The 72089-nt window shown below is 41.1% G+C and overlaps 1 protein-coding gene across 1 annotated transcript; it reads left to right on the top strand.

Annotated features, from left to right (window-relative positions):
* The first annotated feature begins 8301 nt into the window (after positions 1-8301).
* Positions 8302-44951, top strand: ADSS2 (adenylosuccinate synthase 2). The gene is made up of 13 exons (XM_050973099.1): positions 8302-8532; positions 23022-23124; positions 25671-25739; positions 26485-26535; positions 28772-28838; positions 31858-31965; positions 32231-32312; positions 33999-34125; positions 36865-37019; positions 37453-37577; positions 38498-38595; positions 43170-43319; positions 44174-44951. Exons 1-13 carry the CDS (start codon positions 8371-8373, stop codon positions 44224-44226), a joined length of 1350 nt encoding a protein of 449 aa, XP_050829056.1. The 5' UTR covers positions 8302-8370; the 3' UTR covers positions 44227-44951.
* The last annotated feature ends 27138 nt before the right edge of the window (positions 44952-72089 follow it).

Below are 72089 nucleotides of genomic sequence, written 5' to 3' on the forward strand. Positions count from 1 at the left end.
GAAAGCATGACTTCTGAAAATGTTGCCTTATTTAAAGTTATCAGATTAAAAAGATCACTTTTCAAGGAAGTTTATCTGTTGCATCAGAGTGCACAATGGAGACCTTGTGTTGTGCCCTATATGAGGAGAAGACTCACTTCTCAAACAGAGGAGACACATGATGGAGCAAAGTGCTGCTTGTATTAAAATTAGAGCCTCAAAGTCTTCTGCAGCCTTACTACAGCTGGAATGAACAAGGTCCAAGGGTGAGGGAAAGGCAGGGAAACTGAAATTGCTCTATCTTGGACATCAGAAATACAATAGAATTAGGTTTGCATGAAATCAAAATGTGAAATTAAGATTTAATTTAAATAAATAAAATTGAATTTAAATTTTAAAAATGTTAAATCTGATTAGGTCAATGCTACATCACCCACTGCCTTCAAAAGAGTTCAAGAATTCATCCATCAGTTCAAGAATTCATCCATCAGTTAAAGAGGGAAAAAGAAGTTGTAGACAGTGATCAGAGTTTAAAATGTGGAAGCATGTTTTAATCACCCCTCCAGTGCAATGTTAAAGAACTATGGCAGAGTTCAGGGGTGATGAGCAGAGTAGAATGCAGTTGGAGGTGAGTCACTGGCATTCCCCAGAGATCAATACTGGGCCCATTCTTATCCAACTTGTCTATCATAGAGGCCCCCAGCCAGTTGGCTGATGACACTGAACTGGGGGAGTGTCATGGATCACCTGAAGGCTCTGCTGCCATTCAGTGGGACCTTGATGGGCTGGAGAATTGGGCAGAGAGCAGCACAACAGGGCACAAGGGCAAGTGCAGGGTCCTGCATGTGGGGAAGAAAACCCCAAGTGCCAGCACAGACTGGGGACTGACCTACTGGAGAGAGCTCTGTGGAGAAGGACCTGGGGTTCCTGGTGGATGACAAGTTGTCCATGAGCCAGCAGTGCCCTTATGGCCAGGAGGGACAATGGTGTCCTGGGGAGCATAGGGAAGAGTGGCCAGCAGGCTGAGAGATGATTCAGCCCTGGTGAGGCCACCTCTGGAATACTGTGTCCAGATCTGGGCTCCTCAGCAAAAGAAAGAGAAGGAGATATTGGAGAGGGTCCAACAGAGGCCACAAAGACAATGTGGAGTCTGGAGCATCTCCCATGAGGAGACACTGCAGGAGCTGGGCCTGTTCAGTCTGGAGAAGATTCAGAGGGGATCTCATTAATGCATTTAAGCCTCTCAAAGGAGGGTGCCAAGGGGATGGTGCCAGACTCTTTTCAGTGGTGCCCAGTGACAGGATGAGGAGCTATAAACTAAAACACAAGAAGTTCCACCTCAACATGAGGAACAACTTCTTTCCACTGAAGGTAGCAGAGCATTGGAACAGGCTGCTCAGGAAGGTTGTGGGGTCTCCCTCTCTGGAAACATTTAAAACCCACCTGGATAAGTTCCTGTTCTTGGTGACCCTGGCTTGACAGGAGGGCTGGACTGGATGATCTCAAGAGGTCCCTTCCAGCCCTAAGGATTTTGTGACCCTGTAACCACATATTATCTTCAAACTTGCTGAAAAAAACCCCTCTCTAACTACAAAACAAAATTTGTAGTTATCAAGCAAACAAGTAATTTTAATTACTGTGTCTGAAGTGGGAGAAGAAAAAGTTGATCTTTGTTTCTTCTAGGATGAGAGATTACTGCTATTAAGGCTGGTTTTGGCTTCTTGTCAATCATATTTTGTTTAAGTTTGGTAACTGTGCTCAGCAGATTCCTTCCAGCAAAACAAAATTTAAAGGGGAATTAAGTGTTCATTTCTACAGTAGTATCTGGGAAATTTAGGAAGACATTCTCAGAAAATATTAACAGTAGTCAAACAGTGACAGAAAAACTCACGAAAAATAAATGTACTGCTATTTATTTCTATTATGTTTAGAGAAACAGGACTTTGTATATATATTTTGTAAGCAAAAGTATTCAATTAAAATACTCCTGACTAGCATTACAGATGTTTTCCTCCTCACTAAATAAAGCAAGCCAAATACTAGCAAACCCTATTGATGATAGCAGCAGGATAAAAGTTAGTGTTTTCACCTAAAAGCTAATGGGTTTATTCAGAAAGTCTATGGAGCTTTTTTCAGCAGTCTCACAACCATGAGACTTTTCCTTTCCTTTCTCCTAACGCTTCCAAGTACAAGGTGATCATAACTCTGGTAGGGTTTCCTAGACTGACAACTGCCATGGTTCCTGTCAGGTCTTGCTATGTTACAGTAAGTGCTCCTATGCTTCACTATGCATTTTTCCTGGCTTCTCTGGCACACTTCAAGAGCATTCTCTCTCCCTCCACACAAGTGGCACCCTCTCTTCAGTTACTTTTAACTCCCACTTCTTTGAGCAGATGTTTTTTAGCTGCAACTTTATTCTCTAAAGTTTGTCTCTTCTTTGTAATCTATTGCTTATGAGCTGCCTTCTACAATTGTGTCTTGAAATGCTGATTTACCTCAGGCAATGGGTAGCTGTGGATTTGTTCAGTGCTACATCTAAATTCACATGTTAACATCCTTCATTTTTAGACATGTTCTAAGTACAGAAATTTCTTATGGATTTTAATTCAAAATACAAACAAAGGAGACCTCAATTTGACCTGAATACAGACATACGTTATCTGAAAATCATAGATTCCAAACTGATAGATTTTCATTTTATTTACATCAGATAATTAAATACTATGTGTTATTTTCTACAAAAAATAATACTATTACTTGTTTATAAAAAAATTACAAGAAAAATACTTTACCTGTCTGTTTGTGAAGCTACCATCACCACATGAAAAAATTAGAATGATTAGGAGTGCATTTTGCTTTGATACACTGTTCTTCCCAGCCCTATTAGTTTATGTTTTGCTTGTATCAATATATACATCTGCTTGTAGCAATATATAAATCTATATTATTACTTGTAGAAAAAGCTTTGATTCATGGATAGTCCAGTTGTGTTCACTGAGACTATTTACAAACACATGGCCATGCTTGGAAAATCAGAGAGAGTTAGCAAACACAAACAGACATCAATTAGTTTTGATGTTCATGAATTTAGTTTCAGCAATCTCATCTGGTAAGAGAAAATATGAAATTAAGAGATGTTCCTTACATTTTTTGCGTTCATTTTTACTTAATATCAATAATGTCTGCATGATGGTATTTTTTATTTCCCATTTAATGTAAGATTAAAATTTGGTGACATCCTTTTTAAACCTTAATCATACTGCAGAATACAGAAAGAGGTACAAAAACACTCAGTGGTCATTGCAAAAGCTGAGGGGTTTTGCAGTTGCACATGATAACCAGCTGCCTTTTGTCCTCAAAGCATGGGATGCCACTAGGTCTGTAGAGCAAACAAAGTAGCTGGATGCTAAAGGGATGCATGTAAAATATTTAATATTTATATAAAATAAACAAGGCTATCAGAAGTCTTAGATTCATTGATTCATCAAACCATCTCTGCACTAATGAAACTCTGTTCTTACTTGGCAGTTTTCCCTCACAATCTTTTAGCAATAAAGATGGGTTAATTTGTAAATAGCACATCCAGTTCTGGAGCTCCATTTTACTACAGGCTATGGGGCTGTGAGAGACATCTGCATCCAAAATATCACAAGTATACAATGATCAGATCACAAATTTATTCACACAGACTTCATTTTTGTTTTACTCTAAGTCTCAGCAAATGGACAATTCAGTGTTGGTTTTGGAGAACTAAAATTATTTTTTAAATAACACACAAATGCTTAACCATCATTAGCATGAGATAAAGACAACTAAGAATGTGTTTCTAGTAAACATTGAAAACTTAAGATTTCAGCATCCTCTGAGAAAACCCTCACATTTCTTTTAAACTGAGAATATAGCTACAGTTCAGCATTCCAATGACAGACAATCTACACCTCTGAGACTGAAGGATTATAGCATTATTTATAAGCACACTGGACCAAATGTAAAAAAAAAAAAAAAAGAGAGAAAAAGAAAAAATAATTTGAGAAAAACTTGAGCATAAAAGCATAAATATTTGTAAAGCTTTTGGCTTGAGTTTTTCTTACATGTATGTGAGACAGCCTGGCTGCTGTGCAGTATCAGTGACACTTTGGGGAGCTACAAGACGACTTTGTCTCAACAGCTACATAAACAAGTCCCTGAGTGACAGGCAGCTGGCAGGGCACATTTCCCAGCCCCGAGCTCAATGAGAATGCCGAATGGGTGACACATCGTCATCACCTGCCTTTAAGGTCACACTTTGCCCCATTCACCTGCTTAGTCTCATACCATCATGGCCCAAAACATCAGACAGGATTAGTAGCAGAAGAAATTAAGTGTTTTCAAGACTTGGGTATATGAGTTTCAGGTTAACAAAGACAAAATTTAATTCTAACCTGCATTTAACAACTAAACTGAATTTCTGTTGAATTTCTGTGGGTAAGTAGCTCTTACCCACAGCCCTAGTTGCACTTTCAAGAGATTGTGAACTCAGGGTGCTGTTCTCAAACAGATTAAGCCTGTGTAAACTGGGGCTGCCGTGTTCCCCTCCCTTGAGCTGACACTTTTGCAATGACCCAGATAAGGGAACTATTCTAACAAAAAAAAACAGACCTAGGAACACTTGCTAGTGCATCCAAATATGTAATTTGTGATAACATACAAAACCAGTACTTTGTAATGTTCTTTATCTCATTTTTATCATGATGAAAAAAGATTAATGAATGTAACAAAAACAATTAAGGGAAATTTTAAATGGAAAAACTAATTTTAAAATAGTAATAACAGGCAACAAGCAGGGATCAATTACATTAGCACACTGTTCAAATAAAATTATCCTGACTGTATAATGATTTCTCTTCCTCCTAAGCTAAGCTGACAGCATTCTGGAGAGCTTGAAATACTACAGATGCCAACCGTGTCTGGCACAGTGATTCTAAGGCTTTTTTTTACTTCAGCCTTTTCAACACCTAATATTTTTTGTGAGTCAATGTACATCTTAACAACAACCTAAAACAAGAAAATGCTCTAAAGATGCTGTAACTAATCATTAAGTAAAACTAACTTAACTTTTACTGGATGTTTTAATGAGATTAGTAGAAAATTTCAAAAGTTTATTCTTTAACACTGTTCTGAATAACACATGCAGATTAGCTAACCATGGCCCACAGGGCCCACAGACTACTTTTCTGCAACCACTGTTTTAATGTAGATAAGACTTCCTTAAATATCTGTGTATTACATCATTGTCACAGAACCAATTTTAACAGAAAACTCCTACCACAGGCCATGTGCCCTGACATTTTTATTGCCAAGGGTCATTTCTTCAATCTGTATCTTTCCTGAGACTCAGAAATTGCTTACAGTAGGAGAAACCATATCAGAAAAGTATTAACATCACTCAGTAGTCCTTCAACACAATTAAGATGTTTCATTAAGGATAAAGAAATAGCACACTCTGACCCATGAGCTAACAGTCCAGCTGGCCTTCTTCCTTGTTATAGCACTTTCCCTTCATTCATGCACCCTCTTGATTTTCTGAACTACTGGAGTTCTTAGCCAAATTCTCCTCTAAACTACTTGGTATGTATTTTTATAAATGCATAATCAGAATATATGGGATATTTCATTAGTATAATTGAAAACACAGGGATGTAACAATTTCACATTTATCATTAAAACATCTGATTGAAATGGAGATCTCACACTGCTTCTATTTAGTGTTTATCAAAAATTCCTGAGTCTCTTGCATTTATTAGGAGGCAGGAAATGGAGTCAGATGAAAAGCCTGAATGTACCCAAAAGAGTGTGAAATTTGTGATAAATGTAACTGCCTCAGTTCTTTGTATCCAGTCAATAACACTGTAAACAATTCAGAAGATGATACAACCCGAGCTTTACCAGGGTACACTCCTTCCATGGGTTCAGTTTTACAAAGGCAATCCTACATACCATCTTGCTAATGCCAAAAAGGCAGTCACATTCCTTCATTCCTTTAACATAAGCTCTTGCTGTTTCGTGACACCTCTAAATGCCCACCTCTCCCAGAGCAGGCTCAGCTTGACCAAGGCAGGCAAAAAGCAAATACAGTCCACGTGTGTTAGAGGAAAAACCCAGGACAGTGGCATTTCACATTCTTGCTGGTTTTCTTGCTTACACCAGATGAGCCACAACAAGTGCAGTGCCTGTTTTTGATAAAGGGCATTAGACACCAGTTGTGTTTGTGCTTTGGTCAAAAGTTACCAGGTTTTAGAACTATACTATAAATACAGTTAGTGAATAGTGCCAATAAGGAATATTTAGTATCTTTTAGTACTGGAATGAAAGCCTCCATTTAGTTTGCAAAGAAGAGGGGACAGATGATGGACCCACATAATACCATGTATTACATAAAAATTCTAAATGTTGCAGTACCAGCCAGTAGTGATTGACTTGATCTTTATTAAATATAAGGTTTTCTGGAAGTGAAGTGTCTATCATTTTCTTCCCTTACAAGAAACCATACCAAAACATAATCTCAGAGCTCTCCTACACCAAACAAAAATAGCAGAACAACAGATTCCTGTGTCTGAGACTCTTTGGAAAGTAACACTAACACCCCAATACTAGGACACTATGAATCCAAATTTATTTTGAGACCCAAGGTAATATTTGCTTTGGCAACAGTGAAGTGTTAATATGATTCAGCTATACTGGAGAATAATATCCTGAAACAATCTTGACTGTTGCTTGAGGAGTCATGAGATGATCTATGGCCTCAGAAGTGACTGTACTAGAGCAAAGTTTGCCATTGTGTCAAGAAGACTGGAGAAAAATTACTTACTTCAGCAGCTCCATGTGCCTTTTAGTGACTTCCCACAAGCTCTGTGCAGGGATACAGAAGTCATGACTGTATATATATATATATATATATATATATATATATTAGCAAAAGCAGACAAAATATGGACTATAAGGTTTCTTTAAGGAATTATGCTCCATGAATTGTATACACACAATTGCCTCCCATCATCTGCAGTTGCTCAGTGTCTTTGTTCTGAACTGACTACTTTGTCATAGCATCTTTTAGCACTGACATTCAGGATTTATGTATTTCCAGTTGTTTAAAAAAAAGAAAAAGTTCTCTGTCAATATTGCATTTAATTATGCGTTACATACCTCTCTAGCTTTACAAGACACAGTTAAACTTTTCTCCAGTGGCTTTTATAGATCCTTAACTTCTTGGCTGGAGGAAATCTGAAGGAGCAAAGAAGCAACTAAAATCAAAGACTACAGCCTGCCAGACAGCTGCAGACTGTGACTGCTCAGTGACTCAGGTCTTTGAGTAACTGTCTTGGCAATAATCATTACATCATTCCCATTTTTATGCCTTTTTAATAGCTGCTTTACAGAAAAAAAAAAACAAACAAGTAATAAATAAAGGAAAAAAATCTTCCCTCGGGGTTGTTGATTCTATGAAGGAGGAAGGAATGAAAGCAGCCACTGAGACATCAGTTCCACTTCTGAGTGTGCATGGTGAAGGCGTTTCTCGGCTATGGTTTTTTCCATTATTGTTTTATTTCCTCATGAATACGCCTGGGGCCATATTCCGGTGTCTCTGGAGAAAATGGCCTCTTATATTCAGCCTTCGTTCCCCAAACTTCTAATTATAGCCTTATTATCATTAATCCAGCAAGCTCAAGCGCGCAGGCAGCGCTGTGATACACTGCACACACGCGTGCAGCTCTGGCACCCGCGGCAAGAGCCGCAGCTACCGCGGCAGCTGGAACCCCAGGGGGACCGGGAGCCACAGCCACCTCTGCGCCACGCGCACGGCATCGCCGCCCTGGCGCCCTCTTCCCACAGCCGCCAGGCACGGGCGCCATCCGGCCCCGCCGGCCGCCATGGCCACGGCCGCACCCGCGCTGTGCCTCGGCCTCCCGCCGCCGCGGGGCCGCCTGGGGCAACCGCCGAGGCGCCGTCCTGCCGCAGGTGCGGCCCGCGGGGCCTACGCGCCCCAACATGCTCCGCGTCCGGCTCCCCGCGGCGCCACGCGTGGGGGAGGCCGCGCGGCGCCCTGGGTAACGTAGTCGGAACTGGGAAGCGTAGTGGGGGAGTGGTTGGGAAAAGAGCGGCCGGGGGCGGCGGTGGCCGCTTCGGTTTTCCACGAGAACGAGGGGCGAGCTCCGGCTAAGGGCAGGGGTCGGGCTGGCGGGGACTGGCAGGGCAGGTCAGGCCGATAGGCGGCGGCACCTGGACGCGACAGCGGCGGCACCGCCCGCCCGCCTGGCGGGGAGGGGAAGGAGGAGGCGGAGGCGGGGGGAACGGAGCGGCTGCCGCGCGCTGCCGCATGTGCCTGGAGCGGCGCCGGAGCGGGCAGCGCGAGCCATGGCGGAGCACGGCGGCCCCGGCATCCCCAACGGCGAGTGCGCCGCCCGCCGCCCCGGCAACAGGGTCACCGTCGTGCTGGGCGCCCAGTGGGGCGACGAAGGTAAAGGCAAGGTGGTGGATCTGCTGGCGCAGGACGCCGACATCGTCTGCAGGTGCCAGGTGAGGAGGAGGCGGGGGGGGAGGCGGCCGGGGCGCGGGGGAGGCCGCGAGTGTCACCTTGAGGCGGGTGGCCCCGCCACTGGCCCCGCCGGGCGCTTCTAACCGCGCCGGTTCTACCCCGAGCGCCCGGGCAGGCGCAGGGCCGGGGGCGGCGGGGGCTGCGGGGCAGCGGAGCCTTCCCTGGTGAGAACCCCGTGCAGGGCTCCGCAGCCCTCCCGCGCCTCCTTTGTCCCGGCGCCGGGGGAAGAGGAGGAAGAGGAAGGCGCCCTCCTCGCCGCCAAGAGCTGGCCCCCGGCAGGAGGAATGCGCCTGGGGTCGCGTCCTCCCTCCCCCTCAGGCCTCCCACTCTTTGTGTCCGAGGGGCGCCGGGAAGGGGCCGCGCTCGGCGGCTCCGGCAGCATCGCCGCGGGGCCGGCAGCTCGTCCCGGCAGTGGCGGCTGGAGCCCTCCCGGGCCGCAGCGCCGGGAGCGGCGCGAAACCGCCCGCGAGTTGTAGGATGCACGTGGGGGATTCGTGTAGTCCGCCACAACTCCGTCGTCTTTAGCTAAAACTAGGTGGTAAATGATTCTCCTGCCCTCGCTCCAAGATCGTTGTTGTGTCAATGGGATCCCACATTTACCTGTTTATATATTTATATATTTTTCCCCTCTCTACGGAGGCCTTATTCCAGCCAAAAAGAAAAAAAAAAAAAAAAAAAAAAAAAAAAGCCTAGCTTTTTCTAGCCTGCAAGCAAAATACTCTTAATGCCTGCATTAAAACAACACAGATCTGAGAAGATGTTTTTCTTAGCATCTCTAGTATAGTAATTCTGTAGAGCACAACACAGTGAGCTGAAGCTACACACGGTTTTTTCATAAAGTTGAGAGATTCAGCAGCATAAAATGCCTGTAGGATGGGCAGGTTTCACCTAAGTGTTGTTATCTGTGTGCTTTTGTTGAATGCACAAATTAAATTTGCTTTTAAATAAACATATTTTGGAAGTGCCTACCATTCCCCAAGGAGTCCAAATGCTGAACTGTTGTTATCCAATGAGAAGTGCACATAAACTGGTATTTTCAAAAACAAGTCAGTTACAGAGCTGACTAGTCAATACCTTGAACTTCAGGGAATTAAATTTTGAAGTAAACAAATATATTTTAAAGTAGCTGATTTCACAAATGAATTATTTTTTCCACTTCTCTGGTTTTTTGCTTGGTATTTTATTTATTTTCTTTTTTTAATAATAAAATTGATGTGGTGCTGTGGCATGACTGCCTGGCTTTGTGGGTCATAGAACAGAGTGACTCAGTTCGTCCTTTACGACTTTGTTCTTGGAACTTGAAGGGCACCTAGGTGAACGTGTATGTTTAATACTAAGTTTTGGAGGAGAGACAAGAGAGGCAAACAGTGAATTTCTGTGTGCACATGTTTTAATGTGCTTGTTACTTGTTTTGAATCAAGTAAAGGATGGAGAATAGGGAAAAATTCTGATGTTATCTCAAGCTAGAATTTCATGGCCATATCCCAGGCCATGAACTTCTGCCATTTTTAACAACTTGTTGCTCCTGATGAAGGAAATTTTTCTTCCTCATTTCTTCCCTTCCTGTAAATGGCTGTGCTCCCCGAGTCTCCACCCATGCACTAGCTCTGGCAATTGAACACTTCTGTAAGTTGATTTAACTCATCAGAGTGGCAGGAAACTATTACTTGTTGGATTTACTTTCTACTGTTCTAGTAAATAAAACTGGATTTTATTGGTTCAAAGGACCTTGGTGAGAACAGAGGTCCAGAACAGTGTAAGCAGAAAGAATGATTTCTCAGAATGAGAGGAGAAAATAGGAATATTCTCCTTCAGTGGCACTGATAAAATAAAATAATTTATTATTATTGAATATTCTTGCTATGTATGCAAGCATATTTGTGAACTTTTTGTTAGTGCTGGTAAATCTGTCTGACCCTTCTGCTTTTTCTAGTGGTACAAGTCCAGAAAGAAAGACAGTCACACACTTGGTCTGGTGCTTGCTAATATCAGCTTTCTGTAATTGGAGCTTCTGATTCTTATTTCATCGTTCCAGGATGGTTCTTTCTGTTCATCATGCCACAGAGTTGCTAGAATGCCTGCAGATGACGTCAGATATTTCCAGAGTGCTCTTGTGGAAAATTTATTAGTACAAGTGTTGGAGGCCTGAGATGTCTTGGAAACTTGTGTTGTACTTTCAAAGAAACACTTCGGGGTTCTTCTCATTGTCCTTTGTTCTGGGTAGATGCAGAGCATGAAAATGGTCCCGTCCCCGCAGCAAGATGTGACTTATCACTTAGATTTATGATGCCTGTAGAGGCATCGCGAGAAGTTGTACTCTGAAATCTGTGGCCATACCTTCTTGTCTTCTAAGCAGCATATGTGCTGATGACTCCAATTTGATCAACCAGCTGTGGCATTTGGAACCAGGTGCTTACTTGGGTGCAGTTAGCTGAATGAGTGTGTCAGGAAATAAGTTGCATTATGACTCTACTTCTAAATAGCACCCTCTAGAGTATATTAGGTTTAGTCTTCTGCTCAGAGGAAGAGAATGGTATTTTCAGAAGACAGCTTCAGAATTTAACAGAACTTAATTTATTATGGTTTCAAAAACAACTGTTAGAAGAAGCTAAATTCTCCGCAGGCATTCTAAGCTAAAATTAAAATATGTCCAGGGGCTGCATGTATGTAGTTGAAAATGCACTGGCAGCTATGATAGTTTTGTGAAGATGCTGCACAGCGTTCATGTACAATTAATACCAACATGTTTATATGACAGGTAAAGTATGTAGTTGTTCTTCCACTGTAAAATCAGAATTGTTCATTGTTCTTGATTTACCTCTTGAGAGTTCTGGTAAAATGATACTGTTGATAAAAGGAATACATTGGTGAGACTTTGCACTTAAACCTGTATCTTGTTTTCAAGTTTTTTTTTCTTGTTTTACAGTGTATTAAAGAACAAAGTCTGTCTACATGCTATCACATAAATCATAGTTCAGACAGTAAAACAGAGCAAGAATTGATTTGGGATTCAGGAATAATTACCAGAAAAACTTTGGTTTTGTATGATTGGATTGATATAATTTTCTCTTAGTAAGCAGTTAGCCTTAATGCCAGCAAACCTGGCAGTTTTTAAGGTTTCATTGTATTTTGTAAATTCCACAGATAATGGAAAGTTAAAGGAAAACATTTCTTGTTGTGATTAAGGATTTCCTACCATTGCAGAGTGCATCCAAGTTAGGGAATGAATTACCAGAGTTTCATTTGTTAGTGGGAGTGATGGAAATGGGAAATTATTGCAAGCAAGTTATATTAGATAATAATTTTTTCAAAACAAATACAGTACTAAAAGATGCTGTGTAATATTAACAGCACCCCTCCAGTGTTTACCAGTGTTCAGCATGCTGCAAAAAACGTAGTATTTGCACTGATTCTATTCTTTCACTCATTTCATCAGCAAGTTTTTAGTCATTTCCTTTTCTTACTATTGGAGGTAGTTGATTTATTCAGAGAATGTAATTCACAGAAGTGAGTAAGATTTCTTAAGTTTTCACTTCTTTTTTAATGCCATATTCCCCATGCTAAAGAATACCATTTTGCTGCTTCTTTAGTTCTGTCCTACAAGTTGTTGCTACTTCGAAGCAGAATTGTAGCTTCTTGCCAGGTCTTCTTATCTGGTTTCAGTGTGATCTGCCTGCTGTGGGATTCTGCTTCTGAGCTGCTAATGCATAGGAATTGCAGTGTGTGGAGGCTTCGTACTTCCTTTTCCTCTTCTGCCCAACAGCAGTGTGCACAGCAATGCCACTGCTAATCGCTTGATAATGTGGCAACTGTAGTGCAACATCTAGAGGAGTTCTCAGATCCTTGGGGTTAAGCAGTCACCATCAATCAGCTGATAACTGATTGATAATGGTTACCATTGATCAGCTGCTGACTGAAGTCCTCACACTAATGCTGCCTGATAGCTTCACTAATCTTTACGTGGCTACTTTTTTTTTAAAAAAAGGAATTTTTTTTTAATCATCCATTTGCCAAACCCACTGTTTTTTTCTGAATATCCTAATTTGAAAAATACTTAAGTCTAGAGCCTATGCAAGCCATGCAGAATTAGGAATACCAGAATCAATAGCTGTAGTTGTTGGTGCTCCTTTTTTAGCTGCTCAGGCATTCAGTAGGTGATGCTTAGCTAGAGCTTTCTTTAAGCACTGGGTGCACTGTTGGATCTTGTGGTTGGCAGCTTGCCTGTGGTGTGTTCTGGTGAGGAAAGAGTCACTGAAGTGATGTCTTTGGCCTACCCCATCAGTGAGTCCTGCGTTTACAGACCTACTTTAAAGCATCAGGGGCAGGTGATCTCTTATTACTGTAAACAATCACACAATGTCTACATTATTTTAAACAAAAGAACAGTTTAAATGTGATTTTCCAGCTCATAAAGTTTGCACTATTAACAAAGAAGGCCTTAAAAGCCCTAAAGAGCAAATTATACCTTGATCTGCTGATTTCTTAGTGCTCTTTCCATCTTGCTGTTAGCTGTTACTACAGAAGCTTAGGGTGTTTGTTGACTGAGATGCAATACTCTGTAGAAGTTCATTAAGATTTCAAATGCATTTTTTTTATTTCTACTGTACTACTTCATGCATTTAGAACGTGTTTTCTGTAAGCATTCCCAAAGTAACTTTTTTTGGTTTTTCCTGTCCTTTCTTGAATATTGTTGTGACTGTAGCAGACATGGGTGGAGTTTTGTGCATTGAGGCAATGCAGTGCTGGACATATCTGTGCTTTGAATGTTTTTCTTGTCCCTTATCTGCCTGTCTCATTTTATCTCTTTTATCTCTTAGAGATAGATTGGTCTTTATTCTGGACTTCAATAATGACTCCTGTTTCCTACCTAGCATATATAGGCATTGCAGCAGAATAAAGTTTTGCAGGTCAGGTAAAACAAAGTCAGAACCATCTCTAAACAGTCTTTCTGAATAACTCCTTTCTGTAGTAGTCCTCAGAGCGAATTCTGTCAGTATAGAGAAATGGATGGAGTTTTTAAAGATTAATAGACTTCAGAAAAGTTAGTGTTTAATTTGTTAGGAGCAAACAGGTGAATGTGTAAAACACAGTGTTCTTATTTTGTTACATTCTGCCTCAAACCACATTCTTGATGCAACAACGCTTGTACTACACATTCAGAAATTTCTGAAGTCTAGCCAAAGTTTGAGAAACCTTTATAAAGTATGTAACACGATGGCTCCTTGAACTAGGTTTAGATCTTGCAAACACAAATGGATTTGCAGACGAAGAAAATGGCTAACTGCTGGCTGCTGTTTATACTGAAACTCAGTAGTAGGTTATGCACTAGGGTTTGTTAGCTGCTTATTCAGTGGGGATGGAGAGGGGGGAGAGAGAGAGAGAGAGAAATTAATCGCAAAATATATGAGAATATGAGAAAATGAATTAATATCAAAACCTTGTGGTTTTTAAAATTGTTTATACATTTTTAACAGGGGATGGTTTGCAGTCTTAAGGTCAAAATATATTTTTGACAATATGTCTTGAAATGAGAAGTGAATAGCATAGTTGCAAAGCTGTGTCTACTTGGGACACATCATGGGGTTCAGATGTGTCTCCTCATTAGACTGATGAATTTTTTAAAGGTGTGCTCAGCATTCCCAGAATCTGATTGTGGCAAGAAGGAGCCTTTCACATGTTTTTTGTAAGTAATGGTAGTATCCAGCTTTCTTGGTATATTTTTTATTTTTTGTCTAAGAGTTAAATGAAAGTGTTTGCAAGCATATGATGCCAAAGCAACATTGACTTGCTTCTTGCCCAACTTGGCAGTCACTTGGATAGCTAGCTCAGAAACAACAGTGGTTGCCCTGAGCTAAAAATGAATGCTGGAATGTGGTAGCAATAAAAGTAAACTGTAGAAAAAATTATGCACACACACATCTGATGGAGAGAGTTGAAAGGAGTGTATGGCTTCTTCCTTAACATTGCATGAGATAACATCTCTTTAAAGTAGACAACTAATTTTTATTCTAGAGGAAATAACTTGAAAGACTTCTTTGCTCTTCCCTGAGGCATCATATTTTTGAGATAGACAACTTGGCATGATCATGTCATAAGAAAAGGCAGTGATTGTCATCATAGACTTTTTGGGTAGATGGTTCTCTTAAATGCACATGTCAGTATTTCAAAGCTGCTCTGAATACTCTTGTATTTAGTACCAGTTTAGAGAGCCATTTCACAATGTGCTGTTAATTGCAATTTCAATCTGCTTTCGTCCAGTATTTTTTTTTCCTAAGCACCTTCTCTGCAAAGTAAAGTTGTAGTAATGCAGACCATTCTTAGCAGCTATGGTGGGACTGCTGTAGGTAAGGAGGTTTGACCTGTCTTGATGTGTTCAGAAGGGATTTAACTCTTCTGGGGTTTATGCTAACATCTGGTCTGCTCTTGACTTACAAAGATGTGCTCTGGAAATAAAATACCTATTTTCAACATATGTAGATCTAAAAGGTAGAAAGATATGCGGTTGTTCCTTTGTCTTAATTTTACATGCACTATGTTTGTGTTCCTGCCGTGATTTATTACTTGCATCTTCTGTTTACATATGTGCACATTATGTGCACATGTAATATTTGGGTAACACACATGGCACACATTCATTCTTGCTCTTTGTGCTCTACACAAAGGTTTTCCAGAAGAAGAAATGTTTTGCTGGGTTTTTTTTCGCTTATAATGCAGAGTCATAGTTTTTGCTTTCTGTTTATAAACAAGAATTCTGCTTTCCTTTTTGGTTTTGCTGAATATCTAAATTGGTCCATTCATGTTTTCTGTTAGATTGCTGGCACTTTTGTTTGGAGGTTTCCCTTTTTTTTTTTTTCCCAAAGTTTTAAGCTAGAATGAATTTAAAACTGAAAGGTACTGTCTTTCAGTGAATGATGGATATACTAAGTATATCAGTCATTCACTGAAAGAGTTTCATGTGCCAGGAAGATGGAAGAACTGCAAATTCTTATCCTTTAAACTGGAAGGACAAGCGGTGATGTCTCTTGCATGCATTTTTGCCAAACCAGTGAGATTGTCTGCAAACTGAGGAGCAAGGAACTTCTCTGATCAAAGTCACCAGAGAAAGTGTTCTGGTTCAGGAGGATGTCTCTGTAAGCATTTGAGTAGGGCTTTGTATAATTTTCAGTCTTTTTGGGAAGAGAGATTCCATGTTTCTTGAGTTGCTGGCTTCACTCAGCTTCACATGAGCTCCTAAGTTAACAGGCATTCCACATAAAATATACCAGAGCTTCTAACATCCAGTTCCATAAGCTGAGTTTTGGTAATGGCTGGTTATGCACTGTAAACTTGAAGTCTTAGCTGATCAACTTCCTTGTGCTTTTTTAATTCAGTAAGAAAATAATCTTTTGGTTTACAAAGAGCATCTCTCTTTAATCCTGGGAGTTGAGGTAATGTTGCAAAAATCTGGATTAGATCATCATCAGTTCACCTTTCTAAAGACCATCATAGGTCATTACTGTTTTGTCAAATTAACTTTATTAAATTATCAAGGCTCCTACAGAACTCCAGTAAAAAGGCTGGTTCTTATTTGTCCATTGAATCAGCTTAATACATAAGTGTTCATTGGGGGCTTTTCACTAGTACAACAAGGCAATTCTGGAAGAAAAATTTCTGTTAAATGTTATTATCAATGCTTCTTCTCCGTGCTGTATATATGATTAGAAAGCTATTGTGCATGGACAGAATGTAGCAATCTAAAGAGTTTTGGGAAGGTTCAAAGTGAGAAGACTTATCCTTAAAGTTGCTCATACATCCTTAGGAGTTTACCAGTGTGGGTCCAAAGTATGACTCTGTAGTAGTTACACTTCTCAGTCTTCAGAGCTATAAGGAAAAAAATGTAAAATTGCAGTCAGGTGCTTGCATTAATATTTTTACTAGTTTTGTTCTGTTCTTTACCCAAAATATTAGCAGTTAGGGTATTTAAAGCTATAGAAAGCAAAAAAAAAAAAAAAGTAATTTTGCATAGCCAGGGGAAGTGCTGAACTGATTACCCTTAAAATTACCATAGATGTCCTATTAGAAACACTGTTCAATTGGTATGTTTAAAGTGTGTCCTCTTTGATACTATTCATTAGCCTTCAGTGGTTTTTCCAGTGATGCTGTCTGGGCAAGGGCACAGTGTTGTGTAAGTGTTGTGTTTGTGTCAAGTGTGCGAGTGTATAGTTTGTGGTGAGTGTTGCTTTCTGGTGCTTTGATAGTGGCTTTTGGCTAGCAGAAGTCACTTGTTTGTTTTATTGATGTTTCAAGCTTGTTTCTAGTAAAATGTCAGCTAGCAGATAATGACTTTTCCCCCTTTCAAATTAGTATTTTCAGGCTCTCAACACTCTTGTGAAAAGGGTGTTTTCAAAGAATGTTTATCAAACAGCTCCCAGAAGAGCAATGCTTGCAGCTGCCTTTGCTATCTTATGACCCCTCTGTGTGCATGTCACTGATTCTGTTCCTGTTTGCCAGGATAGGTATGTTTTAGAATGGCATCTTGTTTTGTGTGTAGTACAGACCAACCTATCTGAATTGAATATGCAGATTCTTGGGTGTGGTGCTTACACTGAGAAGGATTTTTGGGCTAATTAATCTTTAACAAGTTAAAGTAAACAAAAAAACCTTGGGTTTTTTTGTTTACTTTAGGACAATATCTCTGAGCACCTTATCAGTGTAAAATATTTCAAAAATAGTGTTTTGTAGGGAATGTTTTATGAAATTATGTTTATAGAAAGCAGGTAGGTATGAAGTTTTGTTACAAGGATGGCTGTCAGTGTTAACAGTAGTAGTGTGATAATTTGTGTATCAGTGGGCACCTTTCTGTCTCCTGTAAATTTAGCTCTTCTACACGTCTAATAACTTGGATATTTCAAGATTACTAGCTATTGGTTGGGGATCATATGCTTTTTCAAGAAAGTCATTTAAGCATACTGCACTAGAAAAACTGGAATAATGCCTTTTAAGAGTTTATATATGTTCAGTTATCCTACACAGGTTTTGTTTAAATATTACAGAATAAGTAGTGATCACGTACCTGGTCTTACTTTCCCTATTCCCTTGAAGGACTTTAAAATAATACTGTAATTTAATAGTGTCAAGATTATGCAAGGAGAAAAAAAGCTACTATCTCTTAATAGGATTTTAAATTGTTCATTCATCGGAGCATCAAACAAAGTCCTTAGACAAAATCCTTGTACTAAAATCGTAGAATTGTGGAATGGTTTTACTTGGAAGGTGCTTCAAATATCCCTGAGTTCCAGCCCTCTTCTGCTATGGGTGGGAGCATCTTTCATTAGACTGAGTTGCTCAGAGCTCCATCCAGCCTGGCTTATGGCACTTTAAGGGAGGAATGGGGTATCCACCACTTCTCTGGACAACCTGCTGCAGTGTCACACCACCCCCAGAGTAAAGAATTTCTTCCTAATATCTAATCTCAGCCTGCCTTCTCTCCATTAAAAGCTATTCCCCCTTGTCCTGTCGTTACAGGCTCTTGTAAAAAGTCCCTCTCCAGGTCTCTTGTAGGTCCTTGGGTACTGGAAGGGTACTGGAAGGCTGCAGTAAGGTTGCATCAGAGCCTTCTCTTCGCCAGGCTGAACAATTCCAGCTCTCTCAACCTGTTTTCACGGAAGAGATGCTCCAGCCCTCATCTTCATGGCCCTCCTCTGCACTCGCTTCAGCAGCTCATGTCATGTTGGGACACACAGCAAAGGTTCATGTTGTTATTCATGATGGTTGTCATGCTGTGTCTCCCAATAAATGGAAGGAAATGTTTTCATTCCAATCCAACTGGCACCCTTTTGAGCTGGATTTTACATTGTAATTTGATAAAGCTGTGGGCTGCTGAAAGCGCTGATTCTTTGGTCACTGAAAATTGTTTGGGAGTGGAGAGAGAACTGTTCTAAGCACTGTGCTGAAAGATACAAGGAGAAAAAATAGTGGAAGGAAGGAAGACAAACAAACCAAATGCTTTTACCTTAATTTAGTGCTAAGAAGGTTGCTGACTTCTGAAAATCCAATTTTAGAAACCTTAAAGTATGCTTAGACTCCAGTACTATGTCTTGATAGACAAGTTAATGGCACTGTGTTTAAGTGAAGTATGCTTGGGACTTCAGGTGTAGTCCTGAGTTGAGCCCCTTGACAGGAGCATGGTGTTATTGGTTGTTGCTGGTTCTTACTGCTCTTTGTTTTGGGTTGCTGTTTTGTTGCCAGAGAATTGTAGAATTGGTTTTATGTTCTTTGTTCTATTCCTATATACTCATTTTTCCGTGGTGAAAAGGGCTTCCTCTGCTGCTCTTCTGCTGAATGGGAAGAAAGCATCCCAGTGAAAAAGTTCTTTGTTCAGAGTGCTGCTGGGGTCTTACCTCTCTTATGTATAAGTCATGTTTCAGGCTGGTCAGTCGTTTTGTGCAGTGGGTCTGTTTGTAGGCAAATCCAGAGTTGCCTTGCCCTCAGGGCTGAGTACATGCCCTCTTGGCCATGGCACACTTGTTAGTTCAGCCAAAGGAAATCTTAGGCAGGGAGAAAGGCAAAGGGAGACACTGCGATGTGTGTAGTGAATTCCAGACTGAGCAAGAGCATCCTGTGGTCTTGCTGTACGTTTGTCCACTGCCTGTTTTGGCACACACGTGTTTGTTTTCACATGTATGGGAGACAAGTCCTGGTTTTGGGTACTTAGAAGATTACTGAGATGTGGTAAACTGATTTTTTATTTAGTTAGCTAGGGAGTATTGCCAGCCTTAATGACTGTATATTTTGACTGAAATTACTTGTATATCTTAATTTCCTTCTGGCAAAAGCTTTATGTAAGGTATTCAACATCATTTGAACATGAACTTTGTTTAACTAATAGTGAAAATAATTTCCACAGTTCTCCATTATTAATGTTTAAACATGTGAATCAGAGGAGTGTTAATTTGAGTGACCTAGCTTATCCCATTTGGTTTAGTTGGATGAGGGAGGAGGAGTGAGAAATCCAGATGGAAAACACAGAAGCCAGGAGTGACTTCATCAGTTTAAAGCTTAAATTATGCTCAGAGGCAATAATTGCCTGCATTAACATCAGTATCTGGAGAAGGGAAAAAACAGCCCAAAACAAATTCAAATCCCATAAACTAAAAACAACCCTCCCCTTTACCTCACCACCACTAGAACGCTGAGTTCAGATTTCTGTAATTAGAATTGTTTACCAAACCTGTGTTGAGCAATGTCTGAGCACACAACATGTGTACACTTCACTGCAAGTTCACTGTAAAGTGTACAGTGTAAACCATTATTTTAAAATATTACAACTCATACTGTGTAACCACATGCTTGCACTTCTTCAGTTAGGGTAGAGCTTACCTGTAAAAAAGCAGAAGAATTATGAAAATCGAATTCATGACGTACTGTTACTTTAATGCTCTCTTAAAATAGGGTTTAAAATTAAAAATACTTTTCAAAATGACTCATTTTGACAGAATGACATCAAGAGCAGTGTGGGGACGGACTTAATATTCTAGCAGACAGCTTCCATCAATAACACTTTCAGGATTCAACCTTTTTGCGTTGTGGGCATCATAATATTATAATCAATAATTTGTGAGATTCAAATTTGAGTCTAATCTGAAAATATGCTTTTGGAAACCTTGAGGTATTCATATGGCTTAAGATGGTGATTTGTCACACGTTTTCTACTTTAGTCTCTAGCAAAATCCCTTAAAGTGAAGCTGCTCACAGTGGGTGAAGCATGAGCTCTGTTGGATGACCAGTCAAGGTTTAGAAGGTAAAATGCCATTTTTATTCTGTCAGCCATGGGGTATTTTTCAGTGAGCATGGAACTGACACCCTTGGCATCACTCAGCAGTGCAAAGATGAAATCTTGACACCGCCTGAAGTCAGCAGTTACGCTCTCGTGACCAGCAGAGTGAGAGGCTGCACGCTGTACACCTTGTTCAAGCACATGTGACTGCTGAACTTTAGGTTGCCATGTCTGAATGGCACTAGTAACTTGGCAAACTTTAGGACACTAAGAATTTGTTGTTGATCATGATCTAATTTCTAGGGTGGCCAATTTTTCTTTCTCTTTTTTGACATTCATGACGCAAGAGACTCTTTTTTTTTTTTTTAAATAAATTGAGAAGAAAAATATGAAATTAACTTGTCCAGCTAGTAGGGAATTTCAAATGAATAGTCATTCACTGATGTTAGTGTTATTTATGAGTTGGTCCAGTTTATTTATGCTGCTGTGGGAGACTTTGGACTTGTCTTCCTGTTTGTAAATTACTACTACCTCAGTACTTCAGTGTTGTACTTAGACGTATCTATTGAATTTTCATTTAAAGCACTTCAGTGCTCATGTTCAAGTCTTGACTGATATTAGTAAGGAATCTAATAGAAAGGAATAATTTGAAGGAATCTGATGTGGAAGAAGGTAACTACTACTTTCAGCACAAGTACTTGACTATAAATGATGCTTTAGTGCATAACTGTGCTGTTTTGCTTAGCTTCTCAAACATTAGGTAGAAAAAGAATGTCTTTTATTACAAAAAACACCTACTGCATTTTATATAAGTATATAACTTCTTAAAATATTATCTACTTTTGGAGTAACTTGCAGTAGCTCAGGACTATCAGCCTTGCATTTCAAAAATAATTGTAAGTTATCTATCTGCTAATGTAGCTAACATCCTTTTGAATCAAACACACAATTGTGGAGTGGCAGACTGCTAAATAACCTAAAGCTGTTGAGTAGAAAGAATGCAAACAGGAACAGGAAGTTTATTCCTGAGCATTTATTACTTTCTTAAAAGAGTAAATTTAAAAGCCTGCTTTATGTCTTGGTTCAATATGCTTCATTTGTTGTGAAATGAAAATTTATCATTGTCTGATTGAGTTAGATCATTTGCAGAGAAAATCTGCATCGAAAAATCTTTACAGCTACTTCAAGGTAATGTTCAGTTCATGGAAAAATTATGCAGAATGTTTTTTTTAATTTAAAAATTTAAACTTTTATTAAACTCAAGCATTTCCTTTGTTGGGTGAAGGTTTGTAAGTTTTCTCTCTTTTCAGAGGAGGTGAAGTGGTCACAAGTCCTCAAATAAATAATGCTGAAATTACAAAATTTTCATTGCTGACTTCAATTAGAGAAGGCTTGAGATTAGGCTTGTACCTGTGGCACGTGTGTCTGTGTACTGGCACAAATGTTTGATATCTACAACTTCTCTTTATTTGTGCTGTCAGATACAGCCTTATGTATTGGATTCATGCTTTGTGAATGTACAGAAGTAGTGAGTAGCTGTTGAGTCCATTCCTTGGAAAAGTCAATCTGTGATACAATACTCTGAAATATTTCAGATTTATAATTCCATGTATTAATAATTCTTATAGTTTATTTTCTTTTCATATAATGCCTTTCTTCAGTTTGTCTTGTGCTGAAAGGTGTCTCAGTTGTTTAACTTCTGGTGTGAGGAGCCTTTAAAGGATGTTCCTGTGGTTATGACAAACAGAACCGTTTTGTATGTAATCTTGTCTTGCACAAATGACTGGGTCACAAGAGAGTATAAGCTTATTTTCAAAAGTACAGCAAACAAGAACTGGGGAGATTTGGTAACTGTTTTGTAATCTTTTTAGTTTCATAAGCCTTTCTTGACCGTCTTTAAGACTTGGTCACAAGCTTCTTTTAGTATTTTAGATGGATTTCAGAGTTTAATGAATCTCTTAATGCTCTCTTTGTTGTAATGAAAAGTGCTAGAAATGTTTAAAGGGTTAATTTGATGTAAATAGTTTCTGGTAGCTTGGGAAAACACAGTTGTTTTAGTTGTCTTTAGATTCACCCCTTAAAAGCATGTTTAACGTAACGTGTATTCAACATAAATTACTTGTACTCTTATATAACTTCTCTTATCAGGAAGGAGTAGAATGAACTAGGTACAGGTTACTATTCATAGAAAAACACTCACAGGTCTGAACCCAAAATTCAAAACAACATGCCTGCGTGTTGCCAGACAATGACACTTACCTATCCCAATAGCAGTAAGGTTTTATACACCCAGTTTAACTGGGTGTTTGATTTTTTTTTTCTTTGCTAAGGTTGCAATTCCACTCTTAATACTTTACTTTCCATAACTGTAACAGAGAACAAATAAAAATGATGATGGCTTTTAGAAATGTTTGCATGTTCTAGGATATTTATATCTGATGATTTTAGAAATATTTTAATCTCATTCCACAGTTTTGTACCTTTGATGAACGAAAACACTGTCCAAAGTCTATATGGCACATAGTACTGATGTTGAAATTGTCCAATTTGACAGAACAAGTTTGGCTGATTTCCTGGGAAGTCTCTGAATGCTCTTTTGTCAGTAACAGAAATGAAAACTGCGGAACCAATTCACTTGATCTCTATACTGTGTGTTCATTTGTCTTTAGTGTCAAAAACTGTTAACACTTTTTTTCTCCCTCCACCCCCCCTCAGGGAGGCAATAATGCAGGTCATACAGTTGTTGTGGATGCTGTGGAGTATGACTTTCATCTTCTGCCAAGTGGGATCATCAATCCAAAAGTCACTGCATTCATTGGTAAGTGGGACATCTCTAAAAAACGGACAGTACTGTAGTTACAGACTTTTGACACATTAAAATAACAACATGTATCTGAGAACATACAGGATCGGGATTCTTTTCCTTCAATTTTTCATAGGCCTAGATTGTTTATTGTCTTCCTAATACTGCCCTTACTCATTTGTGAGGTTGGGATTACAGAAATTTCTTTTGTCTTGGATAGTTCACCTTTGTTCTATACCAATGTATACAGCTAGCTGCCCAGTGTATCTTCATTCTCCCATTCTCTTTTATTTTCCCTACCATTTATATATCTTATTCTCAGAATACCCCAGTCTCATTTAATCTTTAGCCCTGTTAAGTCCTTACCAGTGCTTTTTGAACCATAGTTCTTCCCTCCCTTTTCCACTGGATTGTGAAATGAATGCTTAACTCCAAAAAACTTCCACACTCTTGAGTTCTTACCAAGAAGTACTCTCAGGAGAGTACATGGGAAGGTTTAGGGCAGTGGCAGTACTAGGTGATATGAGGTTCTGTGATCTGTTTGCTTTGTGAAGAGGGTTTTAGGCTATCTGCTGTTGTCCCTAAAAAACTACTTACCCCCTTTCCACTCTCCCTTGGAATCCTGTTTCCAATGGTTGGGGTTTTTTCCTTTGGATTGCTTGGATGGCCAACATACTTAATAATGTGGTGTAGCCCATAGAATTTCGTTCTAAAAATGAAGGTAAACATAAAATATGTACACACCATTATAACTATGTTTGTGCTTGAGTGCTGTTTCACCAAACAGGTTGGGTCTCTGCATCACTAAAGACTGGCTGTGACTTAGCAGCACTTCCGTGTTGCTCCTTTAATACCCAGAGCTCCTGTCCCTTATACAGTGTACTTCTCCAATTCAGAATTCTGTTGCCATGCTTGTCCTGTCACTTCTTCCTGCATCCCATTGCTCTGAGCCTGCAGTCTTGCCTTTCAGTTTGGTATATATGCCAAGAGCAAGTGGTCATTGACAGTTTGCTAAAGAGCAGCTGAAGAGCCTCTGTCACAAGTTACTTGATTCATAAACAGTCCAGCTGGTAGTGACTGTATACTCTGTCAGCAGTAAATCGGCACCTAATGGGATTTGGTGGTTAATTTCCCCTTTTCAGCTGTTACATTGTGACTTGATAATGGGATAGTTATGGATCAACTTGTCCTGCCTAATACTTCTACAGAAATTGAGCCGGTGGGCATGGAAATAGATTCCTGTTGATGATGGGAAGTTTGGGATGTTAACTGTTCCTAGTTTTGAGGCAGATAATACTACTTCTATTCTCTTTTGATGTTACTGTACTGTGTGTCTTAAGGTTATTACTTGAAAACAGTAAAAAAAGGATGCCCGTTTGCCTTGTGTTCTTTGGCAGACTTGATTGAATAGGAAGCCCCTCATCCTTTAACATACAGTAGTTGGGACAGAACTTTTTACAAATCCTCTTGGCTGTATCTTCTGTCTTTTGGTCTTGCCTGTTCTGAAGTTTTTTCTAGATTCTTTTAGGTATGCCTTATGTATAAAGTCTCTTTCAGGGAAAAACAAAGGCTTAGGATTCCCTTGAAAGAACATGTATGTTTAAAAAAAAGAAAAAGGGTAAGGGCAAAGTGAGTATTATAGTAGAATATTCCTATTGTTTAGGACTGCATTATGAAGGTAATAGTGAAGAAATCTTAAAATACTTTGTGTTTTGATGTGTAGAATGCTTTTATCGGTGTGAAATTAGGTGATATGCAAATAGCTTTGGATGGCAGATCCCTTCTTCAACTAGATGTTCTACTGGTAGCTTTGAATCTACTGAGTTTGGTATGGCCTTAAGATGGTTCAGTTTTGCTGTGAGAATGCTCCTTCCTAGGCACTCAAATAGCTTTGGATGGCAGATCCCTTCTTCAACTAGATGTTCTACTGGTAGCTTTGAATCTACTGAGTTTGGTATGGCCTTAAGATGGTTCAGTTTTGCTGTGAGAATGCTCCTTCCTAGGCACTCAGTGATGCTGCTTAATTGTATGAACCTAGTAGTCTTTTTCTGAGCAATGTGACAGCTGTAGGAAGGTGAGCTTGCTTTTGATAGGGCTTTTTCCTCTGTTGTTTTTGCTACTCTCTTAATAGTCCCATCTCTACATACAGAATATTCTGTGTCTGTTTACAGCAAAAAAGTGCCTGCAAGGATGCTAGTGTTTATAATGTACCAAGCTTTTAGAAAACAATAAGCTTATTAAAATGAAGTACAAAGAGGGAGGTTAATTTTAGATATGAGAAGGAGGAAGTTGGATTTCAGACCATTCTACAATTTTGTTCCTGTTTGTACTGGTCTAAATTGAAAGTTTGTTGCATTTATTAGGAAGATTCAATGCACGTAGGTAGAAATGCATACTTTAGCAGCAAATCTGGCCTAGACAAATTCCTAAGAGTCAAAATTGCAGTATGTTAAAGAACTTAAATACTCTGCACACAATATATGAAGTGTCTTTGAACTGTTTGAAATGTTTTTCCCATGCTCAACATAGTTAATTAAATTTTATGTCATGATTTTCTTCAGGAAATGGTGTTGTAATTCATTTGCCAGGACTCTTTGAAGAAGCTGAAAAAAACTTAAAGAAAGGAAAAGGTGAGTATTTGAAGATAGTACTTTTAAAATAGTTTGTGGCACACTACTCAAATTCTTTAGATGGTGGATGCCTCTGTGGAATTTACATACAGTGTATTTTTCCACACCTCCTTTTAGCTGTTGCTTTCTGACAGTAGTCTTGCTGTAAGTGCCAGAGCCCTCATGGGAAGGCAGATAAAAGGATTCTCTGTACAGTTGCAGAATATAATCTAAATCAGAATTGTTTGCAGACATTTTTCTTTGCTTTAAAAAGTGAATTTAAGAAGTGAAATGGCTTTTTAAAGTGTGTTAACCTGTTTAAAGTAATTTTATTTCTTAGAATATTGGTGTACACTCTGACCATGTTAATGTGAAGAGGTGCTGTGATAATCACTTCTTGATTCGGAACTCAGTTTTTGGATACTTCATGTTATGTCTATAGCCATGCTTGGCAGCAGGCTCCTAGAAGTGGGGAAAATCAATGGTCTGTATTATTCAGAACCAAAAGAGCTACTAATTGTTTGCTAAAATTGAGGAGCTAGTAGCTTGAATTCTTCTTCAGAATAAGTCTGATTTTCGCAGCTTTATAGGTTGATGCCAAATTTTAATTACTGAAATTACGTTTTTTTTCCCTCTGTAATGTGATTGCTCAGCCTTAAAATAGATTGACTGAAGACTAAACATGAAAAGTATTTATACTTTATACATCAGAAGACAAAAATGGTATACAAAGCATAATTTAAACTATTTCATTTTGCCTTTAAAGGACTGGAAGGCTGGGAAAAGAGACTAATAATTTCTGACAGGGCTCATATTGGTAAGTTCCTGTTTGTGGTTTGTTTTTTGTTGGTGGTTTTTTTTTTTTGGTGGGTTTTGTGTTTTGTTAATTTTTGCTTTTTATGGACTTTTTGTGGCAGTAGAAGTGTCATAATTTTTAGCCATCTCGCTATATAGGTACTTTCCTTTGGATTAGGTCTTCCTGGGTTGCTTTGATTTATTGAAGGTCCTAGAAAAAAAATTCACTCAGAACCCTCTCAGGTATATGTCCTAGTGATTTTTTTTTTCTTTAATCCTATTCCATAAGGATCACCTAGGCAGGTAAGCATGTTCACTTTCCAAGTCAGATGAGAATCACAGAGCAGTCAGAAAGCATTGAGCCGTGACTTGACTCAGGATTGGTTCCCCTTTTGGTGAAAAGTGGTGCGGCTTACAGTAGCAATTCTGATTTCTGGGAAATCAGGTGCCCTGGGGTGACTTGAAGCTAATGATTTCCTTACCAAGGACATTGCCACTTGCTTCCTAGAGGAGATTTTGTGGGAAGGACTCTGTAGGGATGAAGAGAATGGCTGCCCTCCTTGAGAGGAGCTCATCAGTGAAGCACTGAATCCAGCCTGGGCTTGAGACACACTGCAGTTCAAAGCCTGAAGTGAAATAGTATTGAGTCCAATCCGTCAGAGCTTTAGAAACTCTTCCTGTACACTCCTACTGCATCTTTATGACATCAGTTCATCCTTTAGATTAGCTCTTTAGATATTATAACATAGTTGCTGCCTCTGGTAGTAATTTTCTGAAGGTGCACACTGTTTAGGACTTTTTAAAATAAAAGCTTGTAACATGGTGGAAAAACAGTTTTGCTTTTGGTTTCGCTTTGTTTTGTGTTTTACACCAATCTGGAATAGTTTAGTGAGTGAACTTATTGGCAGTTATTTCAGAGTAAATATGTTTTTAGTTTGGAGTAACTAATGAGATTGAAATAGTTGAGTAATTGTTTCTAAGTTATCAGTATCTTTTCTGATAATTCTGTTGATGAATTACTTGGAAATTGCTTGATTACTAGAAAAACTGTTCTGTGGTGATTATACTGCATGGCAGTGCTGTGAATTTTTCATGATTAAACAGATTGTGAATAAAAAGGACTAGTTGCTGACTGTCACTCATAATCATTCAAGCTCTTCACAGAAATGAGCTTTCATAATGCCTCTATTTAGAAAGTTTTGATGATAATTTGAAAGTCTGTTACCATGATAAAAATGTCTTCTCTAAAATGGGTATTGATCTATGAATGATTAGTCTGTAACAACAGATCAGCCAAAGGTAGGTTCACATTGCTGGGCATGATGTGATTCTTTAAAATACGGGAGTGCATGGAAATAAACACAAAGCCAAATCAGTAAGGCAAACAGGAAAACCACTCTTGTTCTGGAGAGATTAACATACTCATTACATGGGTTTTTCCTGTGCAATGGTTTTTAACTTTCAGGAAATAGTGCTTAAGAAAACCAGTTAAATTAATTCTGTTAGCCTATAAGCTGTGCACCAGCCCACCAGTCTTTGTATGTGACATGAGTCCTGTAAGATTTTTGGCATGGGGGTGGGGCGGGGGGTGTGGACGTGTGTGTGTCTTTTGAGTTTTGTTGCTGTTCTTTTCTGGTTTTTTGTTTCTTTTATGGTAGAGAAAGTGTTGATACAAAGGATACTTTGCATAATCTTTATCATTAATAGCAGTGTAGTGGTTAAAAACATAATCAGGGCTTATGAAGTTGACTTCTCTTGGCATAACAGACATTTGTAGGACCTTTTGTATTTTCAAATGTGTTTTAATTGATGTTGCCTAAAACATGAAATTGTTTAAGAAATCTGTAGAATGGGTTACAATGTTAACTTTCAGGTCTCACCTGAATTTTAGCAGTATGACCTTTTTTTAGTGTATCCGATTTCCAGGAATTTTTTTAATTGCATTTTTTCTCCATTTAGCCATATATTCTTTGGGACCACTACAAAGTCAAAATGGCTTAGTTACTCTGTGGGACTTGCATATTCACCTTGCAAATATTCTACAAAATAAACACTTTTTTAAAAGTCTCTGAAAAAACTTAAAACTCTTCACTGTGAAAAAATGCAAAAGGAAAGAAAAAACTCCTGTAATTTTATTTGCCTTTCTTTAGTGCGTATATTTATTTTCCACATTGGTAAACAGAGTTGGTCTGAAGAAATCATTGCTGATATAATTTGTTTCACACAAATTTTCAACTTAAATTATTTTATTTTCTTAGTGTTTGATTTTCACCAAGCTGCTGATGGCATCCAAGAACAACAGAGGCAAGAACAAGCAGGAAAGAAGTAAGTAGTTTTATTTTGTCAAACATGAGGTGACTTTGTACAAAGAGAACTTACTTCATTGAATCTGTTTTGCTTGGTCAGTGGGTTAAAAAAAATTATCCATGTGACTCTAGAATGTGGACTATGCAGGGATTATTTCTTACAGTTTTATCTTCCAGTGAAAGATCATATGCTTAATTAAAGGGTTCTGTCTTTATATTCTACGTTATGGAAAGGTTTCTAGTTGTTAATTTGCTAGTTTCTGCTTCCTAATGTTTTAATTGTTTACTGGAGGTATTTGTTTATGTATAAATGTATTTCTCTTTATGGATATTGAAGAACCCTTTTGGCATCTCCAAATAACTGAAAGTCAGAGGTGCATGTAGATGGTCACATTGTCTTCTACAGAATGCTACTGACTTTCTGAAGCTTTCAAAACTTTTAGAAACTATCTTGCTATGTTTTTAACTTGTGCTTTCCAAGTAGCTCACTAGTTCTTGGGGCTGGGGAAAAAGCTGGCAGAATTAACAGTGACCTGTCGACAGCTGGGAAGCATTGTAGTGCTATGGACTTCTCAGATTACAGTAAACTTTAGAAGAGCTTCCAGAAAAGGGAGATTACATTGATGAAAAGTAATTGAGACATACTCATCTGAAAAATGTTTCATACATGATAATAAGCTTTAAAAGAGTGTCTGATTTGGGTGTATCTTGCTTCACACAGGTTGCCATTGAGTGGTAATTTGTCAGTGATTTTTACAAGGAGTCATTTTCACACTTGTCTGCGCTCTACCAGCTCTTTTGTTACCTGCTGGTTTAGGATTTAAAAAGCAAACATAACATATAGATCAATATGGAAGAATATTCTTTTTTTAATGAGCCATTATCAGCTATTATCAGTGTGTATCAGCTATTCTTCAATATTTATGGAGCACAAGCTAAAACTGCTGTATGGCAATATTTGCAGTTAAAAACACTGTCAGTCAAATCAGTTACTTGAGAGAAGGCACCACTCTATTGGTTATTGTTCAAGATTGTTAGGGAAAGCCCAATTCATTTGCTTTAAAAAAAACAGAAGAAAAGCTACATTCAAAGCAAAAAACCCTAAAGTCACTCTTAATGCTAAATTTCTTCTTTCTGTGGAGATCTTGTTATTGTACAATATGTGGTTTTCAAGCTTGTTAAAATTACCCTGTTTCCTCCTAAATTGTAATGCTAAACAACTGTAATGGGGAAAATAGTACTACAGGCTGGCTAAGAACAGGCTATCATGGATTATCAAAAGATGGTCTCTTGTTTGTTGGGGGCAAGGAATTGAAATAGTCTGCTAGCATATCTTACTGCAGATTGACTACATGCCATGGTTGGTGTTAAAATTCTTTTGTGCCTAAGACTTTGAACTATTACCATTAGAATTACCATTCTAAATGTTAAGTTTATTTTTTCTTTTAACTGAATGCTTTTGCCTGGTCAAAGGTAGCTCAAAAACCATCACCAGTAAGGTTCAAAATGTAGCTTCCTTTGCAGAAAAGTTATAGAAAAGCCTAATACAATCTAGTCCCAAAATCTAATACAGTGTATTCTGCTTATACAGTTGTTTTAGCTTCTGTAAGTAGTCTTCTGACAACTTCTTTATTAATTTGTATGTCTTAATGAAACAAAATAAATGGAAACCAACCCTTCTCTCTGTGGAGAGTGTGAATTGGGGTGGAGGCTAGAATCAGATGTTTAAGCCACAGTGTCCTGGTCTGGTTAAAGGGTACAGTGTGGTGCTAAGTTCATTAGAATGGGGTTGGTTTTTTTTTTTTGTTTTTTTTTTTTTTTTTTTTTTTTTTTTTTTTTTTGGACTAGAGGTAAGCATCACTCCCTGAGTTTACTTGGTATTGAGTTTAATTGGAAGAACTGAAGTTTTTTCCCAAGGTATTTTTGAATCTAATCCAAACTGCTAAGGAGTTATATACTTAGTATAAACTGTGCCTCCTACTTTAGCTGGGGGCCCTCTTGAATTGAGTTATGGTATGGTGGTATGGTACCTTCAAAGGCTCTTTGAAGAACTATGGGACACGCTGCATAAGCAGAATTTATAACTGAAGAAGAGTCTATGTCTGATTGTGGCAGGGGGAAAAACCCAAACCAGTTAAAACTAAGTGCACACCTAAGCTTAGCAACATATAGCACACTTGTGAAAATCTTGCAGACCTGTTCACTTTTCCTTAAAAAGTTACTTAATGTATTGAGCATGATGGGGAAGATATTTGATAATCGGCCTGTGATGAGTACAGTTTGGCTCCATTTTGATAGCTACTTAGCATGACTCTGGCAGAAGACATTCTCTGAAGTGGCTGTACTTCTCTCACAGTAAAGTCAGTGCAAGAAAGTTTTATATTATATCATCAGGACTTAAGCTGGAAAAGGCTTTTCAGGGAGAGTGGGCAGGTAAGGGTAAGAAAAATAATTCAGTTTTTCAGAATCAGCTACAGTGGAAAATCCATGCCTGTACTCTTAACACAGAGAGAGCATTTTGAGTGTCTCTGTCACTTTTGGATATTTGACAGTGTCTTCTGTTTTCCTGGCTCCAACTGAGGTATTTAGAATGAAATGAAATATTTCTTACACACAAACATAAAATCCATACTCTTTGTGCTTTTGCTTTAGGGAGGACTTTCTTTAGGCTTTCAGGACAGTGTTTTAGGAAGATGTTTATTTTGTTTCAGTTCATAATTCTGAAGGATGTTTTCTTCACATTTGGTTCCTTAAGTATAAAGGTTTAGAATTGTGTAAAAATAAATATGTAAGCATTCACTAAAGTACAAAAAATTATTGGTTTAAAACCAGAAGTATGTAGAAGATTAACATGTTTGCTTGTATAAACGGAGATATTCAGACACTAGATTGCATCCTAAAAGTCTCTTTTGTTTTCAACGCTTGAAAGAAAGTTAAATGATCACAATTAACAGCATTTCATTTTATGCTAAGGATGGAATAGCCTTAGAGATAAAACACCTTTATATCAATAATTCTTTATTATTATCTTTTCACAGTTTGGGAACTACCAAAAAAGGAATTGGTCCAGTATATTCTTCAAAGGCAGCTCGAAGTGGACTCAGAATGTGTGATCTTGTTTCTGATTTTGATGACTTTTCTGAGAGGTAATTACTGTACACAGTTGTAAGCATAGTTTTCAGTTTCTGGATAGTACCCTTTGTAAGAAATTACATTTGTTTCCTGTTAATTTTCTTAATTAAAAGTTCTTTTTAAAAAATTTCATTGATTTATAAAATCATAATTATTATAATAATTCATTGTTTGAAAGGGTTAAATTACCAAATAAATGCAGATACGTAACCAGTAAAAATCAAGGGTTGATGGGAAGAAAACAAACTGAAGCCTCTGTCAAACATTTTTGCCTTTCAGGTTCAAAGTGTTAGCCAATCAGTACAAAGCAATATATCCTACCTTAAAAATAGATATTGAAGGGGAATTGGAAAAGCTGAAGGTAAGCCTGCTTCTGTCTCTCTGATTATATAATCACTGTGTGCAGTTACTGATATGCAAATCCCTTGGTGTGACTGATGCTTGTGCTTGTGTGAGGAGTTAGACTGTGTCATGGGAAACTATGTGTGTCAGTGTTGCAAAGTCTGCTGCTATCCTTAAGGACCCTCTTGGCTCTGTTTTATGTAACATTTCAAAACTTACATTCAAGAGAGATACTTGAATTTTAAGAAAAAGGCTTATATGGCTCGATTTCTTCTTGACTTCTACTCACTCAAACATTTAGTCTAGGAGAAAAACCAGGTTGTAGCTGGGGGAAGTATGTTTCATTGTAAAGCACAATGTTAAGCCCTCGTCTCAGTAAGTTGAGAATTTAAGTAAATGGTTTTTCTAAGTAATAACCCTGAAAAAAAATACTGTCTAGCAACATAGAAAAATGGAAATTGGTAGCAGCAGAGCTAATGAAGCCTGATTGCCAGCAAACTAGTCTTTGGTTAATAACAAATTCTGATTTGATGTTTTCTGTGAGATTGGGAGAGCTGAGAGTTTCCTCGCTGGTATTAGATTTTATTTGCACAGCATCCAAATTATGTGGAAATCTTGTGAGGTGTCTTACTGTTCTACCCAACCTTTTTATTCATGCTTTTTGTAGAAACTTACCTGTGTGAGTTTTTTTTTTTTTTTTAACCCTTAAAATGTCAACCAAATGGGACATTGTTTAAAACCAATGAGGTGTGTGGGGAACAGGGAGGGCATGCACAATTGCATGATAATTCTTTAAGAAAATCAGGCCAAAGAAATCATCCTTCCTCTCTACCTTTAATTTTTACAGCTCTAGAGTAGAATATATGGGAGTTCTTAGCACTTCTGTTTGTTTTACTCTAAGTAAGGCCTGTTGCACAGGTGTTGTATTTTTATTAGATTGTAGGTGTAAAAACCAGTTACGGTTGATTACTTCCAAATACTTTATAGTTTACTTAATGCAGTTCAGGATTATGGACTATCTGAAACCCCTTGTTAAGGTGGAAACACCACACATATTTGTAGCTTGAGGAAAATTACTTGTCTTATGCTAATGCACTTGATTCCACTCTGAAAGGCAAAGTGTTACATTTCTTGTGGAGTAAATTGTTAAAATGAGAACTTCCATGTGTTTTTGTGAAGAAAGGCTGTGTACCAAGTGATAATTTGAGCATTATTGGCCTCTTGCATCCAGCTACTCAGTGGCAATCAGGCTGAATTCCAGTAAATAACTTCACTTTTACTTAAAAATTATAGCTCACAATTGTGTGCATTTGTTTACTTCAGATGGCCACAAGCTGAACTCCCTACATGCCGGTTTTGGGGGAGACATTTTGAACATTTGGAAATGAAAGACCAAATGCAGTACATTGATAATACTCATGCTTGGAATGTTTCTAAAGCATTCAGAAGTTTGGCTTTTTCTTTCCTCCTCATCCTTCCCCCTTTTTTCTTTCCTCCTAGGGAGAGTGTATATATCTGTTGTGTAAATCTGAGTTTCACATTCTTCCTCCCTTTGTTCACATTATGGCATACTTAACATTTCTTTATTTGCTTTTCCTCTTTGAAAGGATTATGAGCATTTTTATGAGGGAACAACAGCAATTCTACTCTGGCTGCCTTTATCATAACGAAATTATACTATACAATAGTCTTTTGTGTTATTCAGGGCTACATGGAAAAAGTAAAACCAATGGTAAGGGATGGTGTTTATTTCATGTATGAGGCTTTACATGGACCACCAAAGAAGATCTTAGTTGAAGGTGCAAATGCAGCACTGCTGGACATAGATTTTGGTAGGTATGGTCTGCTTGAGACACATGTTGATATACACTTGCATTGTGTAAAAGGAACATTAAATATAAACTCTCCTGTGATAAGCTGTTCTCATGGCAGAAGTGCTTTTTGTTTTGGAAGAACAGCACTCTGTATGACCAGGAAATAATACAGGGGTGGGTGAGTGGGTTGTTAATTAAATTATTTCAAAAAGCTGGAGGCTCTCCCAGGAGTAATAATTTGAATGACATTAAAGATCAAGTAGCTCCTCTTAGAGTGTAGCTATTACTTCAGCATCTCTAAATTGTAAATGAAATCACTCACCATTTTTTACATCTGTGGAAATCACTTGAGAATAAAAATGGAGAGCTTTGAGAGGCAAAGCATATATGCAAAATACTTCTTGACTTTTGAAAAATCAGCTTGCTTTTTAAAAAAAGTCTTTAGATAACATTCAGTTTTCCATTGTTTCACATTGTTGGGAAAAGTGTTGGTAATCTGGATTGCTAATGAGGAAAGACTGAAAAGATTATCCCAGTCTATTTGATATTCAAAATTATGCAGTTTTTCTTAAAACACTAAGTTTTGCTACTAAATTAGAAGATTCTAGGTAGTAGAAGCAGCTTTTTTTTAATGGGATGATTGTTTGGTTATTATGTTGTAAAAACAGATAATCTGCCATTGTGAGCCTGTGTGATTGGCTCCTGCATTTTTCTTCAGTCTCACTGACCTTGTAATGGCATCATTTTTATTGTTAGGAAGATGCTAACACCTGAAATTGAAACCTGTAAGGACTGCTGTCAAGCAATTATGAAACTAGCATGCACTCAGTTTTCAACCAATATGAGTTGAGGTATTGGGTATATTCAGACATACTCAGTCTGAAAGCCTCTTATTTTAAGAGTAAGATGTGTCTTAGTTTGGTGCTTATACTTAGAGACTAATCTTTCTCAATCTGAATATTAGAAGACACATCCCTTTTTTACAAGACAAAGTTAATAGAAAAGTAGTCTTCAGATATACTTATCACAGGGAAATCTTTGATGCAAAACTGAGATATTTGCAAAAAAGTCTATCAAGGAGGGTTGTTTTCCTGTAAATGGTATTTTGGATTTCATGTAAAGAGGAGGTGCAGTCAGTCTGAAACACATCAGGTATGTCTATAACACATACAGAGTTGTTCAGATGGGTTTGATTTTCTTTTTCCTGCCTCTGCTGAGAGACCAAAACACACGAGGAAACCTGCTCTCCATAGATAGATACCATCAGTGGATTGGACACTTGTGTTAACAATAGACAAGCCGTAGTCAAAAGGTTTGACATTGCCAGTTTGATTATTAAGCATTCTGAATGAGGCTGTTGTCTGTGCTTTGTTGCATAGAAGTCTTAATATTGAAGTGAGTTTTCTGGATGTGTGTCTGTTGGCTGTGAGGATAGTAAATCCCCAGGCTTGCAGTCCATCCCACTTTCCTGGAGGCTATAATGAAGCTCACGTGTGCATTTGTCTAGGAATGGTGGGGCAGGTGTGGGGATGTGTGGTCTTCTGTGTTTTAAAGCACAGAGTAATGACAAAGCAATGTAAATATATCAGACTGGGAGGTGAAAATGAGTAAGAACTGTTCATTGACTCTGGTTTTGACATCCACTAGCTATATTCACCTGTCAGAACTAAGAAAAGTTTTACCACTGTGTTCTAAGATTAAAAACTGATTAATGCTTGCAAACTGCTGTTACGTATCACCTGTAAGCCCAAATCTGTCTCTGGAGTGATTTGAGATACCTGAAGTGAATCTGTGAAACCTCACTGATGAGTCTCTGAAGGATTTTTGACTTTGTAAAGATATCTATATTGCTGAAAGAACTGTATTGCTTTTAGTTCCTTTTGTCTTGTTTGTCCCTCTCTTACCTATCTCTGATTCATATCAAAAAACACACAAAAAAATCTGACACAACAGGTAGAAGTATCTTGCTTATGTGTAGTTATAGTGAGGCTGAAGTATTTGTTCACAGTTCAGCTGGGGACTGGCATGCTCAGTTTCATTTGCCACTACTTAATTAAAACAAGGTATAAACCTAAGGATTTTGAGGTGTTCAGGTCTCTTTGCAGTCCAGACTACATTTTAAATGACAGCTGAATATTTAACTAGAGACAGACTTGTACTACTAGACTGTATTCCAGTAGTCTTCTTTTTTAATGATCTTTTTTCATTTGTTTATGCAAACAAAGTTGTTCTTTCCAGAACTCTGCATTTCATTGCAATTTCTTATCCTTATAATGTGCTGATTGGTTTGTAGAGTTTGTATTTTATTTTTCCTCCAAAAATTAAAGATAGTAAATCTCCATTCTCTAATTTCTTAATACTTTTTTCTTAAGAGTCTCCCTTCAAATTTTTGCAGTGTTCAATTTTATTTAGTATAAGAAAGCAAGACATGTTTTTCTGATGTCTTACTCCAGTTTTTTGTTATTACATGATGTACCATCAATCAGAATTGTTATGTAGTCCATTTTTACCAGTTGAAGTAGGTAGTAAGACTTCTACCTTTTCCCATGAAGGTGGATCAGACAATGTATATACAAAGCTAAGAGCTTGCTGAATGCGTTCTTGACTGTAAAATATATTTGTGTGTTTTGATTTTGAGTGTTGTAAAATCTAGGTAAGTACAGTGCAAGTAATATTTCTCACCAGGTTAGACTATTTTGAAAAAACAAAACCAGTGTTATAATAATTTTCTAAACAAAATGTTTTGGTTTTTAATAGGCACATATCCTTTTGTGACTTCATCAAACTGCACAGTTGGAGGTGTGTGCACAGGTCTGGGCATGCCGCCGCAGAACGTCGGGGAAGTGTACGGGGTTGTGAAAGCCTACACAACCAGGGTTGGAATTGGTGCCTTTCCTACAGAACAGGATAATGTGAGTTTTACAGCCTCAGGTGTGACCTGCTGGGTGAAATAACTTGGTGTGTCCTGTCTGAATTTCATTAAGTCAGTGTTAGCAGTGGTTAAGTGCAGGTAAGTAAGTGACAATGTGTTTGGATGTCTCAATCTTCTGATTCTAGACTGAGCTTACAGGATTGCCAAACGCGATTGCAATTTTCTTAGACATTTCTGTGGAATAGAAGGTTAGAGCAGGAACAGATTTTGTGAAGTTTGCCTAAAAATCGTTCTCTTGAATTAGAAAGAACATTTTGTATTGCTGTCTTCATCCAAGCGGACAGCATTGTGAAAAACTGGGGGAAGGACTTTAAAGGTAATTTACAAAATATTGCAAAATGTTCAGTAAGCACCTGCATCATGTGTTGCAAATCAAAGAAACCCACACGCTGATGTGTCTTACTCTTTGTTAGGAAATCGGAGAATTGCTGCAACAGAGAGGAAATGAGTTTGGTGTTACCACTGGTAGGAAGAGAAGATGTGGCTGGCTGGACCTTGTCTCACTCCGATATGTCTATATGATTAATGGATTTACTGCGTGAGTTGTTTGCTGAGCTTTGCTGGCAACTTGACAGGAAATCATGAGATGCTGTAGATTACTGTAAATAGTACATATACCAGTTAGTGACATTTGCAGTGTTACTGCTGATCTGTTGATTGTTTTGATATTTTGATAAATTAGCTGTTCCTCATTTTTCCTATAATGAAATATTTTTCCATTTGATATTTTCATAGATGTAGATTTTTCTCTCCTTTCTTTATGGAGATTTCTTTTGTTAGTTTGTCTTCAAAATAAGATAGATGGGAAACCATTAGTATCTCCATTAGTGTGTGTAAGTATTAAAAATACAGATATGTCTTTGGGATGTTAAAAATGAGAGATAGGTGCCTGAAACACTGGTATAAAATTGCTAGCAGATCAAGTAGTGTAAATACATATCTTATTGAAATACTTCTGTTTTTCTTGTTCTTTGTGGGTTTTGTTTTAAATAAGATGTAGCCAGGTATTTGTAGAGCCAGTGTTTGATTATTTTTCTGCCTTCACTGTAGGACAGGAGCATTTGGCAGAGGACAGGAACAGACACCAGCAGGCATTATGCAATGAAATGGTCATCTTAAATGGTTATACCTTAAATGGTTAGGTATCTTGGCAGCACCCTCAAAAATTAAAATTATAACACTTAAAGCCATAGACAAATTCATTCAGTTGGAGAACGCCCAATGATTTTTTGGGCATTTTCATGTAGTACTAGATTGAAGGATGCACGAAAAAATGTTTAATCTGTTTAATCCTTTTTTGTTGCTGTCATCTTGTTTCAGAGGTTGTTTTTTTTTTGGTTCAGGGTGTTTTATTAAGTCAGACCAGCTAACAGATAGTGCCATATGAGATGTTTTCCTAAAGAAATAAAGATTCAAGGGTTGTTGAACTTGTTTAACCAGAGTAATGTTTCTTTATAGATTGGCACTTACCAAATTGGATATCTTGGATGTATTTCCAGAAATCAAAGTTGGTGTTGCGTACAAACTAGATGGTGAAATCATACCTCATTTTCCTGGTAAGGCTGCTTATTTAAAAATTTTGGATTTTGGTGAAATGTAATGTGGTGCTTTTAAATGCATTTGACTTCTACTGTAAAACTTACAAGAGCAGTATCTTACTTCAGCATCAAGCCGTTAATGTCTTCAGATGTACCACACGTGTCTTTTACACCACACCAGTATCTGCACCCTAAAGATACCTGAATATTGTAGCAGACAATGAATATTGTCTACTAGAAAGATTCAAATAGCTATATATGTCACTACTTGTCCTTTTTATTTTATACAGCCTGCATCACCTTCAAGCTAAATTGGAAGCTTGTTTCATACTCTAAATTCTGTTATCTTGTTTCCAGTACTGTATTGATGCTCATTACTAGCAGACCAGCTCTCTTCATATAAGCATGCAGTGAACCCCATAAGAGAACTGGTTCTGTTGAAAGGCCAAGTTTTTCTTTCCTTCTGTTACATTTCTAAAAGTTCACTTCCCTTTAATGTTTCACGGAACAGCCAAAACCCTACAAAAACTACACAGTGTAAAAGAGGGACAAGGGGTGGGGCAAGAAACTAGCAACTAGTTTAGGTGAAAGCAAGACTTATCTTCTAATGCATGGCCAATGTACATCAGCTTAGCATGATAGAAACTGTAGATCCTGAGGAGGACAGTGGTCATTTTTACTTGAAGAATGTACCTGCATGTTAAAATATTCAAATATCATAAGCCAGTGTTTTTATAGAGAGTGTGTTGTGTTCAGTTTGTGATAGTTAGACATACTGCAGAAAAAAAGGAAGAACATAAAACAGTACTAAAGACTGGGCTTTTTGATTTTCATAATGTGCACATATATGCCCTTTTTCATTGTAATTGGTACCTGAGGGTTAGAGGCTGGTCACTGGTTACAATTTTTCATGTGATATCATCATCATCAGAGAACTTCTTGTGGGTGAGGAGATCAACCATATTAATTGGATACAACTCACAGTAGGATTTATATAATTATTTGAAAAGGAATAAGTGATGATGTGCCACTAGTCCTTGAAAATAGCACATATCTGTTAAGAGTAATTCATAAGGAATTTTAAAAAATCTTCTGTTTCTTCATGTGCTTGTGGGAGTTTTCTAAGTGATTTGAAGTCCAGAATCTTCAAACAAAAGTGCTAGTTCCAGTCTGAATGCATGCTGAATGACATCGATTCAGGAAATTTAGTACTCTTCTTGCATTAAACCAGGGAATTCTTTTCCCTTTTTAAGACTCTCATATTATCTGATTGGTACTCATATCAAAACATTAGGGACATTTGTGTTTACTTGAAATGGCCTTTGAACATAATAGAGGTTGCACGTTTGAATAGAGAACTACTCAGTAAATGCTTTTGCTGTAGCCCATTGTATGATCTTGTGCTCAAGCCAGGAAAACCTTTTCTGGCAGTCCATCCTTAAAGATGGCATAAGCAGGTGGCCATGTTGTACAGTACTAAGATGTCAGTAATTTGTGGGATGTTTTTTCATTCATTGTATGTCTCAGGGCCAGAATCTTGTTAGATACAACTCTTGAGGGAGTGGACTTTGTTCCTTGTATACCTCTAGGTAACAGCTGACCTTTGGTCATAGCAGCACAATGTGGCTCACCTGCCTGTATTTTTCTTTACTGTATGAACAATTAAGAATTCTGGTAGAACTTTAGTAGAAGCTGTTGACATGCTGTCTTCCTTAAGGCGTCAGGAAGGAGTTTGAGCTGAACTTCTGGTAAGCTGGAAGATGCTGTCTCTCACAGTGCCTCTATGTTCCACACTTCTCTTTGCTATACTCCTCAACATTTGGCAGCATTTTCAGCACACATGCTGCAGTTAACCCCTGCCCCTGGCATAAAAAACAAAAGGTAACTTTATTCCCACTTTGTGTTTTGCAGACTATTAGACTGTTTCTGACGTCTACATTTCTGCATGCTGTGTGCTTGTATAATTTTTTTTTTCCAAAGGTGCCACTGACATTGGAATTTAATTTAGTAGAAAACTAGTCTGGGAAACTCTCACTGGCAGACTTTTTCTTTTTCTCTCCCCTTCCTACCCTCCCACTGTCTTGGAGACGTTCATGATTTACCCTTCTTGTGAAATGACTGTCTCTAAATTAGAATCACACACAATACCCACCATCTCAGGAAAAGCATGCCATGTTTCATATTTTGTTCCTTTTTCCACCTGGATTGGAGAATCATACAAGTCTCACTCAGGATTTTTTAGCTTAGTTTTCTGTGTGCGTTTCATAATTGCCTCTTAAGTAGGAACCTAAAATGTCTTGTGAATTTATGGCTGCCTTCAGTTGATCTTACTGAGGCTGTAGTTTTTTGCTGGCCAGTGATAGGAGTTTATGGAAGACAAAACTTCCTGCTAGCTTTGAGACCATCAGTTAAAAAAGAATAGAAAAGCTGTTGTCTAGTTCTCGAATGCCTCCTGTTCGAGTTCAGACATCAGTTGATTTCAGCACAGAGGGACATAATTTCTAACTTAGGAGGTTTGAAAACACAGATGCTTAGGAGATTGGGAGATTACTTGGGACAAGCTTTACTTTCATGCTTGTGTTTGTTTTTTTTTTCTTGCACTTTTCTCTTGGGCATTTGCTGTAGGTTAAAGAGCTGGCACACTATTCTGGATGCACCTTTGGTCTGACCTACATGACTATTTTCATGTTCAGTTTCTGGAAATGGCTGGAGGATCTTTCTCTTTCAAAGGTTCCAAGGTCCCAAATCTGAGATATTTTTTCTGAGTTGGAAGTAGCATCACAGCACTCCTCAAATTATATCGTTGTATTTGCTCTGTCTAGTATATAGTTAAGCAGTTAAGGAATATTCTAGAAACCCTAAAACCCTGAGGGAGAAGCTCAGTGAAATGCTGAGAGAAATCTAGATGGTGACTAGATCTGGTACTACACTGAGCTCAGTTTGTGGCGTGTCTTTACCGCACATCATCTTTATTACACCTGCTGGGACGAAATTTAAGAATCATTTAAAACATCAAGCAATGCATCCCTTCTTTTTCTTCTCTCTTAGGGGAAGGCAAGGAATACAGGCTAATGGAAAATTGTAGTCAGTATTAGACTGTTCAATACTAAATGCTTTCAGCAGTCTCCCTCTGACCTCAGCAGAGAGGCTTCAAAGGCCTGTGGACATCCAAGATGAGGTGTTCATTCACTTTGCTGTTCAGAAAGAGGGAGGCTAGGGACCATCTGCACTGCCTGGAGATCACTTAGTGGTTGTGCACTTTGAGTATATCTGTTCTATTGTACAGATCATCTGCATAGCAGACAACACCTTAGTTGTTATTTCTGACAGTAAAGTGCTTATCCTTGGCTTCTGCAACCAGATATCCTTAATGTGCCTGTCTGTTCTCATTGCCATGAGTATTGGTTCAGGAGTCCTTTAACCTGGGAACACCTTGGTCCAAAACTTTGCACATTTCTTTGCTGTTATAACTTTAAGGACAGCTGAGCAGTCTTCTTTCAGCCTTTCTCAAAATGCTCATTAAGTCCATTAAGGCTGTCCTTACAGCACTGCTGCTGTTGAACTGTTGCCCGCATCAGGACAAATTGTTCAATGTGCTGAGCTTGAGTTTGTTGGCTACACCCATGCAGGAGGGGATTAGCATGAGGTTTTGTATTTGCACCTCTGCTGTACCTCTTGTACCTCAAACCCTTTCCTAGGCTGACTAGCTGTCCTGGCAGGAATGACTCCAACTGAGACACAGAGCCTACATAAATTAATTACTATGTCCTCTTCTTCATGAAGGCGAGAAGGAATACCTGACTCCTCCCATTTTTAAATCAATATATTTTGATCATTTTCAGATTTAAGCCCTTTCTTCTGCTGTCCTGTGTCATTCCAAGACTTAATGTTCAGATAATTACTGGAGCGATTCAGCTCGAGAACAGTATGCCTAGCATGTTTTTCAGTACTAGAAATCATAGTTAAAGACAATATTGTAGCAAGTTACTAAATGAAGGACAAAATATTGCTTCTCTTCTGAGAAGTCGTGGGAACACTTACTGTTCATACATTCTGTGGGACTCCACACTGGTTGAGAAATTCATTGCAGAGTTCTGGGGCAAAGGATCTGTGGGTATCAGAGGTCGGTTAAATCTTAACTACATCTTATGACTGTTTAGTAAAAGGTACACTCCTATGCCATTTTAAAATATGTTTTAGCTGCTTGATACTTACAAACTGGTTCTTAATTTTGCTTTCACAATTCCCTTATGAAGAGGGATCTGATTCTCAGTATTCAGAAAAAAAAAGAACATTTTGGGGAATTATTTCCCTGAAAAGTTGTTTTCTGAACTGAAGAGATTGTGGTTTCAGCAAAATATATGCATGTGACTGAGCACTGAAATTCCCGAAGTCTTGAGTCCAGGTAGTTACTGGATTTTTTTCCCCTTACGCTTATATTAACAAAACCCCCAACACTTTAGTGGCTGCAGTGCTTGTATTACCTTTTGAGCAAACCTCTTTGTGTAAGAGGTAACACCTCATTAGTGTTTCATGGCAGAGAATATACAGTATCCATGGACATAAAATTTTTGTTTCTGTTTGCTTCTCAGCCAACCACGAAGTCTTAAACAAAGTAGAGGTTCAGTATGAGACACTCCCAGGATGGGTTACGGACATATCAAATGCCAGGACGTTTGATGAGCTGCCTGTAAATGCACAAAACTATGTTCGTTTTATAGAAATGGAGTTGGGTGTTCCTGGTGAGTAGAACAGATTTTCTTCTTGTTGTCTGGCTTATTCCTGCTCCATGAAACCTGTTTGGTATTTTGTATTAATGAACACTCAAAGTACTGAAAACTAGTTTCTAACTGTGCTTATTGTGATGTACCTGGTGCCACTGGTGATTATGGTGTTACTACTTTTTATTTAGTTGTTGAACTCAAAATCTTCAGAAGTTTTAATAGACATTCCTTCTCTGGCTTATACTATAGTTCTTGCTCAGTTAAGATTTTTTTTTCAATTAAGATTTTTTCCCCAATTTTTTTTTTTTTTTTTGATAGCTTGCTGAAGTGTTTTTTAGATTGGTTATAATCAGGGTTTAGTTTTGCTATGATCATCAAGTCAGTGGGACTATGGGTTATTAATTAGTATAATGAATTATTTATGGTAGTATATATGTATATATGTGTATAAATATATATGAGTATACATTGAGAATTGAATTATAGATGAGAGTATATATATATATATATTTTCCTGAACTGATACATTTCTTGATGCTCCCTAATAAAGGTGATCCTGTGTTTCCATCCAAAGCTGGGAGTTAGGAGATGATGCAAATTTTTACTTTTCTGATAGTTTTAAACTACCCTTTATCTTAAAATCTGTAAAAGTGATTAATTTATTATGGCAGTTTCAAGAATACCTGCTTTTGAAGTTGTCAGTGTATTCTTTGAGAACAACAGACAAAGTTATAATTTCTTAATGTGTGAATAGTATATGCTGTGTTTTTCTTCAAAATGTGTTGCTTAAGAAGATGAGTTTGTATCTTAAGATACTATCCACTCTTGCTTTGTATTACTTACAATAGAAGTTTGCTTTTTCTCTCCTGCAGTCAAATGGATTGGAGTAGGGAAATCCAGGGAATCAATGATCCAGCTGTTTTAAAGATTTCAGATGCATGGAAGAAAGCACACTCCTCAAAAGACTGCTCATTCTTAAATGCATTAGTAGCCCGCAAAGCAAAGATGTTGGAAAGATAGATTTCTGCATGGGAAGAAATGCTAGAGTTGATACCCCCAGATCAATTGCTACTCCTGAAAGAGACTCTTAACATGAACCTGTATCAATTCCTGTTCAACTGCAAATACCAGGACACTTCTCATTGTTGTTCAAGGTGCCATCAGATTTTTTTTCTTTACCTGATATTTACTTCATAATGTAATTCCTGTTTGAAAATCTAAGGTAGCATTGCTTTCATGACTGTTTGTCTTTGTTATCCTCTCTCTGCTTTTGGCGGTGTTACTTCCCTGAAATTTTAGACAGTAAAAATAATGCAGTTTTGCACAAATAGTTTTACATCCTCATTATTTGTATTCCTAAAGCTGTTGTATTCTTAATGACTGGTCTTGTGAGTGATTAAAGAGGGGGAGTCTGATTTTATAATGCTATAAATGCTGTCTAAATTATTGTGTGATCTGTTTTTTAAAAGAAGATGTGATGCCAAGTTGTTACGAATGTCCAGGTTTTTTTAGCTGTATAACACAGGAAACTTACTGTTTGTAACTCACAGAGAATACTCAAGTGTTTACCAGGAAGTGTGCCCAGAAGGTTAAAAAACTGATATTGTAAAAAGTTCATTTGCAATTATTAAAGAACCGTTCTGATTTTGAGTTGAATGTTTTATAATGTTACTCTTTCTTTTCCTGGCATTTTAAACTCTGTGCTTCTCTGCTTCCAAGGCGTGTATCTTAAACTGTTCTCCTAATTAACTGGGGTTATATTTATATTTTGTGAGAAGTCTAACATTTTGATGCCCTTTCAAATTCCTTTCTTCAGAGTCAATTGAAGATCCTTCTCTGGAGGATTGCCAAAGTGCAGACATTTCTGTATTTATTAGTTGAAGATGCTATAGAAATAACATTTAATGTATTCCATGTATTTGCTTTGGTTGTGGGGTAAAAAACAAGTGTTCACCTCAAGACATCTGACATATTTTGGATTATTTTTGGGAAATGTGGAAATGTTCCAGAACTATTTAAATTTATAACCATTATTATCTATTCCAAAGAATCTGATTTCTTTTTGCAACAACCCAGTAATTATATTTTTCCTTTGCAGATTACTGAGAATGACTCTGTTTTTACACACTGTGCTGTGGTGTTCATGTGCTTCTTTTTAACTTCAAATAAAACTTACTTTGTTTCCTAAACCCAAGTTTGTATCAGGGTGGGGCAACAGTTTTAGATTTAGTTTAGTAGATTTTGGCTGCATATAAGAATATGTGAATGAATATAAGAAAATTCTAATGCAAAATTAAAGATATGAGGCCTTTTTGTTAGTCTTGAGTAACCACATGTTACCCGAAATGGAATAATTTGTTGGACTATGCTGCTGCTGAGGTGGTTAGCACAATTTTTATATTCTAAATTGACACAAAATAAAATTGCTTGTCGTAAGAGGAGAGACAGGAGGGTTGAAGGATAAAACAACTGATTTTTAAGGAGCATTTTCTATTGAATTGCTTGCATGTGACAGAGCAGTTACTGGGGTCTGTATTTTATTTGCATAATGTGAGGAAAGAGGTGGATACCACAGAATGCTGGAAAATTGGCAAATACAGTGAGAAACCTTTGTATCAGCATTGCATGTAAAGATCATTCTCATCAGCATTAAGCTGATGCTTTTTTAAAAAAAATCTCTTTTTTTTTTTTTTTTTCCCCTGGAGAAGATGAAGCTCTAGTTTTGCTGTCAGCCTTGCAGGCCAGGAGAGAACCATACCATCCCTCCGTAGCTAAAGGACATCTTGAATTGAAAATATTTTCCAAGTTCCCAGATGGAGAGAAGGAGGGCTAGAACTGTGTGAAACGTAAATTCCAGTGTTTATTTAGAAGGAAAAAGTTACTTTTTCTAGGCAGTAGAGGGAATTGATGTTTCAGTGTGAACAATAGGTAATAATTACTGAGTATTCTTGTTCCCTTATTGCTGTAGGAGGCACCAAAGCGATTTGTGCTGTCAGTGAAACTACCAGCCAAAGACTGTGGGCCTGGCTGGTTCAAGAAGTGAGTAAATAAATGAGGGCATGTTTCCTTTTACAGTCAGTGAATAAATAAAACACATCCAGGGAGCTGTGTTTCACTTCTGCCAAGCAGAGACCTTCAAGTTCAAGGTTTCAATTTTTTCACTGTTGTAACCCCACTGTACAAGCTACCATTGTTTTTCAGTGTAGGAATTCATATTCCCAGATGCAGCAGTATTCCTGAGCAGTACAGCAGTAGTCTAAAATGATGCAAAGTATTTGTGCAGTATTTTGAAAGAAACAAAACAGAATTGCCTTGGGTGCAATACTGATTTATATTCTTTTGCTGTCTTTTAAATTCAGCTGAGATTTTTCTTTCGAGTCTTCCATTCAAGGGCAGGCCTGGAAAATTGAGAACATTCTCCTACCGATACTGGTCCAGGATATATGTGATCTAGGATCTCTTGGTTTGTATTTACTCTCATGACCTGGAACAAAGAATGTCTCGGTTTCAGGTGGTTAAACTTGGCATCTGTAAAGTGTTTTATGTTGTCCCTGCATGCTAATTTTGTCTAAGTTTTCCTGGAGTGAATTCTTAGACTTGTGCACACTTACCTTGTCTCAAAGAGGTTATACCCTACGAAATTTCCCCCTCCTCCGGTGCTACCTTTTCTCCTCCTTATTTCACTTGCACAGATGGAGAAATAGATGGGATGTTGTCACCAACCTGATTGTGGTGGGAACCAATACTAAAAGTTACAGGGATTTTTTCAAACTTCATGTTCACCTGTGGAACCAAGAAGGAAGAAGAGAACAGCAGCCTAATACTTTACCTTCAGCTCTTTGTCCAGCAGAGGCAAAGGTAAATGGCTTTGAAGACATACATAGTTGTGTAGCTCTAGATGAAATTCTGCGTTCTGCTTTCCCGCTACTTCATTAGTCAAGAAAGGACTTGAACTAGTTCTCAAAGGAATTTCCCCACTCATTGGCAAAAGGCTTTTTGTTATCTGTCACAGGCTAGTAGTAAGATGTGGTAAAAAGCTTCATATTTTGACAAGCATCTATTTCTGGGGCCCTTCCTCTGTGCTCTCTCTCCCTGAAGGCTCTTTAGTCACTGCCATGTAAGGAGAGAGGATGGCAGCATAGGATAGTAGTTGAAATTGATTCTCCTCCAAGTGTCCCCTCCTGCTAATGGGATGTTTACAGGAGGCACAGATACCTGTTAGACCAGACAAGGCTGATGACAGACAAGGTATTTTGATCTCACTCTCTTCTTGCTGCCACTGAAATATTTACGAGGCTCAATCTCCCAGGCTTGTGCTGTACTGCAGCATTAATAGCCCTTCTGTCCCTACAGGTCAGTGAGCCTCCTTTACTAACTAAATAAGGGAAAGGGAGGGATACTTCTGCTGCTTAGCCTTTCCATTTGTCTTCCACATGTAAATGGGTTTTGACATGCAGCTAATGGACAAAAGCTTCAGATGAAGGGGCAGACGTGATGTTTGATGTCATGGTGCTTTTGTCTACCATCATCCTGGAAATCTGCTTTATAATAAAAGATGATAGTTTCCTTTTGCTGTCCCATCCAGCTTTCTTACTGAAACATAATCAAAGACTATTTTAGAAAAAGTAAAGGGCAAAATAGCTGGGAAAGAAAGACAATGCAATCAGGTGAGTTTTTTCTCCTGCCCATACTGTTCGTAGTCTCTGAAACAGTGAAACTTAACAAACCTGGTGGTACAGTAATCAACACAGTTACTTTTGGTGTTTGGCAGCTTTACATACTGAAGGTAAGGTACAGGCTGCCATGCATGCCTGTGTACACACAGATGATGCATTATTGACTTAAAATTTTACACCACTTTTTGTTGATCAGTGTAACAACTCATTTGACATGTCATCTTTAAAATACCTTGCAATATACACATTCAAATATCTTCCATTCAGCTTTAGACAGATAACACTGTGTTAAATCCCAGTGTCCTTCACTGCCACTTTGGAACCACTAGTCAAGTGTATCAAAGCAATGTATTTTCTTATGCTCCATTAGATTTTTTTCACTGATTAATCTGTTTGTGCATGCATCCAGGTACTTACTCTTTAGCTCTTTTGATGCATGCTGCTGAAATTATCAATAGTGTTTTGAGTAACTATTCTTAGATAACAGTTTCCCAAGTACAGATGGTTTTCCTTGTCTTGTTCCCTGGTTGACAGTTATTGTCTGGTGGTCACAGAAGGTGGTCTGGTTCTTACAGAAGGAACTGGGGTACCTGAGTGTTGGTAGTTGGCTCTTTTTTCCAAAACATGAGGTGGCTATTCACTTTTTTCCCCCTGCATGCAACTTAGGAAAACCAGCCTGGATCACTCAGTTGTGTGGAGAAAAGAGCAAGTCAACTGTTGCTTTGAATGAAGCATGATTGTACCAGTCACTGGTGGTCTTTTCCTGAGAGCTGAATTGTCAGTCAGGATGGATGGGCGTTTTCAGCTTTGTAGTTAACTACAAAGCCACTTGCAGTTTACCAAAAGGTCTGGGCAAAAAGCACAGATCATTCTGTAATCTCATGCTGACATATGGTATGTAAATACCATGATCCACCCAAAGGGTAGCCAGAATTATAAATGTACTTTCTAATCTCCTGCTGAAATGAGCACTCAGTATAATGCAGCTGTAATCTAATAGATATTAACAGCCTGAGAATGTACAGTAAGACCTTAATAATTCAGTATTGTTCAATTGGCTCCATCTGACTTGTAATTAGCCGGATAAGGGTCGTGCCTTCTGCAGTCAAGCAACTAACTGCATTAGTTCAGTATCAAAAGAAGTTTCAAATCCTTGACTACCCAGTATAAATGGCCTACAACATTTTACTTCTTTTTTTCTCATCAAACAATTAAAAGTCAATGTGCAATACAACAAATTTTCATAGGGGAGAAAAAAATATCCAGATTTTTTTTTACAGCAATTTCCATTCTAGATTCTCAAATATATGATAAATTCAGGCCATGCAGCACTCCTGGTACGGCCAAAAACTTTTGAATGTAGCTTTGGTTTCCTCTGCCTGGGTTCTCCTGTTCCATTTGTAGATCAAAGTAATAAAAAAATCACTAGAAGTTGTTGCAGTATTGACCACAATAAGCATAAAAGGAGGAAGGCTTATTCCACAGGTCTCATGGGTTTACTTTGATGCACAAACTTATCCTGGAGCTCTGCTGAATGCATGTGACTTGTGGAGCCATCCTAGATGCCCGTGACAGAAAGCGGACATCCTTTCCAGGATGAACAGCTGGGCTGATTAAGCAAGCAAATAGAGGATAGTGAAGTGAAGGTACCAGCAACAGACTGGAGAGCAAGAAGCCCACCCAAGCTGTGGTGAAAGGTGATTTTTTTTTTCTTTTTGTATAACAGTTATGGAAAAGAAATATTTTTGTCCCAGTACAGAACTTGAATAAGGGGACGACACTGATAACAAGGCAAAATCTTGCCTGTGTTGAAAAATTGTGAATTTATGCAGATTAATGCTTTTTTTAAATATAAGAAAGAAAAGCTGGGCAGACTTTTTTTTTCCCAAAAAAGTACTACTCTGAAATGCTAAGAATCTTCAGTGGATTTTTTAATGCAACTAACTGACAGCCTGACCTGTGCACATACCGTGTGTGCTCTGTGGTTTAGGAGGCTGCTGGCAAGATTGGGGCAGAATCTGCTTAACTCCCTTAGCTTTTGCAGAGTGTAATGTGCCAAATTCCTACAAGCATTGGTGTAAAATATTTGGGTGTTTTGGGTTTTTTTGTGCTTTTGTTAAGGAGCTGCTGCTGAGTCTAAAATAATTTGCTTATGTGGCTTGAATGTATTAATTTCCATTTTGATTGCAAAATTCACTGTGGGATAGCAGGCCTATTAGGAATCCCCCAGGAAGAAAAGCAGCAGTGTCTGCATGTAATAGTAAAGGTTCTACAAAAGGTTAAATTTTGCAGAGCTGTGGGAGTTTCTAGAATGAGTTACATGATATTAGTGGCAGGTCTTAGAAACTAATGCAGGAACCAGTTGACTTATTTAAAGAGTATTTTATTTCAGGACAAAAATGTGCTGTTCTGTCACTCAAGGCAGAATTCTTCACAGACTGATTCATTATATCCATGGTCTGATATGGTCTGCTTGTTTGTCACAATTAAGTAATAATTTATTCTACCTCCTGAGGAGTGAAATTTGGCTGCTGTGTGTAAAACACTGACTCACCAGTATTTGGAAAACAAAGTAGATGTTTTCTGTGTTTTGTTGCCCATCAAAGTCAGTGAATATGTTTTGGCTATTTCATGGCAGCTACTTCACTGGAGTGTGAATTAATATTGCAGCTCCAGGAGTTTGATGTTAAAATTGGTTCTCACCAGAGATCTTAAGTAGGAGTATTGTTTTGAGTAGTATCGTGACACAACCATCTTAGAAACTCCTTGAACACATCCACAGTTCATTTTTTTTTCTGAAACTAAGACCACTGCATCTTCCACTTAGTTGCAGAGCACGATGTAAAAAACTCCTTATCCAATCCAGTCTACAAAAGAATGTATTTTCATGCTTTAGATAATTTCAGTCAATCTTGGAAAATGTAGCTATACAACATACAAAAGTGACAACTCCAACACTCACACACAATATGAGCTGTTGAGAATCACTGTTATATTTACCAACATTTCCATATCCCTGTCAGCCAGTTCTGCACAACTGTTGTCCTCATCATAGTCTGCAGCACCAACAGAGATTCCTCTCCTCTCCCCAGCTCGTCCCTGGGGGTGATTCTTCTCCAGTTTTACCCTGGCGTGCCTTCAGCGGGAAGCATTCCTCATCCCTCATCTTTGGGAAGAGGGGGAGGTTGCATCTTCCTTCCTCCAGCTGGAGTCATGTATGCAGGTTGCCAGCCCAGCTACCTGAGAGAATGCCAGTAGTGACTGTGTCTACTACAGAATCTACAAGGTTTCTTCCAAACTTTGGGTTGCTTGTCTGTCTCCTGGTGTGCAATTCAAGGGCTCTCATTTCAGAATTTATCTTCCACCCTGGATATGCATCCAGAAATAGTTTTTAAATTTGCCATTAGAATGCTTGAGTTACATCTTTCTCCCTGTAACTTTGCACACAGAACTTTAGTTACAAGTCTCAGAAGCTTTTCAAACATGCTGTATTAAAAATCCTCATCATGCTGTGAGCAAAGTGGCTCCAATCTTACCAGACAGCCCCACTGGAGGAGAGGAACCTAAGACAGAGGTTAAATACTCCATGTAGGGACCTGCAGGGAGTGTGTGCACTCAAGGGGAAGCAGTAGGTCCAAATGCCACAGCCATACAATTAAAATTGCAGGACGATCTGTAATCTATTTACTGTGCTAAATAACAATAAACCACTAAAAAATAGCCTAATCTTGGTTTTGAAGTTTAAAGAACTTAACGTGCTGAAAAGGAAGTATTTTTCCAGGATGAAGTCTGTACTGCTTTTGAGAACCAGGGAAGGCCATACCAGTAAAGTTATTTAAGTAGGTGGTGTTTCTACTTACAGACTGGGCACAGACTGAGGCTGCAATGTGAGCTTACCTTTCCTGGTCCATGCAGTGAGGTTACAGGCTTAGGCAAACTATGGAATGAAGATCAGGAAAGGCAGATCTTGCAGGTACAAGCACGAGTGCTGTCAGCTTGGGTTCCCTTTGCCTTGATAAGCTGGTGGGAGCAAGACCCTCTGCCTCCCTAGGCCTGGCTTTGTGATGGTTCCTCTTTCCCTTACTGCTTTTCAGGGGACAAGGGGAGCAGTCTCACAGGTGTCAGCCTTGTGAGTGCATTTTGGAGTCCTGTTTGAGCCAGGTTACTAGCAATGCTGCAGCTGACTATATACACAACAAATGGAGTGGTATCTTGGGAGACCAAGAGCTGGACAGGGGAGAGGATCTGTCAACAAATCACTTGGAAACTTGTGCCCCTGCACACCTGAGCCACCATCCTGAGTGCTGCTGCACTTGGCTAAATTAGACTGCAGTACCTGCTGGTCCTCAGGTTGCATTCTCCTCAAGTTACTCCTAGATCTGAGTGTAGGAACATCTCCTAATTGGTGAAGTTCAAAGAAAGTCAAAGGGTGAGAAAATAAAAAAAGATCTGGGAGGAAGCCTAGGGTTGGGTCTTAAAGGGTAAATATTTTTCTGATGTCTTACTGGACATAGTCTCCAGGGCATCTTATTAGCTGTAGACAGAAATTAAAGCTTTTCTTTAACCTTTCTGGAATTAGAAGCATAGGTGTAATTTGAGTCTGGATTTTTTAATGCACCCTTCTGTCATACGAGCTACCACCTACATCTCAGCACTGGAAGAGGGAGACCTCAGGAAACACAAGGTGGGGCAGGGAAGAAGGAAGAGCTTTGCTTCCTTCTCAGGCACAGTCCTAGAGCCAGGAGAGACCATGAGGTTCTGGGATAGGAGGGGGATTTCTGCCTTTAGTGAGAGAGACCTAACCTCTTCCCCTGAGCCCTCATAGCCTTCTGTGTTAATCTGGTCCGGTGCTTCACCCTTGGAGGGTTTCTCCTACCAGGCATTTAGATCTCTCTCAACAAGTTTAGGCTTTGCTGTTCTGTGGTCTGTTTGCTATGGATAGGGAGGACAGGTTATTATTGCCTTTTATTCCTGCAGCATTCTTCTGAGTATTTGCTGTGTCCCAGTTTTTTCCTCGGCCTAATCAATTCTCTGAGGCTCTGCTTGGAGGTCACTTTTAGAGCTGTCCAAGGTGGTATGTTTGGTTTATTTTTTTCTGTCCCCAGGGAGTTGGAATCTGAAATGGTCACAGTTTGTTCACTGATGTTTGCATATGAGTGTAAGGGATGGATGACATCGAGTATCTTGTATCAGGAAATCTAATTATGGATTGTACTATGATGTTTTCCAACTTTTCAATGTCATAGCTTTGCTGATTCATATTCTAGTCCATTTTGCATTTGCTTTATTGATGACTTTTTTTTTTTTTTGCTTACACGTAGAAACTTGCCCACAGCCCTAGTGCATTGAGGCCTATTTTTGTCAGACAATTTCTCTAATTTGTTAAAATCATTTGGAACTCTTACCCTGTTTTCTAATGTACTTTTTGCTCCTTTCAGCTTTGCATCACCTGCACATTTACTAAGGACACTCTTTCTACCATTGCTGACTTCACTGAAGAAGAATTTGAATTGTATGAGAACAGGACCCATTCACTGAATTGCTTGTTTGAAGGTGAATCACTTTCTAGGTGTGATTTGTTTGTTTGTTGCCTGACCAACTCTGCACCTACTCCAAAGCAGTTTCATCTAACCACATTCCTTTGCTGGCTTATGAAAACATCCTACAAGTTTGAATATGTCACCATTTGAGCTGATACCAACAGCTTTGCCAATGCTGTCAAAAAAATATCCCAATCTTTGCTTTGTGGCTGCTGAGCCTTGCTCCAAACCGGTTTGCTTTGCTCATCTAAAGGTGGTGCTTGCTGCTTCCCATGAGGGGGAAGGGTGAGTTTGCCTGTTGGATGAAGAATTGGGAGGCAAATAAACAATATTTTCATTAATTTCTAGCTAATCATAGCTAACTTCTAAGTCTTGGGTGATCTTAGATAATTGGCTGTAGTTAGATGATTTTTTCCTTTTTGTGTGCAAGCACCCTGAACATACTTGTTCAGTCAACCACAGTTAATTAATTAATATGGATGACAGCTCTGTGTACTGAATCACTAAACAGAAATTCCAAAATGGACATACATCTCAGTGGTACCAAGCAGCCTCCAGAGCAGGAAGGAAAGGCGTCTCCACGCTGACTGCTTTGCTCGCTCCAGGCTCTGGCCATTCCTGCTGGAGCCCAGTTCAGCTCTCATCCAGAAACAGGTGATGATGGTCAGATTCAGCCCTGGCATTTAGCCACCCTTCTGTCTTCCTGTTTTCTCCTTTCAGACAAAATTATACCAACATGGTAATCTTGGTGCAGGTGGAGTCTTGTCCCTGGAAAATCAGCCTGCCAGCTGTGGGGCTGCACAGGATGGGAGAGCCAGGAACTGCCAGGGACAGAGGGCATGTGCTCGAGCTGGCCTTGGACTTGGCGAGTTGAAAGAACAATTCACAAGTTCAGCACAGTCAGTAAGGAAGAAAAATAGGCACAGTAAATAAAAAAATAGGCAGAGGTGTTTTTTGTAGTCACTCTTGGGGGTAGAGCTGAAATTCAGAAGGTTGTGGCAAGTACTGACAGCCATGGTCTGTGCCCAGCAGCAGGTGAGCGGGAGATTCCAGGAATCCAACTCATTTCCATTATCTTGTTCTTTCTTAAATAAGGAAAACCAAAGAATTGAGAAAATTTGCCTCTCCTGCCAACTTACCCGCCCTGTCCCTGAAGTTTCCCAGCACCGCGCTGGCACTGGATGTCAGGCTCAGCCTCTCCCTTCCCCGCTGCCCCATGCAAGCGCTGTTCAGGGCGGCTGGAGCCCCGGCCCAGCCCTGCACCGCCCGGGCCCCGCTGGCACCGGAGCGCGGCCGCCGCTGCCCGGGGCCGGCAGACAAAGGGAGCCGCAACTGAGCCCTGCCGAGGCTGCGCTTGCCGGAAGAAACCTAACAATTCTTATTTACCAAATTGACAAAATCCTATCATTGCAATTAAGGGGATATGTAATTAACTGTGTCTTAATTACAGCAGCTGCCACTTCATCTGAATGCAGCAATTTGCGGAGAAACCGGGGGAGATGCTTTAAATTCGTGTGTGTAAACAGCGGGAGCGCAAACAGAGCGCCGTGCGCGGCTCCCGAGGGCGCGGTGCCTGTCCCGGGGACACGGGCAAAGGCAGAGGCTCCCCGGCTGCCAGCCTGCCTGGCCCTGGTGGCCTCTGGAAATCCCTCGGGAGCTTGAGGAAGCCCTGCCGCAAACCCATCGGTCCGGGCTTGCACCTCGAGCTGCAGGGCTGAGCCCAGCGCCGCAAACCCCCCTGGCAGAGGAAGGCTTTGAAAGCCTCTCCTGACTCCCGGCCTCCGTGGGAGCAGCAGCCCCCGGTGCCTGTGCTTCGTGCACCGGGTCAGGTGAATTTCCCTTGTTCTCTCGCCTTGCACTTTCCTGGCTTCATCGCTGTGGGCCGGCTGGAGCGCCTCTGCCAGCCCGCATCCTCTCTGCCGGGCTGACCCCATCCGGCTCCCGCAGGTCTGAGTGCTTTTGTAAAAGCCTCTGCATCCTTTGCTGCTGCAGCCTCCCGTGGGTCACTTCCTGGGAGCTGCTGTGCACTTCCCAGTGTGGCAGAGTTGGAGGTCAGGGTGTTTGTGGGTTCATTTGGGTCTCACAAACCATTTGGGTTTTGCCACCTTTCCAGCCCACCTCAGTGGTTACCAGCTCCTGCTTCCTGCCTGTAAGCAGAGCTTGGTGACTGGCTGTGGTGGCTTAGTGTGGTGAGCTGTGACAGTGGATGTGGTTTTCCATATGTGGTTTTCCCTATGTGGAGATGCAGCATGGATTTCCCTGCACTTCCCAGGCAAGAGCCACTGGCACTCAGGAGGTAGGAAGAGGGTTGTGCCCTGCTGGGATCACTTCCCAGCTCTGCTCCCCAGATGTGACTGCTCCTGGGGATCAGGAGGAGAGGCTGTGGTATCCCTCTGTGCCTCAGTTTACTCGTGTCAGCACAGAGCATCTGTGCCTCAGGTACGGCTCACAAATACTGAGCCAAGCCCAGAAACATTAATTGCTGAGCTGCAGCTTGAAAAGATCCTTCCTTGCACACCCCCTCTGCCACTGCTAATAAATAGGACTGATGTGACAAAGGCTGAGGACTGCGCCCGCGCAGCTTGGCAGACATCACTGGGGCTTCATAATTCAGCTGCATTGATTTGTCCTGTATATTCCACATGTGAAATACAGCTTCTCTCCATGTGCTGTCAAGGCAGCACAGGAAGGACATCCTGCTTAGTGCTAGCAACATCCCTTTGGTTTCCTAACTGAAACCTAAACTCTTGTCTTACTGCTCCAGTAATGGACATCATCACAGAGACTGGATTATTGATACATGCATCAAGAATTTGAGAACACAGGATGACATCCTGTCACTATTTAAATGATGGCACAACCTCCATGGCTGCTGGTGTAACCAGGATTTCACCAGCTGGTGCTACTCAGCTGTCACAAACTCTCTCTTCACATCGCTCTGGGGGCCTCTGTGTTGCAGTCAATGGCACTTGGAGAAAAACACAGTTAAACTTGTTAAAACTTGTCCATGTTAATCTTTTAAAAAGCACTTAGTCGTGGAAGCCAACTAATGTTCCTCTTTCTGTCTTCTTTGGGATGGAGCACACACACGGTGTTTTTAATACCAGTTCCATTTGCACGGACAAGCCACCTTTGTTTCATCACCATTCACATTTTGCTGCCCACCTTTGGAAAGGTAAAAGGATATTCTCACTCAGTTATTTCCTTGGGACCTGTCTGTGGCATTGCTGGTTGTGACTTGGGTACAGTCTTGGCAGGAAAAGTTAAAAAACAAAATAGAAGAAAACAAAGCAGCCTTTCAATTTTTTTTTTTAACAAAGGTGGAGTGCCTAGGCAGGAGTGATGTAATTTTCACAGCTGTAGACAACTTCAGCTTTCACTGATGTATTTTGTGGGCTCCAGTATGGGTGCCAGCAGTCTGGCTTTTGGTAACAGGATTTGGAAATGCCACCCAAAGATTCCATTGTCATCCAAGTGACCTTGGCAGTGTTCACAAAAGTAATGCAGAAAACCAGACACCAGAAAAATATCTTTTCTCCATGTTCCCTCTTTGATATGTGCGTTATTTCATCCCACCCTGCTAGCATTACCACCTTCATTAGATGCATAAATACTGTCAGCACAGGCACCTACTGAAGGCTCCCCTTGACCCTGCCAGAGGCTGGATTATGTTCACTCTCCCACATGTAAACCTGGAGAGACAAACCTGTGGTTGGTCACACTGAGGCACTTCATATTCGAGCACCAGTCATGCAGTTAAAAATGTTTTTATTTAACATCAAGGTGTTTGTCAACAGTGAATATCCCATACCCAGGACAGTGTGCCAGCACTGTTGATGTGTGGAAGCCCTCCCTACCCCTGTCCCTGTTGTGTCAGTAGCTGAGATCCCTGGATCAGAGGGACTTGCTGGTTTTTGCTACTGCACCTGCCCCAACCCACACCATCTCTGCTCCCCAGAGGCTGGTCCCTCTCTGCAGGAGGCAGGCAGGGGCCTTCTGGCTCTGTCAAATCACTGAGTGTGAACAAAGGACTGTGAGGAACTGGAATGAGATCACCAAATCCATTTGATTTGTTTGGGATTTGAGCCTAGGTCTTCTGGGCGAAAGTGAGCGCGTTAACCCACCGTGGGAGTTAATTCCTTGCCTAGTCATTATTCAGGCATCATTAAAGTATGCATTGTGCTGGAGGTCAAATCAGATTACTCTAAAGAATTTGGAATGGAAAAAATGCTGGGGTTTTTTCATCAGCCCAAGTGTTTGGTTATCTCAGTGTTTAGCAATTTATATTGTGCCTGTCACTGTGGCATGTCACTCTATAAACAGAGGGATGCTCCAAATCTCTTATTGTTTTAATGGCATTAGTGTCCTTCATCTGGGGAAAAAAATGAAATAATTTCCCTCTGGAAGATAACAGAGTAAGTGGTTTAACATAAACAGTGGCTCTGGGAAAACTGCTCCCCGAGGCTCACTCAGGCAGAACATCCCAGAGCTCTGCAGTGGGACAGTCGCCCAGGCACACCTGGAGATGCTCTGGCTCTCCCCACAATGCCAGGGACAAGCATCCACTATTGCAGGAAGGGTGAGGGAGGGTGCCAGGCTGGCTCTGACCCTCCTAGAGAGGAAGAGGAGCAGCACTGTGTGGCTCTCAGCTCTCGTGCATGAGCCCTCCTCAGGAGGTGTGAGGTGGGGGCCTCGTTCAAATCACACACTCTGGCACCAGGGCAGGGAAGCAAAACCCGGGCTGGATGGAGGAGTGCTCTTTTCTTGGTGATCCCTAAAGATACAGCTTGGATCTTTGATCCAGATATATAATCCAGACATATGCTGCCCTTATCACAGAATGGAAACATGCTAGGATAGTAGCTCCATGCTGGAGGGGGAGCAGTGAGGTAGAAGCAGGAGCAAACGAAGGGTGCTCCCCCCCAGAGAAGTCAGCCCCCCCCAGAGAAACCTGTCTGGCCTTCTGGCTGTGGCAGCAAGGGAAAAGGACCCAGGAACTGGAAGCAACTTGAAAACCAGGTCAAACTAATCTGTTACTGTAAAATAAGATGATGGTCCCCTTGGGACACAGTGGCTGGGAAGGAAGTCTAAACATGGAGACTGTTTTAGTGCTGAGAGACGCAGGTCATAGTCTCGGTGCCTGGCACACTTCTGTGGGGAGGAGAGGAAGGGAGAGAGCGCCAGCTGGCTCCATTGGGGATGGCAGGCAAAGGATTCTTCTAAGGCTAAAAGAGGCTTCCATGAATTTGTATCTGCAGGGCTTTTATTTAACTTTGTTTCATGTGGAAACAAGGCCAAGACAATAATCCTGTTAGCTCCCTCCAGAGGAATCCCAAACTTTCTGCCCAGTCTGAGGAAGGTGTTGTTCTCAAAGATGTGCAGTTCGGTTCCTTTGGCTGAATGGGCACCTGAGAAGAAAACAGAAACCCAGACCTGCAGGACCTCAGGAGCAGCATTATCAGGTGCCATGAGGGAAAGAAGATTTACAAGCACTGAAGCAACAGATATCTGCCTTCTGCAGCACAAAATGGAGAAATTGCTAAAGGGAGCACATCAGACATGAGGTAACTCAGGAGCAGGACAATCTGCAGAATTTCACCTGCCCAGCAGTATTTATTTGTAATTAATTTCAAACTAAATCTGAAATTCCCATGAGTTTCTCCATCCAGGGACTGGAATGCGTTTGTGTCCTTTGAAATGATGGGATGGAGATTAGGCAACATGAGGAGATGACCTGAACTACACTGAATGGCAGTGCCCAGTCAGCATGGGAGAGCAGGGGGGAAAGGTGTGCAAACCTGAAAGCAGGAGGAGGGTTCTCCTGCCACTTCCACCTCTCTCCATGTGCTAGGGGCTCAGAGAGGCTGAAAATCCTCTTCAGGCACTTCCAATCCCACTGGCTCTGAATCTGATACAGAGGTGAAACACCATATATCCAAAATATCTTGTTTCCTGGCCAGTAGCACTGGGAGAAGAGTTCATTAAATGCCAGATGAGGATCCAAGCCACGTAATTCTTGTTTCAATCTAGCATGAAGGCTTTGCTTGTTAAAAGAGGGATAAAAATTGCTGCCTTTGTTTCTAAATATCCTGGTGCAGGCCTTGACTTTGCCCCGCAGCAAGAGATCCTGGAAGCACAGAGTAAGATCAGCTTGCTAAGGAGGAAATTACTTGGTGCATGGAGTCCCAGTGGTGAAAAGCACTTTGTGCCATGTCAGGGATGGTCCTTCTCTTGCATGCTCTTGGATTTCACCCAAGGCAGATCTGGGCCCTCATTGGGAACAAGAATCATCTATCATCTGTGTATTTCTGTGCACTGAAACATGAAAACTGGGGGACTGTTTTAGTGCCAGCCATTCAGGTAGTGGGGCAACCTGGAAAATTGCCCCTATGGCTGCTTTTGCCTCCTCCCCCATATATGGAGAGCGTGGAGCAGTTCCTCATTACTGACCTAGTGGCCTTATACCTCTAGCACAACACTTGTAGGATAATGGCTGGAGTCTCCAGACTTAGCAACTTCTTCCTTGTGGTACGTGATGGCATTTGGCCTTCCATAGGTGCTGGGACAGGAGGCTCGTGAGCCAACGCCCTCTTTGGGGCAGGACCCCCACACACAAATACTGCTGACCAGCATGGCTTTGCTCTTCCTGTAGCAAGGATTCATTTTACAAGATGAGCTGGGGGGATTGTGCTCCTACATTGCTGGGCCTGCCTGCTCCAGTCTGGCAGCTTGGCAGGGGCCTGAATTTGGCAATAGTCAGCCTGTAGTGAGTGTGGGAGGGTGGGAATGGGAGACAATGCCCCATCCTTCCATAGGGATGAGGCTGCCTGGGAGGGACCTAAATACACTTGATAGTGACTGGGGTGGCCAGTGGGTATGTGAAAGCAGCAGCCTGCTGACAGTCTGCCCTGAACCACTGAACCACTGGACAGTTTTTGTTTTCAGTGTTAAATAAATATTACAAAACCATTGCGCTGGGAATGGGTAGTTTAACCCTTGAGGGAGCCCATTTAACACCTTGTTGGATGACTGTGACGTTTACCTCTAGCTCTGCAGTGGTAGCAGTGTCCTCTGATATCTTTTAAAAGACAACTGGGGCAGAAGTGATGCTTGTGCTGTGAAATAGGTCAGACGTGATGCGACACCTTATCTGTTTAGCTGCAAACCCCACCACTCCTCCTCGGCCTCCAGACTGATTATCTGGATTTAAAATGCTGCTGAAACCTCTGCCTGTCGCCTCATATCATTGCATCAAGGAGCAGGCATGGCCCTGTGTCCCTTCAGCTCAAAGGATCTAATTATTGTATCTCATTTCTGTAACCCAGGAAAAGAGGGAGGGCCATCTTAATGCACAGATGGCCTGCGATTTACGTCAGGAGCCATGGGATTAGGGACTGTCCCAGCAGAGAAAGCTCACTGGCCTTTCTTTTATTGAACTGTCTGCAAATGATGTGGAGCCAAAACCCCGGCCACCTGTGGCCACTAAATATCCAGTGGTGCTTTTTGCAGGGCTAACAGCCACGTCCTGAGCACATTCAAGTTGGGTGTGTGTGTGTGTGCAGGTGGAAATACACTCCAGCTTCCTAAATCCCACTTCCTGACTACATTGCAAGAAAGAGGCATTATCTCCTTCCTGCCCTGAGTTTTCCAATGTTCCAATGTTATTAAACTGTAGGAAATCAACCAGTTTCTGCATGTTGTCCCAGAGCTGGGAATTTTTCCACAGTGAATTCAGAAGATCCAAACGTGTCATTCTGGTTTGTGAAGTGCCTGGGAACAGCGCTTACCACCTTGAGAAGAAATCTCTAGTTCAGCAGGCATTTTAATGAGGTTGTAAAATGTCCCAGAGTATGCTAAAGACCAAAAGATTAGCCAAAAAAAATTAAAATTAATGCACTTCTAGGTTTCACCTTAAATAATTTGATTCATATGAGAGACTAAAACATCCACGTAGGAGCTGAGCTGTTGGGGGAGGAGGCTTGGTTCTGACAACAGCAATGATGCAGCCGTGTCATGAGTAGGTGCTTCATGGTACAGGGTGGAAATGTCTGGAAGAGATACCACACTCAGGCTTGTTCTTCCCCTAATTGCCTGACTTTTATCAAGGAAGAGACAAAACGAGCACTTAAAATTAGACTCTGAGAGCTCTTGCTTAAATGAAGAGATTGTCAATATTTGCAGAGCGATGCTTCGGCTCACCCAGACGGTATCTGAGTACATGGCACTTGAATGGTTGAATGCATGAAGCACTCTCTTCCCTTTCTCTGTTTAATGAAAAACAAAATGGGGAGAGCCTGATTTTGCTTTTCAGGCTCATCATGTTCATGTTTTTTCCAGATTCTCACCAACTTGGTCTTAACTTCTGAGAAGCTGCTTCAAACAGCGGACTCAACACAATGGTGCGCACAGGACTAACACGATATGAAACACAAAAAAAATAGGGGGGAAAAGAATCTTTTGAAAAAGATTCTTTTCCCCCCTAAATGCTGTAGGTTTCTGCTTCTCTAGTCTCCTATTTTCTCTGGATTGTCAGATGAAATACTCAGAGCAGACATTGACTGGTTCTGGAAGCAGAGCGGGAGTGCATTGCCTGAAGGCTGAATTGAATTGTAACACAGCGCGATCTTGCCAGGATGGCTAGGTAAAGCATCCCACACAACACCCTCGTTTCTTGAACTTTTATCACTAAGAAATCATCATTTTGAAGCTGATGGGCATTTACATCCCAGGTGGCTGGCATCTCTTTGTGAATTTTTTATTTTACTTTGCTAGAATAGCAAAGGTATCTCTTTGTGAATTTTTTATTTTACTTTGCTAGAATATCAAGAGCCTGGTCTGGAGCAATTTCATGCTTCTCAGGTAGGGCCAGACTCTGTAGAATCTGTATTGTTACAAGCTCAAAGCATCCGCAGTGAAGGCTTCTGCCCTCTAATCTTTGTGCGCCCAAAGCATTTCTCATCCCTCCCTGACCTCTGATCTTCTATCTCTGTTGTCCTCCCTTGCAAAACCTTCCCTGTCTCTGTCTCCCAGTGATGTGGGGCTGATTCCCACAGCAGGGGATGGAAAGTCTTGTGTGCCTGCTTCCCCTCTCCGCTGCATCTGTCACCCTGCACGGGCGTTGCTGTGTCCCTGTGGTGGGGAGCAGCATGGGCGTGGCTCATGCAGCAGCACTTCCCACCTCTTCCACCTAGACCGACATTTAATAAATGTCTTGTAAGCCTCTGAGTACTTTATAAAGAAGGCTGAATGTTTTTATCTTCCCTCTACAGCTCAGATGCTTGCTAAAAGCCCCATCACATGAGGGCCTCATTTTCAGTTTTCCTGAACTGATGTCCTGGCCATGGCACCATGATGCAGTCGCCAGTTAGACCCAGTCAGACCAGTTAGACCATTTCTTCCACAGCAGGTCCCTGAAAGTGAGAAGATGTTCTCCATCCTGGGAGTACTCGCTGACCTACCCCTGAGGTCAGGGCATACAATTCCAACCCTGATTTCCTGTAACAAACCATCCATAAAAGCAGAAGTATCTGACAAATTTGGTCTGGCACAGGCTGTTCATTGCAAATCTTAATGCAAATAAGAGAAATGTCAGTGCTAAAAGAAAAAGAGTATTTAGAAAAAAAAAAAAAATCTTGTGCTGTTTTGTGGCATTTGTGCATAAAATAATGAGGCCAAATATATCACCATTGGATTTGAGCCAGATAAGTTCATAACGTCTAATCCAGCTGGTGGATCATGACTCCCTTCATTATTTAAAGCAATGCTGTGGGAAAAGACACACAGCAAAGCTAACAAGATGGTGCTTGAGCTGCCATATTCCTGGCAGCCGGACAAATGCAGCGTGCGTTTTCTCACACCAGCAGGGAGAGGAAAGGAAAACGTGGAGCTAACAAGGAGCCCAGCATTCCCTCACGACGCAGGCTGAGCCTCACCCACTGTATCTCCCCTGCAGGCTGGCTCTGTTCATCTCCAGTGATGGCATTTCCCTGCTCCTCCTTGACCATGGTGCTGGCCCTTGTGAGGTGCTGTGCTGCCCAGGCAGGAGCAGCCTGTGCTGGAGCAGAGTGATCCATGCAGCTCTCCAGCCTGTCCCTCCAATACCAGGAGACAGGTGGCAAGCACCTACCTTGCAATGCTTCCCCGTGCCCACTTCTTGGGAGCTTAGGGATGGAGCCTCTGTTGGTAACTTTGCATGGATTGGCCCTTCAGTGACTTATTTTTTTCTCCTAATTCACCCAGCCTCCCATGCAAACTTTCTGGGTCATGTGTCGGTGTGCAGATCATGTCTTGGTTGCATTCTCTGGTCTGCAGTACCCTCAGCCATCTCCTCCTCTCCTGGATTCCATGCCCCTCCTGCACTCGTCTCCTTGCCTGAGCCTATCCTCCCAGAGTTGCAGTTTTTGCACTGCTGATTTGGGAATGGTCTATAGACTCCACCACAGGCCTGTCCCTGCACATGGCCCCTCTGCTTGTCTGCTGCTGATCCTCAGGGGCCACCTCAGGAGCTGGTGGGCGTTGCCTAAGGGTGGCCGACAGGTCCCTGTCCCCAAAGAGCCTCCAGCAAGTTTCAGCCCCAGAAGGTGTCTTGCTGCCTTGAGTTTAGCATGATGTTTTTCAGGCCATGAGCACCGTGGGTCCAGCACAGCTTCCACAGCAGGGAGGACACAAGGGCTCTGCATAACTCAGGATGCACTTGGCTCAGAGGCAGCCAGGTGTGTGTGTCTGCATCGCTCTGTATAATTGTGGGTAGATTGATTGGGGTGCAGTGGCATCGGCATGCACAATTCTGCTTCTCCTCCTCCATACTTAGGTCTTTCAGCTCTTCTTTGCCTGTTTTGGAGGCAGCTTTCTGTGGTAAAAAAAATAAAACGACACCCTTGCTTCATTGCTCATGATATATGGCAATGAGGGCAAAGCATTTTTTATTTTTCTAGATAAAATTTAAAAAGGTATCCCAGTCACGACATTTGTTTCCCTTTTGAAGTTAATTTTCCAGGAACATGGATTCTTGTCTTGGAAAGCTCATTGGGAACCTCAGAGAGCATGGCACTTGTCACTGTGGTCCTTAACTGATGCACCAACAGGACTGCCATGTATCTTCAGCAACTCCCAGATATATGAGAAATGCAGATATAAACAAAAGCTCACAGCACAATGAAAAGTACAAAAATATGATTAACTAACTTCCCTGCAAATCAGTTTTCACCTGATTTTTTCCTCTTCTGTCTCAATCAGACAAGCTCCTCTGTCATCCATTCAGGCTTCCAAGAAAAAGAGCAGGGCAAGGCAGACATTACCTCGTATGGTGGAAAAACAGACCCCTCTTTGTATTGTAGGTGACTTTCCCAGTTCTCTTTCACATAAAAAAAAAAGGAATACAACAGTGTTATGTATTTGTACATCAGCATCTGAGTCCTGGCAGACTCAAAGGGGAGACACATAGCAGGAATCAGAAATAGCTTTATTGTAGTGCTGGATGTTTCATCAGAGGAAGGACAAAAGAGGTAAAAGAGCTCATAAACACCCAGAAATAGGTGTGGTGATTTCAGAGTGTACTCAACACCTGCTTGGGCATGACTTCCTTGGAGAACAAACATTGACTGCCTGCAGGCTGACTCAGGAGGCAATCATTTTGGACAAAGAGATTTTGGGCAAAGAGAACAGGGGCCGGGTCTGGACTGTAGGGAGAGTGGAAGGGGCAGAGACACTGAGTGCAGAGCCCAGAGGCCCAGGATGCTGAACACCTGCCCGTGCACCAGCTCTGGCACTGCATTTGCTGCTGGTTCTGCAGCTCTGCTGAATGTTTTGTGAAACCAGCTGGGGACTCTTGCCAGGCTGCTGCTTTCCTCAGGCTCCCAAATCTCAAGATGCACACACTGTGAGGTCCCTCAAGACAGCCACCAAATGCCTTTCCTTGCTTGTTCAGGAGCCATCCATGGATGTGTGGGTGCCCAAACACTGCTGCTGATCTTTGTGCAAGGCAGGGAAACCTCCCCAAAGAGCATCTGCACATTTGCTCCCCAGGTCTCGTTTCAAAGCCCTTTTCCAGAAATAGGGTGAGCACAGCAAATGCCTGCTTGCTGAGCCAAGAAGCAGCACCTCTCTGGGTGACACTCCCTTGCAGACGTCTGTGAGTGCCACTTCCCTCTCTGCTTCCAGCCAGCATGAAAAACTGCCTCTGTCTTTCCTCATTACCGTGTCCTCCCTCCGTCTCCTCATTTCTAGAGCAAAGAAATGCAATGCCTTGACCATTCCTGACAAGTGGTGGCTGCTCACTGCTGAAGGCTCAGCTCCCCACACCAAGGCTGGCTGGGGCTCAGTCTTGGGCTGTGCTTTTGGAAAAGTGAGGTGCTTGCATCTGCGTGGTGGGGTGATGAATGTGCCAGAGAGAGGGAAAGGGATGGTTCCCACAGCATCACCTCTGCAGTTTGTGTGCAGAGTTGTACAAATGCAACCTTTCTACTCTTTGAGGCTATTTTTGGGTTTTCCTTGAGGGAAACCCATCAGGTTTCGCTCTTCTGCTGCTTTGCACATAGCCCTGTGGGCATGGGATGAGGCCAGGGAGGGGGATGCAGTGGGGAGCAGGGGCTGGGGTAGGCAAAGGGCCAGGGAAGCCCATAAGCACACAAGACGTTATTGAACTGCAGAGGGAAAAAGCCAAGAGGCCTCCAAAGCTGCCCCCATACAAAAGAATGTTAAATATTATGTATAATATAAATTTGCTTTTGTATATTAAAAAGTATAATACATTAAATGTATGTATATCGTGTATATATACTTTTAAATGTATATTAAAAAGTATATATAAAATACACTTTAAAAGATAAATATATAACATATACTTATTTGTACATACACATACAAAAGTATGTTTTGTAGTTTTTGGACACGGGCTGAATGTTATAAAGTTTTGCAAAGTAACAGCAGCTGCCCAAACGCCAGCTCTCCTGCTGCCCCTGCAGAGAAAAGCACGGTCCGACACAAGCTCGGGCATCCCCTACGCCCTCCGCGCCCCCGGAAAAGAGCTGGGTGCGGGGGTCGACCCAGGCTGCCCTTGCCTGAGGGGGGGACTCTAAGCGTTCGGTTCTGCGAGAACCCCTGCGCTCCCGATTGCCGTGCCAGACCCCTCTGGGGCGCTGGGTGCTGCCGGGACATCCCCGGGGGGCTGACACGAGCACCCGGCCACACTTACTGTTTGTTTTTGTTTGTCCTTTCCCGTCCAAGGCCAAGGACCGACTGGAGGGGCGACCCCGCACCCCATCACAGGGGACGCGAGGGTTCCTCCCCCGACTCGGGCCCGCGGGGGCAGCGCGGCTGCGGCCGGAGCGGGCCGGGCGGGGGTCGCGGCGCGGCCGCGGGCGCAGCGGGCAGGGCGGAGCGGGCGCGGCCGCCAGGGGTCCCTCGCCGCTCACGGTTGCGGCGGCAGCGGCGGGACCGCGCCGGGCGGGAGCGGGCGGGGGCCGAGGGACGGCAGCTCCGGGGCCTCGCCGCCTCCTTGCCCTTCCCCGCCGCCCCCGGGGCAGAGCCTCCGCCCGCCGCCCGCCGCCCGCCGGCCCCGAGCACCGCCCGCTCCCGCCGCGCCGAGCGCTCCGCTCGGAGTCTCCAGCAGAGCGGGGTGGCGGGCACCGTGCAGAGGGAGCGGGGAGTAGACGGGGCTCTCAAAGCAAGGCAACACCCCGGGCATTAGCCTGCCTTCGTATTTTTATTTATTGTTCTCTTCTACCGTGTTGTGCCGGTAGTTCCGCCGGCGCGCCGTGCCGAGCGAACGCGGAACGGCGGCGGTCCCGGGACGCGGGGTGCCCCGGCTCCCGGCCGGCCCCGGGCCGCGCTCGGCCCTTTGTTAGCGCCCAGCACGCCCTGCCCGCGCTGCCAGCGGCTCGCAGCTCCGAAGGGAAAAAGAATGAAAGCCACGGCCGGATCAAAAGGGGGCTTCGCTGGGCGATTTTAGGGCTGCGACGAGACCAAACTATAAAACCCGACTGAGAACTGAACCACAATCGAAAGTGCTGGAGGTGGAATTTTTTTTTTTTTTCCTTCCCGCAGAGACTCTGGGTTTTGTTTCAGAAACTTCATAGGCGTAGGAGCTGGCTGCAAAGGTTGAACCAGATCTATTCCAAGTTTTATCTGCCTCACAAAAGTCATTTTGGCAGCCAAGGAACCGACAAGACCTGAATCCAAAACCAAGCAGAAGTTCCCTGTTAGAAACTTTAGAGCAGGAAAATGTCTAGCACTTCAAAACAATGTAGGCTTTCATGTGAAGCTCTTTGCAAACTTACAAAACAGTAAGAAGTTCTTGGATAAAACCCTGTTTATTTGCGCTGCGCACCAACAGCAAGTCCAGGTTCCTGTCTCCAAGGTGAAGGGCCTGCAAGAGTGTGCAAAAATTGGCTCTAAATGCATAGTTGTGTATGGCTCCAACACAAAAAAGCTGTGACAAGCAACTGAATGAAGTAAATGCTTTTCCTACCAGAGTAGTGCAGCGAGTGCATCTGAGGCCATTCCTCTTCTCCTTCCTAGTTTGACATTTTCCTGGCCTCGTATGCTAATGGAAACCGTCCTAAACTAGCAGGTATCACCTGCCCCTGCAGGGAAGCAGCATCTCCCTCTCGTAGTACTTGCCACAAGTGAAAATTTCTGGAAACAAGTGAGAAAGCTGAGTTAAAAGGCTTTATCTTGCACATGTAACACTGCTGCAGAATGCGACACAGACCGTCGAGAATCTGAGCCTGTTACAAAACTGCCGTTCCGCACAGAGGCAGGTTTCTTGAGCATCGCAGTGTGTCCCCACATCGCCCTTCCGAGGTCCTCAACATGAGGTCTTCCTCCTGCCGAAGACCTCACAGATGGGGCAGCAATTGCTGCGGGAATAAACTGCAGCCAAGGAAAGTGGAATTAGGCATCGTGCAGCCAGGGCTTGTGTGTCACTGTTTCCCCTTGAAAAATTTACTCATTTTACTTGTGATTTGAATTGCAGCTGCAGTCTGAATTGCAGGACCCTCTGCGCTGTGCCATGCACAACTGCATAATTACAGGACGGCATGTTCTCCACTTGATTGCGATCTGAGCAGGGTGCTTCCTCCCACCCCGCCAAAATGGCCCCCAGCCAGAGCCCATCAGCCTGCCTGGGGGAGGGAAACCGGCTCTGCTGGGAGTGGAGGGCACAGTTCGCAGGCAGAAGAGCAGGAAGAAGTGCTCCCAGTTTGTGGAAAACCGGAGGGTATCACAGAAAGCTGCAGAACCAAAAAGGCGGTTGGGTAATGCTGCAGAGCACAGGAGTGGAAGGGGTTGGCTCTGTGTTGACTGCTTGCAGCCTCACAGCCCGAGGGTGTGTGGGAGCCATCAGCAAGAAGACTCTGGCTGTGTTGGGACATCAGGACTTTGGGGGGTGACACCTGGAAGCTATTAGGCTTCATACAAACAGTTCTCCAAGCTGCTCCAGGAAGACGGATGACAAAAAACAACATTAACCTTCAGCACACATACTCCATGACTGTCTGGACATGGCAGCTTTCAGAAGAACATTCTTGATCTTAACATCTTTTACCTGGGGAATCAAAACATCCTAATGCGTGACCTCATGGCGTATGGGATAGCAGGGGGTTCGTGCAAGCAGGGGTCCCAGCTCTGTGCCTGAGCAAGTCACATCCCAGTGTTTTTTCTAATGATGCATTTACCTTCTTATGTGTGCCGGGTAAAGTGCACTGAGACATTTTAATCAGCATTTTCAGGAGATGTTTCTTGTCTTGCCTTCAGAAGCCTTGTCTGCATCCTGTTCCACTGTCCAACTCTTCCTGTCTAATAGTTGTTATGCTACAGAATTTAGATTTGGAAGCAGGAAAACTGCATGGACAGATGACCCAGAAACTTTCTGGAAGCACGATCAAGGCAGACACGTAACTTCTTTAATTACTTTTTCTATTTAAGTGCTTCCCTCCTCTGCTTTACTTCTGGGTTCACGTCAACAGAGCTTTCTTCTTTATCTACTTCAAACATGATGTCTCCTACCAGGGTTGCTATTTAATTATTTTCCTGTAATACGCATCTGGAAGCATTGTAGATTCTTTCCTCTGTATTACAGCGCATGTGATTTGTTTTCTTCCTATGCAGTTAGATCATGCTTTTTTATAGATGAAGATTTACTGAAGTGAGAATCTTTTCTCCAATTAAATACTCTCAGTTTAAGAAATCATTCTCATTTTACGTGCAAAGGGTGTGTCTTGAAGCCTATCCAGGCAATACAAGGTAATTGATGTTTCCCCCTTTTGTGAGGTGTTTTTTTCTCAAGTTGTTTATGTTGTATCGGGGAGAGCCCTGTGTAGTCAAAAGGTTAGTCATAAATAATGAGCATACAGAAGTCTTGTCCCTCAGCTGAAGGGAAAATGGAGAGAGAGCAAACCCACAGCTCCTCCTGAGGCCAGGTGTCACCATCAGCATCTGCCCCAAAGTACCGGCACTCACGATGGATTTGCCCTTTCCAGAAAAGGTGCTCCTGGCCGTGGCAAGTTCAGACACATGTGGGGTGATGCTCTGACCACAGCAAAAGGCAGAGCTCAATTTTAAGGCAAAATTTAGCACAGCCATCTGGGGAGATGTCACAAATTTCTGGGTGCTGGAGCCAGTCTTTATCATTTGAAGATTTTGTTTGAGACCTCTACCTGGACAGCATGTGCTGTAGATGAAATGTCAACTCAATCATTCTTCAGTGAGGTGTTGTTGCATTTTTTTTTCCTAAAGATACATTTAAAGGGCAACTCATTTGCATAAGATTTTCATATCCTTGGTCTTAAAAAGGCTTAAGGAGCCAGGACTGTGATCTGAAATCTAATATTCTTACCTTTTGCAGTGGCAGAGGACAGGGGGACTTGTCATTAAAAATGGTTTTGTTCTCTTTGTAAAGGAGTATTGTATAAACTGTGAAAGGTATGATTAAAATAGTAAGTAGTGTTACAGTTTTTGATTTTTATTGCTTTACCCAGGCATTTACTGTGGGTTCTCCATGTGAAATGTGATGGAATTATTGTGAAGATGCATTGTTTAAATATTAAACATTAATGTTCTTCTTTTGATGGTGAAGCCAGTATTAAACCTGTTAATTTTTCATTAAAGCACCTAAAGCCAAATTTGTTTAAGCTCTCAGTTTGCTGTCATCTTCATAATAGAAAACACCAAGTAAAAGACACACAGATGTGAAAATAAATAGGAGTGAAATGTGGGAGCCAGCTCCAGGCTTCCACACAAGGTGGAGGGGAGCTGGAGGGGAAGAGAGAAGCAGCAGGAGGAGAAGGAAGAAGAAAAGCAGCTCAGGGAAGAGAGGATGAGGGAGGAAAGCATAAGAATCTACAGAGCAACAGCAAAAGGGTTTGTAAGTATGAAACACACGGTACAGGAAAGGGTTGATCCATGGGAAGCAACTCCCACTTGGCAAAAGGCATCAGGGGTGTAGGGCTGGAGACAGGTCAGTGCTGGGGGATGGCACGTGCCACTGTGGGATGGGCCCTTCCTGAGCCCCAGCCAGCGCCCTCACAGCATTCCCAGCAGGAACTGAGGGCAGGGATACTTCGCTGCCGAGTTTGGCCCCAGGTGCTTTATTTGATCTCGGTGTGACGTGAGAAGTGTGAGCCAGCTCCTGCTCACCATTCCTAACATCAAGGGCTGCACCTGTAAAATTACATCCAGATGGGAGCGTGTGCCATCACTGCTGTTTTGTGATCGCCAGCAAGAAAAATAACTTGCAGGAGGTGTTTGTGTGCGATCCTTTTGAGCATAAATGATTTTAAGCTGTGGTTGGCGGGTATGGTAGTGGCTGGGCAGGGAGATGGAGTAGGAAGCGCTGGATGAGGCTGCATTTGCCAAGCAAGGAGAAGGATTTTACAGTAATTGAGATGTGAAATGCTGAGAGTCTTGACAAGAGTTTTAGCTGTACAGATGGGTAAGGAAGGCCATATCTCAGAGATGTTATGCAGAAAGAATCTGCAAGCAGCAGAGAGAGAGTTTGGATGTGAGCCCGGGGGAGGCACCCACAGGAGTCGCTGCCCAGGTGACTCTGGAGAGGCAGTGAGGAGTGAGGGATGGAAGCATGAATGGAGGGAGAGATGGAGGGCTGGGTGGGTGTCTGGGGCTGTGCAGAGCTCTCAGGATTAGGGATTCATCTGCAAAAGGGTGAGGCAAAAGATGGGAAGCTGTGTTTTACCCTTGCTGTGTGCAAGCTGATTTCTGCTTGTCCACATAAGGATGAGGCTTCAGATTTTCATCTGGGTAGGAGACAAGTCTCCAGTAATGCACTAGAACTAGGAGAAAAAATATATTCATGGCTAACAAAGGACTAACACCTTCTCTTTCATTCACTGAGATTTCCAGCTATAAAGACCAAAAAGAAATATAATAATACTTAATATAAGCTATTTTATTAGAAATAATAGGGGAAGAAGGCCCATATTTAACTTTGGTTATTAGACTCTTTTTTTTAAACACCACATTTCTGTTGTTTTAACCAATCCAATTAACCTTGTTAGAAAAGTCCTATGCTGTTTAATGAGGATAATATTGACAAGGACTTATAGAATGACTGCAAA

The sequence above is a fragment of the Serinus canaria genome, chromosome 3 (genome assembly GCF_022539315.1).
Source record: "Serinus canaria isolate serCan28SL12 chromosome 3, serCan2020, whole genome shotgun sequence".
Classification (NCBI taxonomy): domain Eukaryota; kingdom Metazoa; phylum Chordata; class Aves; order Passeriformes; family Fringillidae; genus Serinus; species Serinus canaria.

Excerpts from the sequence above, each read along its gene's own strand:
- ADSS2 (XM_050973099.1), top strand. The coding sequence starts at position 8,371 with ATGGCGGAGCACGGCGGCCCCGGCATCCCCAACGGCGAGTGCGCCGCC. Across the intron at positions 31,966-32,230 it reads TTTGATGACTTTTCTGAGAG|GTTCAAAGTGTTAGCCAATC; the intron begins GTAATTACTGTA and ends TTTGCCTTTCAG. Across the intron at positions 43,320-44,173 it reads AATGGAGTTGGGTGTTCCTG|TCAAATGGATTGGAGTAGGG; the intron begins GTGAGTAGAACA and ends TCTCTCCTGCAG.